We start from the raw sequence: 72,089 nt of genomic DNA, 5'->3' as shown, positions 1-72,089 counted from the left end.
ATAATTCAGCTGCCAATGATGAAGATTGCCTGAAGCATCAGAGATGTGTACAAAATATGTCTAGTATTTGCAAGGCATTTCTTCAATGTTTAGTTCAAATAAGAATTGTGTCAGTAAGTGGTGCAAGTTCTACATTCTATATGGCATTCTATCTAAATTTTATTACTTTACAAAATGCTCATCAGCATAACACCTGCTACTAGAAGTTTTGCTTGTTGGAGATCTGTACATTTGGTGAGATTTCAACAAGGAAACCACGGAATTTACAGTTCTTTTTACCAAAAAAAAATAATAAAAAATTATTACTCTTTTTCTAAACAGCAACAAATGTGATTATGTCTTCCAGGGTGACAGCATTTGGCTTTTGATTTGTAAAGAGATTGTAGGAATAGCTATTTCTCATATACATGCTAACATAGATGTTAACAGGATGAAAACTTTTATTAGCCAATTTCTTTGCTAGTGAAGTGTAAACCATTTACTTATTTCAGTATTGCTTTTTGTCCAAATCTAAATGCAGAGTGATTCCTACTGATGTTCCAATATCAGTAAAGTAGTGCAGCATTCTTATGCTCTTAATTTTGAACCAAGGCAACTATGGTAAATAAGTGCAGACTATGTTTTAGTGACATTTATTACTAATAATGAGGTAAAATCAGTCAAAAATTTGCCAGATTGTGAAATAACTTGTGCATATGATGAAGGACTAAGTGAAGTTACCATTCCAGCTTTGTTGATCGCTTGTACACCATGAACAGAAAACCTTTTATGGGACTCATAATAGTGGTTGACAAATACCTTCTGTTAAGTTTTGCCAGGGTAAATCAGCCTATTTGTTGTACAGTATCTAGAGCAACATCTTTTTCCAGTTTCTTCTGGGAGACTACTGAAACTGCAGATTCAGCACCTGCTCATTAGTCTAGACACGATTAGTTATACTGATCCAGAGCAGACAAACAGAAGGCATGCAACAGCACAGAGTAGAGGAAGAAAATGTTTTGGTAGAAAAAATATCTCACTTATTACTGTCTGGTTTCATGGTCAATACTGATTCCTTCATGCAGTTGATCACAATCTGGTAACTATCATAATCAGAGAATCTGGAAATTGACTCAACTGGAAAGTGTGCAAAAGAACATTAAGTTTCGAGTCTTTACTAGGAATGCTCCAGGTTTTAAGTCCGACTCAAATATTAAGTGCATAAAAAATCAATTCAATGATCAGGTTTAACAGAAAACAGACCGCAGAAACTCATCCCAGGGTTTCTTCTATAAATATATAGCTGTATAAGAAGTCAGGAAGGCAAAGAAACCTCCTACCATCAGTTACACACTAAGTTGGTGCTAAAGAATCAAGCTGAATCTTTCTTTCCGTAGAAGAGGGATATTGTTTGTGCTGTACAGTACCTTATTCACGTCCACTTGTGTGGACAATTGAATAATTTGTCACATCCACAACAGTCTGCATTCAGCATTCCCTCCACTATACTCAGTGTGGATAATCAGAAAGTACTGAAAAGGAAGCTGGTGTATCAAATCTGTCGTCTTATTTTCTGTTACTAAGCACACAGTATGATATACCTTATAAGAAAGTAGACTACTTTGGGTTTTGGTCCCATAAAAATAATAATAAGTCTGAGTCATCTGTCATTCCAAACCATGTGCTACTTGAGTAATGGGGGGAGGGGGGGGGGAGAGGGGAGAGGGGAATTAAAAAAAAAAAGGAAAAAGACACCAAGATACTTCTCAAGACACCAAGTATATTTGTCCTCCTACATATACTTCAGCTATAAGCAAAGTATCAAGGCAGAACTATTGTTTGCGAGTAGCTTGACTATTGAGAACAGATATGTTATCCCTAAGACAACAGTGACTGAGCATTTCATCTTGAAAAAGACTCCTTTATTAAGCAGTAATGGTCAACGAAGGGTACTTAGTGGGAATTAATGGTTAGCACAGGACATTTTTTTGTTAGTGCATTTCAGTTGGCATATTGATAGCTTTTACAGAAAATTAGCAAAGCAGGAAAAAAATTGTTCACTTGCTTGCAAAACATCTGGAAATCACTCTCCGTCTAAGATGGTTGTCGTAGTTCCGCTCGATTGGGCAGCCGAGCTCCACCACAGCCGCTCTCTCACTCCCCCTCCTCAAAGAGGCATGGGGAGAAAATATGAAAAGGGCTCAAAGGTTGAGATAAGGACGAGAAAATCATGCAGTAATTATTGTAACAGAAAAAACAGACTCGGCATAGGGAGATTGTAAGATTTATTGCTTATTACTAACAAGCTAGAGAAGTGAGAAACAAAGGAAAGAAACCAAAAGCACCTTCCCCCCCATTCACCCTCTTCCACCTCCCTCCCCCTGAGCGGCACAGGGGAATGGGGGTTATGGTCAGTCTACAGCACTTCTTCGCTGCCGCTCCTTCTCGGTCACTCTCGTCCCCTGTGCTGTGGGGTCCCTCCCATGGGATGCAGTCCTTGATGAACTGATCCAATGTGGGCTTCCCACAGGCAGCAGCTCTTCCAGAACTGCTCCAGATATGGGTCCGTACCACGGGGTCCATCCCTCAGGAGCAAACTGCTCCAACCTGGCTCCCCCACGGGCAGCAGCTTCTGCCAGATCACCTGCTCCTGCGTGGTCTCCTCTCCACGGGCTACAGGTCCGGCCCGGAATCTGCTCTGGCAGGGGTCTTCCACAGGCAGCAGCCTCCGTCGGTGCAGGGCCACCTGCTCCACCGTGGTCTCCTCCACGGGCTGCAGCGTGGAACCCTGCTCCACCGTGGTACTCCATGGGCTGCAGGGGGACATCCTGCTTCACCATGGTCCTCACCACAGGCCGCAGGGGACTTCTGCTCTGGCGCCTGGAGCACCTCTCCCCCTCCTTCTTCACTGACATTGGTGCCTGCAAGGCGGTTTCTCACTCCTCTCACTCTCCCAGCTGCTGTGTGGCGCAGCGTTTTTTTCCCTGTCTTAAATATTCTCTCACAGAGGCGCAAAACAACATCGCTTATTGGCTCGCCTCTGGTCAGCAGTGGGGCCGTTCCCAAACATGGGGCAGCTTCTAGATCCTTCTCACAGAAACCACCCCTATGGCCCCCTGCTACCAAAACCTTGCCACGTAAACCCACTACAATGGTTTATGCTACCACATCTGAGATAGGTGGTTCAGTGTGAATCTGTTTCTGATCTTACCCACTACACAAATGACCAGACTACTAAACAGGCTCAATACCAGTCAGATGAATTGGTTACATGACTTCTTTTGAGACACAGTTTCAACCTCACTGAATTTTCTCTTCCAAGTAGTTGTCCTTACCGGCATTTTTTTTTATTTTTTATTTTTGTGTGTGTGTCTGTGTTCTTCCTGTTTTTAAGTATCATAGTAGATACTTTTCTTAAGAAAATGGCTAATTTGCCCATAAGCCCTAAGTCTAGAATTCTATTTGCTTGAAATTGAGTACTTCTTGTACTCTGGGTCCATGACTCACAAATAGCATCAAGTACTTTCAAGAATGATCTTTAATTTATATGAAGAAATTGCATGATGGGTTTAAAAAAACCCTTATACGTACTATGTATTAAGGGATTTTAGTGTAATATAAGTCATTACAAGACAATTGTTCATTCTTCTTTCATTCTGTTTTTGCTCTTGAACAGTTTTAAGAATAGTTTGAAAGAGGAAAAATTTGGTTAACTTGGAATTGAATTAAACATACATAGTTCAGAAAAATGAAGGATGACAGCATGAAATGAATAATATTCCTCAGAGGTACAGTTTTAGCATAAATAACGAACAGATTTTTAAGTTGCACATTTTAAATGCTAGCAGCATACCTTGCAGCAACTCACTTTAAACAGTCAGGGAAGATTCTTTCATTTCCTGAGGAGTAGCCAGAAGACAGGGAGCTACGCTTCCCAAACTGCATGGCTGTGTACAACAGACGTTCATAACACTCATTAGCTTTCTGCTACACCAGACGAAAGGTGAATTGATGTTCACTTCCCAGTCGGAAAATAGTTCATAACAGAGTGATCGGGTAACAGCAGGGAATAGAGCACATGAATAGAAACAGTCTTTAATTGCATGTGAAGGTATTTGTAATTGCACAGGTCGTTTGCATCTTTAACTTGGAAGGTTGTGAGCAAGGAGCAGGTTACTGAAAAAAAGTTTATGCTGTTAGATTTTTATATTGATTTAGAAACTCTGAAAAGGAACATTTAAATCTCCACATATAGGATTTCTGAACATCATACATCATATGATTTGCAGAAGTTAAGCAGTTGCTGCAAATTCCAGTTCCTTCATTCAAAGGAACTTAGATGAAGCTCATTATCAGGAACACCTCAGCAATAAAGCTAGTTTAGAAGAGGTTTGTTATTAGTGTGCGGTGTGATTTCTAGCATTATTTTAGCTGACATACTGAGAGAGCTACAGTGTTTCCATGGCCTGAAAAACCTGGAGGTTTCATAGATTCAGTAAGTGCTATTCAGTAAAAGTTACAGCTACATCTGAAGTGCTATAGAGGGATGCAAATTTTCAGTTTCATGTTCTATTTCAGAAATCAGAAGCATTTAATTTTCATCTCACTTTCAGTGTCCTACATATCCCCTCATCGTCCAAAAATCTGTAATTTTCTCAGCTATATTTCTCCTAGAAAATCAGAGAACAGAACGCACTAGTTTTTTTAAGCTATGCTCATAGATACATGAAAACATTTCCAGAATAAGAGAAGCACTTCAATAGAACCAAATATCAGTTGGAAACAAACTGGAACAGCCTCTTTTCACTAGATACTGTGCCAAGCCCCAGAAGAGACACAAACGCTCTTACATCACTAAAAAAAGTCTCCTTGTGTAAACATGCATTTTCAACCAAACCACTTTTAAAAACAATATATTCTCAAATATATCTTCAAAATATCATGTAAATGCCAGAGAGGGATCCAAGCAGAGTGCTCAGGAAACAAATGCACACAAAGGCACGTTCCCCCCTCCCCGGTTCCTGTTGTTACTGGAGGCCTTGCAGTCACCAGCCTCAAGGTGCCGGTGATGCACGGGATGCATCCCTGAGCCTCACCCCCCTCCTCACTGGTGTCAGTAGGAGGAATGGCTTCATACCTACTGGAACACTGATCTCCCACTGTCCTACCTGTGTTAGATGCACATTCCTGAGCACTGATGTGCCATCACACCACTTGTGTATTTCAAAGTGGTGGAATGGAGGAATAGGTTTTCCTTCTACTGCAAATTGTTAACAAGACAGTGAAATGTTAGTTTCCTCCACGTTTTAAGAATGGAAACATATGTGAGAGCAAACAGTGTGAAAACTGTGGCTCTGACTGCAATTGAGCTGCAATGCTTTGGATTTTAAGTGTTTGCTACATAGCATGACCTTTATCTTCATGTTTTCTTGAAAGGTATTTATAGCACATGTTCTGCCACAGTGCATATCTGAGATCTGTAAGCACTCCAGTGAGCCTGTTGATGCCATTAAGAATCTCTGAGTAACTGAAACTGTATTTCATTTCTACTTTACAGAATCACTTCAGTGATCTCCCTTTCTCTGACTGTAATGTTTTCAGATTTATTTCTTTGACTCGCCGAGCTAAAGGCTAAAGTAAAAGCCATTATGATCTAGAGCATCTAATTTATGTTTCAACCACTGGCACCCTTGGGCAGAACAAGATATCAGAGACAGCTGTTAACACTTAGTAGAAGTTCATATTAATCAAAAGATGTGTATGGGTGAACATGCACTAGTTTTTATAACACCTGCTACATCTCCACATTTCCTAAGGAGGAAAAAGACATTTAGGGAAAATAGAATCGTTTGCCTTCCTATCTATGGATGCCTAATAAAAATATTAAGCACACATTATCTAAAAATGAACCTTCTAAGTAATACAGATTAATTCAAACCACACAGGACTTTACAGGTCCAAAAATCCCAAGACACCAATAACTTTATTTTTATCTAGAAACAACCCAAAGAAATAGGCAATACATAAATGACTAAATAAAAACTATACATTTCTTCACATGGGACAGGTGATATATGTTTTGTCTCCATTATTTTTATGGTATAATTGATAAGCCACATTTACATATGGTAAATCAAAGTTGGATATTTAAAGAAATTTCTTAACCTTTTTAAATTGAAAGCTTCGCCCAAGCTTTTTGGAATAGCAGTTTCTATTGACCAGCTGCTGCAGCATTTTCATATTGGTTTTATTTACAGCTACATAAAAATTAGGCTGATCATTGAATGTCTTTTTGTTGCTTTTGTGTTCCATCATTTTGCTTGGGTTTATAAATAAGATAATTTATTCTTCTTGCAGTCACTTCATGGAAACAGCTTTTCTGTCTGGTTTGTAGTACTAACTAGGTCTACACATGGATTTATTTATTTATTTATTTATTTATTTATTTTTTTCATTTGGTGACCTGTGCAAAAAAGAATAATTAAAAGAATAATTAAAAAAGAATAATAATTAAAAATAAGATTTAGTTTTAAGTCAAGTCAAAAAATGACATCTTTAAAACTGCTGACAAAGCAGAACAACTCACTGTGCTGACTAAATTTTTTCCTTAGACCTCACATGAAGTATTAAATTTATTTTGGGGACAATTTTTTATGAACTATAAGCTGGAGTATCAAGATGGAGATTGTGAGGATAATGGAACTGCTTGAAGTCTCACATTTTTGACAGAAACTATTAATAAAATTCTCCCATTAGCTGATATATTGATTTTGTTTAGCTGATTCAGTAACTGTTACTAGTATTGCGTTTCCATGTATGATTTTCATCAGAATAGTTATTTCACAGTAGTTAACATACTGCCAACTACACATTTTGTGTCTCTGAAGGTGGAGCAATTTTGTGATGAAGATGGTGTATATAACTCTAGAGTTATAACTGGCAACGTTAGACAGGTGAGAAATCGTATTTTAACATTTCCAAATGATTCTAAAGCTATCTATCAAAGATCAATGACAGTGCAGAAAAGTAATCTGGTATCAACAGAGCAAGAAAAAAAATGTAGAAAGAGATCAGTTTTATCAGAAGAACGGATACAATTGTGAACAGGTGGATGGGATTTCAGGTGCCCTTCTCTTGAGCATAAAACATGGCTGGGTGTACTGATAAGTCTGTCTTCTCTTTCCAGTCTGTCTTCTCTTTCTGTCTAGCCTCACAAAACCTTCCACACCTATAAACTGAACATTTTAATAATTTCTCTGTAATCTGGTGACTAGAACCCTCACCAATAGATAAAGTCACTGTATTTTCTTTATGCAGTCATGACAAAGTCGCTATCAGTCATTGGATATACCAGTGAAGTATGACTCCACTACGCAGTCATTCATCAAGATATGTCGATCAAACACTAATAGAGTACTACTGCCCATTGAGCATTGCTGTTTGACTGCTTGAACTCTTCAGACTATCAGAGGTCCCCAGAGTTACACTCTTTTTATCCTAACAGTTCTTAAAGCTTCTGTCCTTCTTTATACAGAATTACCTACTTCCCCTACACAGTCTTTTTTCCACTGTATCAAGACACACAGGGAGGACTGCAGGCAATTTAGTGTTCATAATTTTGTATTGTGTGAGTACCCAAGGACATAATTCTACATCAAGCCCTGGGTCCTCTCTGTGGAGCTGTGCCATCAAATAGAAAGGAAAACATAGTTTGCCCTGTTACAATTCACATACATGTACATGTCAAATTAGACAGAGGCAGCAACAGGAAGCCTAGGAAGAACTAACTTACACAGTGGCCTTTCATGGTTTACCCTTACATGGGTGATTATCAGTAGTTATCAACTATATACTGCTGTAATGAATGTGTTACAGTATATTTTACACATACATATTACATATACTTATTAAAACTTAACAAGCATATTCTCAAAGAGATTTTAACTGGTTAGCTTATAATAAATATCTTCATGTTCTAGTGATAAAGCTATTCCTGAGGCCATCACAGCACGGTCTCTGCCTGAAAGTACAAAGCATATTGCACTGACTGAGCTCCAGCAACAGCATTGGACCTATTTTTGTGCAGTGCGTGCGTCTACCCAGACAGAAGTAGAGCACAAAGCAGCTTGGCTATGCACATGTAGGGTACCAAACAGAAAACAGTCTCAGCATTGCTGCAATGTACAATTTTAGTCTCAGTAAAAGACATTTGGGGGAAGGATTAAAAGCAAATAGCATCTGACTGAAGATCAAGAACTGTTCTTTCAATCATTTCTACAAAAACAGTTTCCTGCTATCTCACCTATTAGGAAGAGAACAATTGAAACTAAGTAAAGATTAGACACTTCTGAAATATTGTGATTGATCACTATTTGACCTCATAATGGATATGAAATACATACCAGTTCAAGTATTATAAATATGGTGATAAACAAATTTGACCTAACCTGTGCTTGACACAGGTTTTGCATTATTTAAGGCACGATATGACCGTCTGTACGCATTTTATCTGTTATTGTTACAAATGAAATCCAAGATGACTGAAAGAATAACTGATTAGAGAAAATGTTTCTTTTTTCAGCTTGTTTACCTAGTGCACTTGACACCAGTTTCTGTACAGTCAGATTCCTCATGCAGAATATGATGAGGTTGTAAAGATATGCAATCATTATGATAAAGCTTCAGTCAGTACAGCTTAGGCTCTGTATATAAATCCTGCTCTCCTTCTGACCGCCCAGCCACTTACAAAATCATGATAGCAAGTAACATGTACTCACAGTAATTGGATCTCACCCTAGTCCTGGGTGCTGAACTACAGGAACTCCTGCAAATTACTGCATATGTGAAGTTAAAGCTCAACGACTGTTCTCCACCAGCTCTCCTCTGTGCAGCCTTACTCCCCAAAACCAAGGCTGAGGAGGAGTTCTCAAGCCAAAAACTTGCCTGTAATTGCTCTGGGACAAATGTGTGCAACCAACCAGCTGCCAATAAAAAGAAAATTGAACTTGAAAATAAACAAATAAATAAATAAATAACTTTACCTCACTACACTATGACCAGTCGCTTCTCTCAGGCTGCCCCACTGCCCTGTGGGTGACCCAAAATGCTTCCAGACCATTTTACTCTGCTTCATTTCCAACTCATCTCATCTGCACGCAGTTGCCACAAAGCAGGGTGCTCGGACTCCAGACCTGAAGTTCTATACTCTGTTCATGTCTGCTACATTTCTAAACCATTTTGATTTGCTCTATTTTTGCCTCCAGATTTAAAAAATAGCTTTCTGGTAATGAAGTGCTGTAGCCCACCCCAACCCAAATTCAATTCACAGGTAATTCAGGTGAAAACTTGGACCCATTCCATATTAATTTGCCCTGAAATATGCATTATGCCACTTTGTTGCTTGGCAATATACTAGGAAAGATGTCCAGTAACTGTGGGAGTAAAAAAGACCAAATAACTGTTGTTTGCAGACACAGGCTTTTTCACTGTAACAGTGCAGTCCACACTTGCTCATCTAATAGAAATCTCATTAACTGTCAACACTGACAGGACAATTATCAATATATGTGAGTAGATTTATCTGAAATAAAGTGTTTGGACTCTTTCCGTCTTAATAAAAATATTAAGGTTTAGAACCATATAAAGGAAAAAAAATACAGATTTGGAATAATTATCTTTAATACCAAGAGACAAGCAGAAAACATTTATTGAGCTTTTAATTAAAATCTAATGAATGCTAGAAGTATTTCCAGAATGTATCACCATGGAGAGGTACATGGACTTCTCATCCTTTAGCCCGTTTTTCAAGAAAATACAAAAATAGTTATATGTGATTTCTCTAATGCAAGTATATTTTGATCAAAATGTTCTCTAACATTCAAAAGGGTTCAATCACTGTCTTACATAAATTTAAGGTATCTTCCACTCTGCCTCACTTTTACATTCATGCACTTTTTCCACCTACTTATGTTCACACTTGTAACATTATTTGTCACATTCCCCCCCAAAAAACAAAACAAAACAAAAACAAACAAAAAAACCTTTGCTTTTGAAACTGCTCCTTGCTCGTGTAAAACATGTTAAAAAGACGATGGGAGAAATAGCACAACTAGGATGTTTCCCCTTCCAAAAGCTGCAGCAGTAGCAGTAGTGGTTGCAACTATGTATTTTACTAACACTGGCAATAGAGAGAGGGGGCATTGGAAAACTCATTAGCCTATGTAGATATACCTGTATTGGGAAGTAAAAAAATCCTTCTGTTAATTATCAAAGCATAATTCATGCACCAGGAAGAAATCACATTCAAGGAGCAGGATCAGGCAGACCTTCTTGAGTGCCCACATAGAAATGTTAATACAGAGAGAGTCAGCAACAACTCTAAAGATTAAAGTAGCTGCATATACTTTACTGTGTATGCCCTTTAAACTAGTTGTTACTCTGAGATTACATGAGATCAAATGCATTTCAGATTACTGGAAAAGGGACCGATGGCAATTTTGTTGTATTCATTCACGTATTAAAATCTCACACTAAGATGATTGCTTTGCTTTCTTACATGTCACTTTGCCTTGGTCTTTACAGTTACAGTTTTTACTTAATCCAAATTCACATTAAATGACTTTTTGTGTGGATGGGTAAAACATCAAGAGTACACTGAACAACTATATACATCCGAAAGACTTCAAAGTAAAGTGTATTCACATAAATGTGAGCAAAGATACATTTCTTTATCTTCTTCATCTTATGTTAAGAAAAGGCAAGTTTTATCAGTTTGTGAAATTTATTAATTTAGTTTAGATTTAGAAATAATATTCCTAATATTGTACTTATTCACTTTATTAACAATATTCTATATAGGTCAGTTATCAAGTGAATATTTGTCATGCCACTGGAATGTATGACTGCTTATCTATATCACTGGTGTCACCTTTCACTCATCAGAAGTTTTCCTGCAGATTTGGGCTGTCTGAAGCAGGTCTTCATTGCATATCTTAGAAAGTTTTTCATTTCACATTAAAGGTGGTCATAAGGCACCCCCAAATTAAAGGCAATCATAACTGCAATGGCAATGTGAGCAAGTCAACATCTATTTGACCATCTCTCTCCAAAAGAGCACTTTTCAATGTTTTTGAACAACTGCCTATTTATTACTAAAAAAGCAATCCATTATTTCACTGCAATAAACATTGGCCAAAGGGGAAGGGTGCAGGAAATCTGGCACCTGTGGATGAGAAGGTATTTAGCAACCTAAAGGGATTTCTTCAGTTTTGCAAAATGACCTACTTTTTCTACAGAACTAGAGCATACAGATTTAGTATTAGTGAGGACTGAGCAACACAGATCACCTTAAGCAAAGTATTTGATCTTGATACAATATGTGCATATTTTGGAGAAAATAAATGTTGCTTAAATATTCAAAGTGATTCATGCATAGCTGTTAAAGCCTTCAAGCAGCCCTTGCCTGGAACAAGGTGCTGAACTGATATGTACTCCCAGCATTGCCTTCCTTTTGGTACTTGGCTCCAGCAACATTTAACCTGCATTTAGGTCTAGCTTTTTCAATTTGCTTCTTGTTTATTTTGCTTTTATCAGCATCCTAGGGAACAATTAGTAGAACAAGTACACAAGTTACCCACATCACTAGATAACATTTTTACACAATTTTACTGCAGAAAAAAAACTCATAGGAAATTATAAGAGCAGAAATGGACATCACGATATCAGCTACCCTACCTCCTTGCCCAGAGGGAGAACATTCATCCCTAATAAATATTTATAGAACCTTCTTTTAAACCAGCCTCCCCCCCAGCCCCCACTCCGGATGCCATAATCTCTTTAGTGCCCAACCAATATCAGTGCTAAGCCACCTTTCCTTAATTTCTGCTAATGACTTGTCTAAGTCTGCTTGCTATCATTTACATGTAAGTCCATTACTACTTACCCTACCTGCAGCACAGGGAGAGGAATTTAATTCTCTTCATTGCACCCTTCTGTGTAATTGAAGACTTAGGTCTCCTCAGTTTTCTCATCATTAAATTTAAAGTTATTGTTTTGTCCCAACCTGTCCTTGTAGGATGTGTTGTGATCCCTTCATACTCTCATACCACTCACCACTTCATACTCTGACATTTGACTTAGATCCGTCCTGATCTGCAGAATGCAGTGCTGAGGAAGCAAGAGACTCCTATTTCAAGACTCTGCTTCAGATCCACTCTGGTGTGTCCCTCTCCAACCGCATGGCACTGTTGAGTCATTTAACTTGCAATCCTCTGCAATGCTTAAATCCTTGCCTGTAATCCAGGCAGTCTTGTCCCTCCGTCCCTCTGATCCTAGCATTCATCTCAAGTGAATTTTTAGATCGTTCCTCAAGCGTTTGAGAACATGATGTTGTTCTCAAGTGTGTTTATAGCCTTTTGAATTAATACAATCTGCATAGGCAAAACGTTATTCCCTCATCTAAATCACTGATTCGCTGATGAAAATTCTGAATGTATTTATTTATTTTTTTTTTGCATGAATGTAGATTCTTGAAGAATACTGTTTGATATAGCCTTCTGGTTTGACTTTGAAGCACTGCTTTTCCACTGAATTTTTCTTACCAGTTCTGCATTTCCTAATAGCCTCACCTACTGCATATTTGTATAGTTGTTAGACATGGTGAGGGAGCATAAAAATCTGTAAAAGTCAAATTATTTGACTCCTACTGCTTCTCTCCTATTCATCCTGTCAAGGAAGAAAATTAGATCAACTTGACATGACTTGTTACTAGTACATTCATGCTAGTTGTTACTCATCTCTTGATCATTTTCTAGATGCCTACAAATTGATCATTTGAGTATATTCTGGCATTTTTCCAGGATCTGTTAAAATGACAGCTGTATAATTCTTCAGCTGCTCTTTTTTGTTGTCTTCTCCAAGATAAGCTCAGTGTTTGGAAAAGTTGAAAAAACAGCTTCCTAGACTCTAGGATCACCACTAGCAGTTATGTCTGCTAAAGCAATTTGTTTATTGCTTCAAGCTTAAATTTTGTCAGGTCCAACCAAACTGAGAATAAACGGACAATATCAGGTGTATATATCATCTTTAACCTGCTCTTTGCATATATATATACAAAAAAAAAAAAAATCTCACCTTTGCCTTTTGTGCCTTTTAATGCAACATTTTGCCATCTTCGGTTAAAGAAATTTGCAACCTTTTATGGTTCATACATTGCATTAGATATATATTATGAATGATCTAGTAGATATAATGAATAACTTCTTTCTGATAACTGTTGCTCCTCATTCTAGTCTCATTAATGTTCCTATATCTGTTAATCTTGATACTTATTGATGTGGAATAAATGGATACCATCTGTACAGTAAAGTGTTCTGGTCTGGCTTGGGACAATAGATATAGTGCCCTCAGTGTCTTCAGTGCTTACAAGATTTGATAATTATTATTATTTTTAAAGAATCACTGTCATCTTTTAGAATTATCTGAAACTAAAGAGTTATATGTTTGTTTCACTGCACACATTCCTTTCAAGCTGTGAAGCATGAACAAGCTAAATATAGAGTAATCACACATAGGAATACATGTACATGCACATGAATATCTCAGTTAGCTTTTTTTTCAAGCTGAGAATGGAGGGCTACATTTCAATATGGCATCCCTGATAATTATCTTCTACACTTTCTGCATATAGCCCTGTGTGATGCTTTAATTAGTCTTTTGATAAATTTCAAAGTTTGGGAACTTAATAATTAGAGTGTATGGTTAGTTAAAGCTATAACTATTGTTGCTGTTAGTTTGTCAGTATTTATTCTCAGAAGGCTGCTGATCTCATTATATGCTAGGATAGGATCATCAGAAGCATGAGACATCACAAGAGGAAAAATTCCAAGCAGAAATGAAACCTCTAAGCTAGCAAGACAACATCATGGGCAAATGCTCTCATTGGCATCATTCTGTTGATAATGTTTCTACAACAGCAGTTTGAGTACCCTGACCCAGTTATTTGGTAGGCTGTGCAGTAATGCATGAACTGGGCAGACTTTCAGACCTGACTGCAATTAACAGTTTAAGGGCAGATTTCCTACTAGGCACAAGTGAAATGTATGCCCTAACTCTTGAAAGCCAGTGGGAATATCTCCCATTTTTTGGCCTTCATTAGCTTCCCTCCAATAGCTAGCTCACAATGTGGAGGGCGAGGGCATGACAGCAATTTTGTCTGTTGCAGCCATGCTTACTCCCTGACCTGCAGGTGAGATGCAACACCAAGCACAAGGAGGCCCTGCCACACCAGCACCAGCCAGTTCTGCACTGGACTCCCTCGGTCAGGAGCAGAGTGCATAGCTCCAGACCAAGACAGCCAGGTCCAGCTGAACATTTCAGGGTAGATTTGTGATTAAGGATACAGTGACTCAGTGTAGGAAAGGAGCAAGGGACTGCACACCACGAGGCACAGCCAGTCTCAGGCAAGGCTGAACTGCAAAACAGTAGATCTTATGGGCGATACCTACCTGTTGCATTGCATTCTTCTTCATGACAGCTGACAAATAGCTTCTCAAACAGCTCAGTATTGTGCCAATGTAAGTGGTGAATAAGCAGATGAAAGTGCAGATCTGAATTAAAAATAATAATTCTTTATTTCACCTTCCTCTGAGACAGATAAATTTCTGCAGTAAGAAAGTAGTAAGTATGCAAGTAAACTATGCTCCAAATGTCATTTTAGATTGATTTTACTGTTGTCTTCCTAGTGGTCAGTTTCACATTTTTTTTTATTTATTAATGTTGTCAACAAATGATTTACCTGCATTTTCTTTTTTAATGTGTGAAAATGCTTGCAGAAGATAGATATAAGAATTTAGCTAGGAGAGATGCTGCAGCAGAAGATTCTATATCACATACACACCAGAGCAGCTTTACAGGTAACAAAAATTAGTTTTCACTGACCATTTTGACCTTCCTATTTCAATAGCTAGTCTTTTGAAGTACCAAGTCCAAACTACAGAACACTGCAGTTTAATTCCACAGAAAAGAAATAAAGAAATCAACTTCCCTTTAATACTTACTACAAACATCTTGTTGTCACCCTCTACCATGAATAAATTGGTCTCAAAACCAATGAAATCTCTGACTTTAGACAAAGTTCAATCTTGTTTACAGATTTCACAGATCCTATCATACTATTTTGCATTTTTATTACTACCTTGTGTAACATGGAAATGCGACATAAGTGTATATCAAATCTGCCTTATTTATTTACATAACTCTAGTTGAGTGTTGAACAAAGAATCTGGATTGTTCCAAACATCTGACAATTTCTCTGAAGCTCCATTTGATGGATCAGCAGTCATTGTATATCTCTAGCAATGAATGTAAAATTGGAATTTTAAATGTTATTTCCATATATGAGAAGAGAACATTATGTTATCTGCTCCACCCAAAGCTTTAAAATCTCTGTTGGAGAAGTTATCAAATGCATTCTATTCAATTTCATACCCCCTATGATCACACAGCTGTGTGATATGATACCACCAAAATAACTTTTCAAGGAATGGAAACACCCCACACGTTAAAACTCAGAAAGCAGTAATAAATCTTAAGGATCCAATTTGCTACAGATGTTGGATATTACAGCAACACAGCTCTGAATATTGCCAGAAAAGCAGTACATGTGATGAAAGTGCAATTTCTAGTTTTCTAAACAGTTTCTGATTAGCTTTTTTAAAAAAGAGAACAAGCTGCATCTGTCAGCTGAAGACTTGTGTTTTAGTTAATCCTAAATTTTCTCCTCGGTATCTACAAACTTTTTGAGATCTCTCTCCATTCTTCAGTAAGTCTTACTGCTATTATAAATCAAGCAAATAATTTGGAGGGAACATTATGTTCCAATTTAGCTGACATAATAGATTCTTATTAGATTATACCTTTCTCTGACACATCATGTACTAGCCGCTATTGCAAACAGGATACAGGACATTGGATTCACTCTACCATGATAGTTCCTCGGTCTTGTTTAAATATTGTTTGGTAATCCCTCAAAACTTACTTAAGCTACCAGGCAGTCCAACTGCACTCTTATCACAGAACATATGCTTACCTTCATAGACTGTTATCAACAGCTAGTAATGCCTCCCACTTGTTATTCTTCTGCATTTTGGAAGGGTGATGTTAATTTTGTGTTTAAATGAAATAAAAGTGTTAGGCAAATATAAAGACTTGATGTAAACAAACGATGGTTCAGTGCCAAACTACCGACTGAAGGAGAATGTTTTCCTTACATTCAGGTAATTACTTGTTTACAAGCAGTTAAGTATCAAGACATGAGCAAACTTGGTTTGCCATCTTGAAAGAACACAGCTGCGTTTACTTATGCCAAAATCACAGTGTTTCCTAGAGCCTTTTTATTTAGGCAGTGTTTCAGGAAGGAGGGTTAAAGTTAAAAGTGGTCACATCATGAAAGTCTGGGCCAAGCTGAGGGAAAAAAGATACAAGGGAAAAGATTTTAGGAGTCCAGATAGCTAACAAGGTCTTCCTTAGATAAAACTCTACCAAGGATGGGAGTTTTGGCTAAATACCTAATCTATATCATGATTTCTGTATGTATCTGCATAATTGGGAATAGACATTTCTTGGAAATGATATGAGGTATTCACAGATTTGTACACAAAGATACGTGTTTATCTTCCTGTAAACCTAGGAACCATGTTGCTTCACTAGGATTGCTGAAATAGGCTTATTTTTACCTTCATCAGCTAACTTCAGGGTCATTTCCAGGAGGCAAGCAAACAGCAAGGGTTTCCAATCTTATCACCACTGCAACACTTAAATATGAGGCACTAAAGTAGTTACATGATATTTAGGACCCAAGAATGGTATTTAGGCCAGAATCTTCTCCTGAAGGTATGTGTTTAAAAAAAAAAAAAAAAAAAAAAAAAGGATTGATGATGGTGCTGCCACTCACTTATTTTTATGTAAGAGACTTCAGCTCTGTTTAGGATTCAAACAGGTGATAGGAAATACAGATTTTGCATCCTTGCTAGAATAAGTAGAATCTCTCTGGACTATTAATATGAGGTACTATTAGGGAAAGCATATAATCCTGGCCAGTATTCAGCCTACTCCCTTTACACTTCCCAACTCTCACCACTGTTGTATTAGTGTTGGCTGAGGGCACATCCTGCTTATGACTTCAGAGAACTGTCTAATTTCAGCATCACCTTCAGGAGTTGCACCTGCCAGTTTTGAGTTCATATGCACAGATTTATTCATTTTTCTCTTTAGAGACATTATTTTGCTTTAACTGAGTAATCTGCATTGAAAACTTTCTGCCTTGTTTTCCTTTTTTTCCTCCCAGTCAGATCTGTGAGGTTCTTCTGGAGCTGCCTGCCATTAGCACAGCATTTAACTACCCAAAAGAGCTGAAAGACATTAACTAGAAGGAAAGTTTAAGACAGAATAACAGAACAATGCTGAAGCTTAGTAGTTAGGACACGTACCAAGGTAAGACCTGATTTCTGTCTGGAATTCATTTAAAGTCCTTGAGTATCTGGTTGAATGCAGTGTGTTTTGAAACTTTGTTGGAATTCATAATAAAAATTTAGTCTCATTATCGGTGCACTGAGCCACTTACTTACTCCCACACACAAGTCAGATGCATGGCAAATCAGTTTGCAGAGATCATTTAATTACCAATGAGAGCACCTAGGCCAGTATATCCTAACTCTCACAAATGACCTGTAGTTTCAAGAGTTTATTCAGAAGAGAAGCATTTTGGAAGGTCGGAAGGGATCATTCATCAGAGGCTTAGAAATTGCTCCTCTCTCAATTTTACATACAGCAAAAGGATACAAAGTGATTTTCAAAAACTCGCTTCAGATTTCATTATTTTTCTGAAGAGCGTTTTTTCCACAGAAAGATGTAGATTTCCTTTAAATGATTTCTTAACTATTATATTCTTTCATATTGAATCTGCTATTGAACATAATTTTACACAATCATCCTAGGACTGTGAATAAGAATAATTGTTTATTTACCCTGGCATTCAGAATTTGATAGCTTTTGTACTGCTACATTTTATTGCAATGTACAAAAATTCTCCCTCCCCTTCCCAAAATGAGAAAGAAGGCTAAGCTCCATTAGGTTTTAAACATCCATGAGGTATCATAGTATTACCCTGAACATGAAGGGAATTTAATTTTCATCATTTTACTATAGGAAGTTCAGACTTATTCTGTTTAGAAGTCTAGAGATATTTCTGTAATAATGACAAAGATGAGCTAAACCACTTTCCCTTGCCTCCTCCATATGCATCATACATGATGGCAAGGCATGTTCTGACAGGGCACATCAGGGAGCATCATGGAAGCCCCAAACTATAATAGTCATGTGGCATGTAGCATGGGGTGCCTCCAAGAAAGGCAGATGAGGGGCAGCATGTGCAGTTCCCGCCCATCTACAGAGGGGCTGGGAGCCACCTGGCAAGAGGGAAGGAAGGAAAGATAAGCACCATGGCTGTCCCCCACTCTGGCACTACTTGCAGCAGAAAATTAGATTTTACTACAGTTTAACACTGGGCAAGTTTTGCCCAAAGGCTTCCTTTGTGTAACTGGTGGCATTGATTTTAACGTCATGATTCATTTATTGTGGCTCTCTTTGTAACTGAAAGATGCATTAAAAATGACTGCAGTCTGCTCAGCAGCCAACTTCAGAGATGTTGTGTCCTGAAAAGCTACTACAAACAAAGACTTCTTGGCTTGGAGCAGATGTTCCAAATCTTCCCACCTCCCCAGGAAATATGGCCAGCTCAACACAGACTAGTGCAAATGCAAGCCTTTGTAAAGACAAAATTCCAGAATTAGCTCAGTTGTACCTTATTATTCCTCTATTTTCTACATATAGCTTGAAAAATGACTGGGGTTTGAAATCTTCCTTGCTCATTAAATAAATAAATAAATAAATAAATAAATCTGAAGCCTAAGGAAAGCATTAGTGTAAGCATTATCTGTTCAGATATCCATCATTTCAGAGGCAGATACTGGAGAAAGGAAAAGAAAAAGACAAAAGAAAAAAAAAAGAAAAAAAAAAAATAAAACTGAAAGATATGAACTACTGACAATAACAATCCTTAAGAGAAACAATGACAAGGATCAAAAAATGAAACAGGCATAGCAGAACCAGGGCAGAAGCAACTGAGGTTTGTCACTGCAGCCACCGTCGTGCTGCACAATGTAAATGGTGACAAAGTTGTGAAGAATTAGCAGTGATGCAAGGCAAGTCTGTGCCCTGGTCTCACCCGCAGACATTGCATTGCTCTTGGTAAAAATCTGTCTTTGAACAGACAGCAGCATATACGGGCAAAATTTATTGGCTGTGAGTCTGAGTATAAATTATTTGCAATGCACAGTCTCTGCTAAAATAACTTTGCACAACTCAGGTATGAGATAGCAAGCCCTTTATAAATTTAGGCAGGAAATTGATAAGAAACTACAATATTAGCTGCTGTGAGTATGGTCTGAATATCTGCATAGCTTCCATAATGCTCTGCCATATGGCCCTAATGTAAAGTCTGTGGAAGTTTTGAGATGCAGCCGCTCCATGGCTGGCTTGTCAGTGCTGATCAGCACTTCTGAGTACATATCTGCAGGTGCCAGGATTTCAGATGACCTGACCCTAAGAGCAATAAGCTCTAATCCTCAGGTAAATTTAAAGAGCCCAATTCCCTGCTGATTTAAAACAGGATTGAAGAGTCTCTCCAGCTCCAGACATTGCCTAGTAAGGAATAGCAAGGCAAAAAAAAAAAAAACACAAAGAAAGATTCCCTGCAGTAAGCACAGGCTCACCATTACCATCAATCAGTCTGAGGATCCTGAACAGCTTTACACTCCCTATAGCAATTAGAAAGACACATTTGTGGTAAAGATAGGCATTTGCTGTTGAATTAAAGATGCTTAACCAGGTAGGCTCCAGCATCTGAGATTCTGCCTTTTTCTTCCCCTCTTCAAACAGCCCTAATAATGTAGATGCTATTTTCAAAGGTAGAAAATTCAAAGTATGGTTGCCTTGTAAAAAGAGTATCCCCATTTTCTTCATATTTTTATTCCCTCCCCTCAATTCAAGCTCATTAGTATTTCTACTACTGCAGTTTGAAACAACATTAGTCAAAACATCTTTCCATAAAACTCCCTCCCTTTTATCATTTATTTTACTGATTAGAACCAAATAGAGCATGAGCTACAAAGGAAGAACTTTTGCTCTTCGTCTGCTGACAACAGGCAAACCAAGCATGGACCTGCTGGTTTATAAATATCTTCCAGACAGTCAGTCACATCCAAGCCTCCCTAAAAGTGAATTGAGGGGAAGAGATGTGTTTGGACAAAAATCTTGTTCCGGATCATTTAACCATTAAATTGAATGAAGAATTCAATTATTTGTTTGCACTGCATAGAAATATTTGGGCAGATCTTCACTGTCAAAAAATTGGACACAACTATCTCTTTTCTATTTTTGCTGCAGTTGCTGTAGCATGAATGTACTGGCAGGAGCTTAGTAAAGGGATGATCACACAAATGAATAAGACACCTGGATGCACCTGGGCAGTCCAGACTGCTAGATTCTTGATTTTTTTATTTATTTTTATTTATTTTTCCTGTTAGGTAATCCAGGTGAAAACTACTGATTACCTTTATGTGACACTAAGTGGGATAAAGTAGCATTGTTACTTCATGAACTACAACTAAGAACCAGGATAAAGCATTCAAACAGCATCAGACCTCACATATACAGTCAAGCTTACCAAAGCATCCATGTGGTTGCACTTTTACATGTCCAGGAGTTGTGTTTTTGTGGCTGCATATGTTCCAGTATTTGGTGTTTAACAGTACCATTTATGTTTGTTTTTCTCTCCTAGGGAATGATAACAAAACATTCAGAAGGATGTTGTAACTGTTTAGTATTTTATTAGGAAAAAAAAAAGAAAAAGTGGAACACCTTTTGGAACCCAGCTGTTTGCAGTTTGCTCCTGATGCCCATTTTCCCCTGGAACAACTCCTTAAAAATGGCTATTTTTATAGCTTTGCTACTATTGGTAAGCATCTTTCTAGAGATTAACTAGAACAGAGGAACATAGTCTTGTTATTTGAAACAGCTGGGTCAGGTGCCCTGCTATGTGGCTCTGCTACGACTTTGTATATTCATTGCCTCCAATTCCTCCAGATTCAAAATTTCATTAGCAATTCACTTACATGTTACTGGTCCCTTTAATTTTGACAGGACAATAAGCAAAACAAGTAGGAAGGTGTTGGAAATGTATCCTTGTGCCTTTTGACAGTGGCATCACTTAGCCATCTGTGCCGTGTTGACAATTGTTATTTGTATTCATTTGGTTTTCTGCTGCTTTAACATACATAATGCAAGTATTGAAAAGTTGTTGCATGGCCATATTCACATCCATATTTGTTATTTTATGCCAAGAAATAGGACCAGTGACCAGCTTGTAATTGTGTTGAGCTGAAGGCTGTAGGGTGACGGGCAGTGATGATGATGACAAAGCTGAGAAGATACACTTGAATTTAGGTGACTTGAAGACACTAGCAGAAACTGGTAAATAATTTGTTTCATCAGCCTAACTGAAAAACTTCACCTATATTGAAATCTTTCATGTCAGAAATAGACATGCTAAGGCATATTAAGTCTTGCTGTTTTCTACCTGTAACAAGGCATCATGTCTGCTGTTGCTCCTGTACCAGTAGATCAGACGCAGAAACTGCACAGAGAAAATTGCCCATACAATTATGACTGACACGACTGAACATTTGAAGACCAGTGTGTGGCTGGTTGCATGACTGGACTCAGTCTTCTCAGCACTTGTTCGAATGAAGGCAGAAGTGTTTGGGTTAGCTGTGCATCACTTACAGGGAACAAAGAGTTGCATGCCATCTTACACCATTCAGATACTACTCACAGGCTGCTGGACAAGGGTCTGAAGAAGGTAATGTTTCCAAGATGACTGGCCTAGCAGTTGGGACACTGACACAGAATTAGAAGCTGGCTCATTATTATTGATTCAGATACATTGATTCAAATGTATTTATCCAAATACAAACTACTATTGCATAAGATTAAATGGTAACCAACATTAACAGGTTCATTTGGATATTTTGGCCCCTGAAGGGAGAGATGATCCCCCAAGAAAGAAAGAAAGAAAGAAAGAAAGAAAGAAAGAAAAAAAGAAAGAAAAACTGTTATTCTACTCAACTTCATTGGTAGATTGCAAGGGGAAAAAACAACATTCTCTTCATAACATCTCTTAACACGCTGCTCAGCAGCCAGGTGCATTGTGGAGCTGAGACCCAGAACACGCGTCTAGCAGAGACCTGACACTGTTCATTTCCTCATATCAGGATGCCCCTGCCAAGTAAGTTACCCCTTGAAGTAAAAAGCAACTTCAAAAGAGAACACTGTCTCTTGGGTCATGTTTCACCAAATACTTGACATCGATGCACGCAAGTTCCCCAGGCTCTGAAGATTTCCTAACCTTTCTGGTTTTAAAGCTTTCTATTAAAGAACACTTCAGGAAGTGAGAATCTACTTTCAAGTGGCAGTGCAGTTTCTAGGGTGCTGCGCTGCAATTTAATAGTTCTAAGTACTAGCTTGAATTTTAAAGCTTGCTTTTAGCAGTTTTAACAGCATTTTCTGTGAGACTATTTCACTAAAGATACTCCATGCTTGCTGTAACACAAAGAATCACACTTTTGAGAACATTTAAAGATCACAATCAAATCACGATTGCCTGATATACTCCCAGTAGCTGTACCAAGTCTAGCAAAAAAAAATAAATCCAAACAAATAAACCACCACCAAAACAAAAACAAAGAAACCAAAAAACCAGATTATGTAAGATTTTATGATTAACAGAAGTAACCTTACAATAATACCAATTTTGGAGACCAGCCATAACCATTCAGGGCCAATATATGTAGCTTCTCCAGCAAGCGTTGGCATACCGAGTCTTCCCTGAGGGTTTTTGTTGTTGTGTGGACAACTCCAACCAGTCTTTGCTTAGCTGTGTTTAATCTATTTTCTTTCATCCAGCTTTTCAATTAGAACAACATTTTTATCTTAATGCTTTCTTCATGATTTTGTTTAGGTACCAGAATTCAGCTTCTCTCTTCCTATTTCTATGCTTTCTTTTAATTAAAGCATCCTTTGTTGCTTTGTTGTTTTTCTTTTTTAGCTTCTGTGTTTTCATGGCAAGCACCCCCTCAGCAAGGCTCACTGTGAGTTTTACTTCACCTGATTTCCTTCCCAGCACTCCCGAACTGTTTATCTGCTTCCTTTTTGAAATTACATGGGAATTGCACTGGCTGAGTAATATGTGTGCAGGGGGAACATCACAGGAGCCCTTAGACTCATTGTCTTTCTGAAATCATATACGAACATGCATTTCCCATCAGGGAAACCCATATAGAAATGCAAGGCTGCATCTAGCTACACAGCCAAATTGACAGCCCTAATGCTGGCTGAAGTGTCCAGCAGAAAAGAAATTATATGGGAATGAACAGAAAGGACTTCTGGCCTCTACTCAGTTCTCCCCATTGGTGCTACCCATCCCACTCCTCCGTAGCCCCTCCTATTGCCCTCCATTTCTCATTCCTGGTATGCAGAACTGGCTTCATCTGTGTTCCCTGCACATCACCCATGAATATTTCATCAGGTTCCTGGGATTCCTGCCCCAGGGACAGTGGCAAATGGATCCCCATGGCCCAACGTTGTTCCCACCATTTCATGCAGCCTCCCTTGTCAGCTGGAAAATTGATCCTCCGCTAAAACTGAGCTTCCTGTGAAGGGAGTCCAACAGTATTCATTTCAGGTTGTGTGGAAATAAAAATATAACTCAGAAATACACATTTCCAAAGCTTTCCGTCTTGGAAGAAGTAACTAAGCTATTTCGACAGTTTCGGTCAAAACAGACATTCCCCATCCATAATTGAAAGGGGGATTTAGGTTTGCTGGACTGCCCAAAGTGCTAGCTCTGTTGCTTGTCAGTGCAGCGGTGCTGGGCAGTAGCACTTAGCCTTGTCGGAGCAGGCACCTGGGAGAGCCCATGACCCCAGCTGCCCAGCCAGCCTGCCCCTGGTCACACAGGGTTTTGTGTAACATACCACACTCAATACAAGCAAAATATTTACCATGATTGCATTTACAAGGGGTCTGGCTCCCAGGAGAGAGTGAAAGCCTGAAGACCACATCAGGAATGAAATAAAGCACAGTGTTTTGTTGTTGTTGTTGTTCCTGTTTTTTTTTTTTTTTTTTTTTTTTTCAATTGCACGCAGAAAGTTTGAAGCCACACAAAAACACTCTTTTGTTGGGGTCAGCGGCCACAAGAATCACTTGAAGCTTTCTGATGAAAGGAAGGATAAATGGTAATTGAACAAAAGCACTGGTTTCCACCAGAAAGCTGCTGTGCTTGCAGCAGGCCCCACAGAGCTGGAGATGCTGGGGCTGCCTGCCAGGAGGTCTCTTCCTCTCCCTGCTCCAGTCTCGTTTGCTCCATCCCTGTAGTGCTGCTGCATCAGTGGCTGCGTGCGGCTGGCTTTTCAGAGCAGCAGGGGGTAGACATAAAAATATATAAGATGCTTTTACGGCTTTCTGGCAGGCAGGGTGCGTGCGGTTTGGGAGCTGGTGCAGTGATGGCACAAAGTGCAGCAGCCTCACACAGAGAGGTCAGCGCAGCGGGGGCCGTGCCATGGGGTGGGAGCAGGGAGATGCAGTGGGCTGGAGACAGATGGAAAAAAGCAGGAAATCCAGCAGCATGAACTGGGAGAGCAGGTGGCCCACAGTTTCTACTGCATGTGCTACCTGGGTCCCCAGCACACTGAAATACGTATTTTACTGAAGCACATAGCTGGCTGGTTTGGCAGCCTCGTCTGGTTATATTCACTGCTTAACCTTCCCCTCAAGTCTCAGTATTTATCTTCCTAGCCAGCCACACCAGTAACAGTCCACTGAAACGAACAGCTTTGGGTTTTCTCTACTTGCCCTGCTTAAGGTTTGGCTCCAGCACTCATTTTCCATGGGAACTCGCATCATCTGATTTTGTGAGGCACAGCAGTCTGATGCTGCTGGTGTCCCTCGTCTGTCCTCACGAATCGATGCTGCACTAAGAGCCAGTGTCCAGGCACTGGGTTTTCTCCTACAGATGTGTCATGTTGGGCACTAATGACATTTCTAGAATTTGAGGCTTAGAGCATCTTTCAGCTCATGCTGGGGTGGCTGCTGAGCACTGTTCAGCATCTCCGTAGCTCTTCAACACATGGTAGTATGAATATCTGAAACACAAGTTCCTGCTCTTCTCACTAACCATGAACTTCATGGTGGGGGTGCAGTAAGTGAAGCTGGCAGGACCTGAAGCCTCGGTGATGATCTTTGCTCAATGAAAATTCTGTAAGAAAACCAGCAATGCTGGCAGGAGACGATGCAGGTCCAGGAATTAAGAAGCTGTGTTTTCTGAGCCCTGATTTGGTTGAGGAACCACATTTGTCTAACATGAGGGATAATAATTCTTACCTGAGAGGATCTCTTTAATTATTACCTTGTGCATGTGTCGTGCTGTACATGAATACCAAGTGTACATGAATACACCAAGATTTATTCTGGTATGGCTGGACATGAATATAAGTGAAATCTCTGGGAAGTTCAGGCAATTAACACCTGAAAATCTTTGCTTTACAGAGATGTAGTTCAGTATTTATAAGACAGGGCAGATCTGTCCTTGAGGTGCTGGGATTTCAAGTGTGGCCATAACTACAATCCTTGCTTTTTCCCTTAAGTATTCTTAAAACCATTCAGGAGCAATCTCTGCCTCATACAAGAGCAATGAAGATACATGTGCTAATTCTTGGCTGCATGCTCTGCTAAAGATGAGTAAGATTCAGATATTGAAGTGTTTTATTGTGGCAAAAAAATAATCCCTTTTTAAAAAACAAATATTTGAAGTGATGCAAACAGAGCCTTACCAGCCATGACTGTAGTAGGTCCTGCCCACAGTAAATCCTGTTCCAGCACGTGTGGGAAGAAGCTTGTTCAGAGGGATTTTCCCACACCTTGGAAGCTTGGGAAAGACACATTCAGCCTATAATAAAGTATGAAACCCATACAAACCCCCTCTGTCCTGTCTTGTCCTTGCTCTTTTTTTACCCCATCAGTGCCCAAGCTTGGGGTGCCATTGCAGTGTGTTGGCATGGCCCCACATTGCACACACACGGTTAAATTACCCCTGCTCATTCTTTTATGAATGCCTTATCCAGTGTGATTATTTACCACAAGTATTTGCATAAGAAAAGGTGAAAGTGAATCATAAAGAGCATAGCTTAAAGGATATTTAACTTGCAAATCACTAGGTAGGCTTTGTGAAACACCGAGAATGCAGTTGGTACATTGCCTTGAGCTGTTACTCCTGCTGCTATCACCTGTCATTGCCCTGGTACTATTTGCACATAACCTCTCTTTCAAGTAATACGTGGTAAGCCAAAAAAGATAGCTTGCCCTTGAAAATCAGGTGTCATTATTGTGTGCCCCTGCTCTGGATAGGTTACAAATACATAGCCATTTGCAAAGAGCATTTCTCTAATGCATTCTTCCCACATTTTATTAATTCACATGAGGAATAGAAACTTTAAGCAGAATGCCATCTTTGCTGCAGTGAAAGTTAACAGCTTGGTGCACTACCATCTGTTTAAGGGAAAAATAAGTATCAAGCTGATGTTAGGGTTTAATACTATAATGATACTTTACATTGTGTGCCAGTTCTGAAGGCAGAGTCATTTTTTGAGTAGATTGATCTCTTTTGGAGGTGCTGTAGGGCAGCAAAAATGGACAGAATTATTCAGTGTCTTTAGCAGGAAAGACAGGAAATATGTTACATAGGGGAAAAAAGAAAAAAAAAAAAAAAAAAGAGAAGACAAAGGATGCTTGACAACATAGTCAGCAGAAAAGTCAAGGAAAACAGTGAGCACCTTGCCTCTGGCTGCTGAAGGTGAGATAGCAAGCAAGGGCAGTAACTGGTGAAGTGTAAAATCAGACTGCCAGGAGCTGTGGATGCCGCTGTACCATGGCTGCCGGTCCGAAACTTCTGCTGCCTGCCCAAGACCATACTCTTTCTGCTTGAGCTTTTGTCTAAATTTCTCCTACCTGCTTCCTGGAAGAAGGAGTGTTCTGTGGCAAGTCCAGAGGTCCCTTCCAGCCCCTACAATTCTGTGGCAAGTCCTCTTTCCCTTCTGTTTATGCAGTACCCAGCACCATGTTCATAACCACTAACGTTCCTGCAAATGGTAAATTTAATAATGACAGTACTGATCGCTTTCACTTTCTCACTGGTATTGTCTCTTTGACCATGACAGCCAAAAATATGTTTAAATAAAAGCCTGACTGTTTTCATTTAGCTCCCTGACCTTTTGCAATTGAAGTCTCTCCTGCTCCCGTCTCAATCAAGGATGACATTCTCCTTCAGTAGTAGATGATTCAAGTAATAAAAATCATATCAACAAAGCTTTACTTAGACACAAGGCAAACCTGGGAAGTTTAGAAAGCTATCTGCAGGGGTTAGTCATGGGCTGAGATTGCTGCTGCTCACATTTTGCCTACAGTTGTCAGTGAAAAGATATTTGTGGCATAGGGAGGGAAGAGTGGATGCCATCCTACAGGTGTCAGGGAGCAGAACCTGCAATGCCCAGCTCTCCCATGGGATGGGAGCAGTCATCCTGCCCACCCACAGGTTTCACCACCATAGTCTGGTAGACTGGGTGCTACATCACCTTTGCACATTCTCAGTGCAACTCAGAAGCACTAAGAAGCTTGTAGGAATTTTGGGAAGATAATTTTATTGATTTTTTAATCCAAAATATGATTTATTCTCCAAAGTTGTTCAGATGTTTTTTCAGGAAAGTGAAATAGACCAAGGATAGTTTGAATATTTTTCCTCCAATTTTTTTCCCCTGTTGTTTTTCCATAATTCTTTTGTTGTAGAGCAGTATATGGGGAAGGCTCACCAGTGTCATCCACACAGTTAAAATGTGCAAAAAATTTAAATTTAAAATCCGCCAGGGTATTATTGTTATATGTAACCCTTGGGCACTGAAACAGTTAAACAGCGGAACATCCTATTTCACTTGTTGGGAGGTAATGATGCTTGAAAACAATGTTAGCCTTTTATCATTTTTTATCATCAAGGGCTGGGCATCCCAGTTTATATTCATAAAAATGAATATATGCTCATTTTATATTTCTCTGCATGAAAAATGATTAACCTATAATGGAAGTTCTCTCTTGTTCTTTAAATGAAAAATTGATGAAAAAAACTTTCCACTGTTTTAGCCAGAATTTAGCCAGAAATAAAAGCATTACAGTCTATTCATAAAAGAAGTAGAAAAGGAAAATGCTTTGCAATACTAAGGGCTTTTCATCTGTTATGAGCGTAGGTGCTAAAATTATGTGTTATGTTGAAAATACAGCTTAACTGTCTGCATACAGTCTGATAACATGAACAAACTTCTCCACACCCCAGGCTGAAACAATGAGGTCAGTTTTGCTATTACTGATTAGCCATTAAAGTCTAACCAAGATATCTTACTGGTATTTGAGAAATTGTTCTTTAAAACCAACAGTTCAGTAGAAACCTGCAGGTGGAACAACTGTAAGTAGCATTTGATAGTGTTGATGACCTGAGAGAAGCTTTTGAGTAGAGCTTAGCTTTTGCATGTTGACAGGAATGAAGTAGTTTGGGTTGTGAACGTTGCTGGCAGCCTTGGTTGCAATGGCTGAGACTGGGAAGCTCTCAGTCCTGCAAGAAGGGAACAAGACAAACAGCAGAACCACAGCCTTGGTCTTCAGCAGAGCAGATGATGGCTTGTTCAGGGAGCTGTTGGGCAGGATCTCACAGGGGACCGCCCTGGACAGCATTATGAAGTTTGCAACGCCACACAAAGCAAGACTTGTCCTCTGAAAACCAGGCACATTAGGGAACATAGAGCTACTTTTTGATATAGCAGTGAAAAAGCTAGACAGTGTTTTAGTCATACTCAGGTGACTCAGTTCAACACACAAACAACTGAGTGAGATGTATCAGTCCTGGGTACACAAATCAGGTAAGATGATCTAATGGCCTTATATTTTGTGAATATGAAATAAACAAAAAAAAGTATTACAGAGACCTGCACAGAGTCTTTCTTACCCAGAAAAGGAAATTGAAAAGAAAATTATTTATCCTTAATGTCACCTTATCTCCTTGTTTAGTTGATGTATCTAAATCTCCCCCTGCTGAGACAGTTTCTGAGAAAGAGGGGTACGGTGTTTTGTTACCTGTCAACATTTTGCCTGGACAGCTCCTGGTGGATAAGCGATTCCGTTTTTGGAGGTCTTGATGTAGTGCATAAAATTTTTGAATTTGCTTAATTAGGCCATCAACCTGTCCCTTTTAGTGTACCAGTGCAACAACTTAATGACTGAATAAAATACTTTGGGAAAAAATAAGAGACTGTTCATCTTCCATGTCATTACTTGGAATCCCTTGCACTCCTTAAAGGTCTATTTTTCATGGGTGTGGCAGCAAGCAGAAGTGAGTGTCCATGAACCAAAGGAGAGGGCTGTACTATCAGAAGCTATAACTTGAGTGGGATATAATTCCCAGGCTGTCATATGAACAATGGTGAAAGAATATGTTGTGCTTAGGGATAGTTTTTAGTTCATTTACATGCATAACAGCTTTAAATAAGATTTTATATCCACAGATCACATGAAAACATTGATTCCATTATATTAAAAATATATTTTATTAATAAATATTTCCCCTCTGTAAACATAACAGGATTTACAAATAAATACACATACGTTTTTATAAGTTACTGTACACATGTGTACACCTCAGCTCCGATTTTTTCTACATCATGTATTAACCTGTCCAAAGTTTTACAATGCAAGATTAGACAAAGCTCGCAAAATTTTATTATAAAAGTCGAACACAGAGTTTACCAACTGTTTTTTCCATGTGTGTCTTTAGATCTTCAGCATTTTTATCTCATTGAAAAGCTGTGAATTTATATGAGTTTTTGGTATATCACTCCTTTGCAGGATGTCACCAACATCTTCCCACTTATATCTTCTGTCAAAAATTTTCTATCCAATCATCTAAAAGCTTAAAGTGAGTAACAGTGCAGTATTCAGCTTAGCAATAGGCATGTGATATACCTTTTTCCAGCTCTGCTGCTACCTCTAACAGTCTTTTCATTTGCATCCCTCAACTGTAAGCCTGTCAGCACAGGGACTTACCTTACTTGCTCTAGCTGTACACTGCAGAAATAAAGATCTAGATGATTCAGCATGCCAAGTTTCACACAGGCTGCATGCTTTGTCTCAGTCTCTCCTGATGATAGCTGCACAGCAAAATTTCCTGTCTCCTATACATTTCATTTTCCCATGAAATTACGGCGCTATGGTTTCTTGACTAAACCTGAACTCAAGGCTCCTAGTGCTAAAAGCCTTGCAGGCAATGCACATCACTGCTCCAGCCTAAGTGCCTGAATTTGTTCCTCTCCCCAACCCCACCCCTAAAAATTTGGGTGGGCTAATTTGAGCTGGCAGTTCTGTCGTATTCTGGCTGTGCTTTAATTCTGTTATGTCTCCTGCTGGTATGTGTAATTTTACCCTGCTTCTTGGATTGTCCACTGAAGCTGCTCTGGCTGTGCATGTTCACAACTTCTTCAATGTTTCTGTGAGCAGTGAACTTTTTCTTTCTCTCTGGATACTAACACAGTCATTATCACACCACTACTGCTGGGAAAAATGCCTGACCTGCCACAAGGTAGCAGGAAGCAAGTGGTAGGACCAGCAGAGACCTGCTAAAAAATTGCAAACCACAGCAGGGCTACCATGAATGAGGTGCCAGCAAGGCAACTGGAAGTGCAGTGTAAAATATGAGTCAATGTACTCAAACCTGGTTCTGGGGTAAAGATACACCCTAATCTAAAAGAAGCCATATCAAACCTGCAACCACTCCTCACAATGGATCAAGTGTGCTGGATTTGCATACAGCCAAATCATCTGACAGATCACAACTATTAGCCAAACCTCATAATTGTTCTCAGGTTTAGCAAATACTTCTTCACAAAGTGAATAGATGATTTGCAACAGAAAACTGTGCATCTTATAAGCCTTCCTTTACCCTTATTTACTGACAGAAATTAGGTTAATGACGATAACTACTCCACTACTGGCTGTTCGAACATATTTATATTTCTACTTCTGTCGAACTTTGACAAAGCTCTGAATTAAGCATTCACAAAAGAAGAGTGCATACTAACAAGGATGAACAGAACCATATTCAACCATAAGGAAAGGAGATATCCTTATGAATTTCACTTTTACATATACACCAACAATAAATTTCACCTACAAAGGATTATGGCAATAGAATAGTTATGGCCAAAACAAATGCGTTTAAATCATCAGTGGCTCTCACTAAAACGTAACAAACAAGCAAACAATGTCAGGAACTGAAGTTCCTCTGCTTGACAGTCTTGTGTTTTTTCTCTTCTGAGAAGATGCCCCAGCATTAAATGAAATACAGAATTAATGAGTATCTCAGTAATTTATAAACAGAATAAGAGTGTAAAAGTGCAAGTTTACTTCTCAAATGCTCCTTCCCAAGGAGGTTGTCAGTCTAAACAAATGCAAGATTTTCATTTGAGAAAATACGTTTATAATTTATGAACTAGGGTTTTTTGTTGGTTTTCTTTTTCTGAATACTCACTTGAGGAACAAATCTGACATGATTATTAAAATTAAAGTTAAAAACACATAAGTAACAGCCTGAGTTTAGACAGCAGGCAAATAAGAGATGTGAAGATCTCTAAAGATCTCTAGTCTTCCCATTGATTCCAAAATAGTGAGGCAAATAGCCATGGGAAAAAAAAAAAACAAAAAAACAAACCAAAACAAAAACTGAAGTAGTTTTAATAACTTACTACAGCAACTGGCTCATTAGCAATGATGAAAATGTGTTTGGGAGGGATTTATTTGATCATGGAAAAACAACAACAGAAGTCTTTTAATTAAGTTCCAGAAAAGTCATTTTCAGTGCCTAAGATTGCCTCAGAAGCACCACTGTTCTCCCCGTGCAGTTTTTATGTAAGATTTTGTGTGAACTACAAAACATGCTTCTAAAATAGCTGTTTCCTGTAGGAAACAGGAAATAGATGGAATGTATATGAATACCTGAAACAGAATTAACAGCTACAGTCTCAGCCCTGGATCATTTTACATTTCACCAGTTCCAGTTCTTTTTTTACCATCCCATAGCTACCTGGGTTTGGCCCCATGAAAGGCTGTTTATCCATAATGCACCTTTAATTTAAAAGCTATTTTTATATTTCACAGTGTAACATAATCAAAGGGTTAAATGTGTTCTCTGCAGCTCATCTCTTAATGCATGAAAACACCTCCCCATCATACTGCTTAGCTTTGTCTTTGCTCTACCTCAAAACAGCTAACATCTCCTTCCCCATCCTCCTTCTGCCTTCAGCCAACAGTTCTTCCACGCTTAACTCCCCAGTCCCATCTTCCTCATGGCAGGAGCGTTCTTGATCATGTACTTTCTTCACAAATACACTCTTACCTACCACATAAGAATAAGAGCTGCTTTTGCCTCTCCACTACCCATTTGAAACTGGTCTTGCAGATAAAGGGAGAGAAGCATTTCAAACACATCATCTAGCATTACTGTCCTTTCATCCTGCACATACAGTTTAGCTCCCTTGCTTGTACGTTCCCTTTTATTGAGTTGTTTATCACCTGTTCATCATCTTTTAATGGTTTATAAATAGATTGTCTCTAAAACATTTCTGAAGGCAAACGCTTTAGTCTTTCCTTCTTTTTTTTCCTGATTCTGAATGTGCATAGTTGCAACTGACCACTCATTTTGAGCAATTACTGTCATTACTCATGCTGAATAGTAATAAGGCCTAATAACTTAAATACAACCATTCTGCTAAATAAACTGCTACTTACCATGTGAAAAAAAATACTAGAGTACAGTCTCACGTATCCTAAATAGAGACTTCCAGAAAAAAAGGAATGAAGGAACACAGTATTTAGCAAGACTAAGTTAAATGCAGAATTACAAAAAATAGTGCATTTGCTAAAGCACTGGAAAAGGACAACCAATCTCCAGAGATCGTATTAACTAAAAAGAAAGATGCAACTTCTATTACAGATTCAGTGAAAAGCAGATGTTATTGAAATAAATGACTATTCACTGTCAGAAATTTGCAAACGATCTTTTCTCACAGAATGCAATAGACCGCTCAGTAATTCCTTGAATACATGACTTTACCAGGTGGACTCCAGGGAGAACGCACTTCCTCCCCACAGGCAGCCTGGAGCTTCTTTTGCTTCCTCTCAAGCTGCTCTCTCCTCTCTGTCTTTTTCTAAGGAAGAAAAAAATGTTGTGTGAAAAAAAAGAACTCTACCAATGGAAAAGCCAGAATTATTGCTACACCTTTCTTGGATAAAACGAGAAGTTAACACACAATAGAGATTTGCCTTTTGGAGCTTAGCACATCCTGCTTAGGGATTCAGTCATGCACATTGCACAATACAACACAGAGGCTGCACACTTGATGTCGCTTACAATTAAGGTGACAGTCCCAAGGATGAGCTGGCTTTGTGCACTAGCTAAACAAAAAATGCAACAGAAGGCCTAGTGGATCAGGTATTGTATTTGTCTTGCATGTATTAGTCTCATCTTAATATTTCTTTTAAAAGGGTACTTACACAGTGCTAAATATCTCTCATTACATTAATTTTGATGCATCTGTGTAACTTTCTGTACTTATTAAATCACACTTGCCATGAGCTAATCTGGGAAGTAAACAATTATAAACAAACCTCCATCCATTTTATAAACATTGTAAGGTTCTGATGATATTTTCTATTGTTTCAAACAGCAGTGGTGAGTTAGGATGATGAAGGATAAGCAATACTTGCAATGGTATTTTTGTGCCTGATTAAAAATAATAGTAAATAATTGCTAATTAGTTTCTGAATAATAGGTCTCTTGAATATCATTAGTTAATGTCTTATATTGTTCTGTTCTACATAAAATAAGTGCTCTTCTTTGTAAAGATACCTGCCATTTCATTGTTGTGGAGACCAAAAATTTAAGAGTGCATCTACCTTGGCAATTTAGTATACTGGAGAGTTCTTTACAGGTGCAAATTTTCCTTTTATCACACTTGTAGGTTTGTGGAGTGTGCATGAGCACACCACTTCCTGGCTTAAGGAATATTTCCCTCTTGGTGGAACAAAGGTTGACATTATGAATCAGAACATCACTTAGGAGTGTCCCATTAGACAGGTGGATAAAAAGGTCCTTGAGCTGTTGGCTTTCTAGCACACAAACAGTGCATGCCTAGGAACAGCAGATGGCATACACACCATTGGTAATAAAGATGCACTGTGGATATGCAGGCTTAAAATCTTAATCAATTTGCCAAATCCAACCTTGGTTCTTTCCTCTGTTGCAACCTATCAGCCAGTATTTTGAAGCACCATCGAAGCTTAATATTTTCACATGTGAACTACATTGCTGTGGAAGTACTGCTCCTTGAAGATAGTGGCACTCTTAGATAACCCACGATCCCATCCCTCTGAGGGACACTGCAAGATCCCATGATCCTGGCAGAGTCTTTCTGTTATTCATAATTGAGAAAAGAAATAGTGATGTTACTGCAGCTAAAGGAAGAGACTAGCAAATGGTGGTAGAGGAGTTATTGTAAAAGAGCTTGAGAGGAATTTTTCCTTATTTTATACATATACACCATTCAAACTTACTAATGCTAGCTACAATTGTGACATGTACAAAAATGTAAGAGTACAACATACACTAAAACATCAGCCCTATCAGTATGTTTTTAAACAAAGACCTGAATGCCTTTGTTAACATGAAGACACAATTCAGTTAGGAATATCTATCTGGTCTGGCTAAATCAACACACAATGATTTCATGTTTTTACTAGTAAAGCTGATTATAAGCAAGGCAAGGTTTGCATGGAGAAGTAATGCCCTTTACTAAAACAAGTGATACAGAACTGCCAGTCTGCTAAATAATATTCTCTCTCTGTACAAACTCTATCTTCCTGGGTTATAAGGGATAATTGAGACAAACTGGGCTCAAGTAGCACCATAAGATTCTGACTCCTCTTTTTAGATACGTTTCAGACATTCTTAAAGGGAACTGCTTAGCACCCTAAACAGAAATGAATCTGCATTATCAGTGATACTTCTCAAAAAAAGATGAAAATATATGTGAGCTTTGGAAGCATATTCTCTATAATGGAAGAATATTCTCTATAACGTAACATGTATGATTCATGCTCCTGTTTGGTGTATTTGCACATATCCTGCATATGTACTTTTACAAACATTTAATCTTATTCTACCAATCTTAGAATCTGGATCTGTATTTGACATTCAAAGAGACATTAGAACAAGTAATTGGAAATTCATTAAAAATAAGACTTACTGTATCAGTAGTGGTAATTACATGAGAAATAATGTCTTAAAAGTATGCATATTTCATGTTTATAAAGCACTCTTTACTGAATACATGTTGCACAACCGATTCATGTAGGAAAACGCCAAACCAAAGGTGAAGCATACACTCACCCAGGAAGGGACTTAAGGTTGGTTTGGATTTTTTAAATCACGTCTCTATTTTATATACTTGGATTTGAAGATCCCATGTTCATGAATGAATCTTGATGCTAAGCAGAGAGTCTTGGGTTAAGTTAGCTGTTTTTTTTTTAAAGATAAATTTGACAGGAAGCCTTGCTGACTTCTTCCCTGCCTTCAACACACACCACGCTTTTTATGTTCTCATCCTGGCCACAGTTCACATCTTCACAAGACATAATAAGTGATATAAATCTTCCCTAATACAATAAATAAAAGGTTATTTGCACTAATGAGAGAAGAGCAAAAGAAATTTTGCAAGATGAAAACTAGAACCACAGTTTGTCATACAGCAGATGAAGTTGATTGGATTGATTTCTCTGTTTAAAATTTTTCACTCAATAGCCTGGTAAGAGGAATACATTTTTCACTTAGAAAATTCTGGGAAGATCAGGTTTGTTAGCAGCGTGACTGTCACATAATAACTGAATTTTAGATAGTACAGAAGACTTACAACATTTTAATATTATTCCTCTAACAGCCATATTTCAAACATATTGCAATACCAGGAGATTAAGATTCCAATATAGAAAGTATTTTCAGATAGATCTTATTAAACCACATGAAATGAATAACTCACATTAGCTGTTTGTAACCAAGAAAAACAACAATTCCATTAGACTCATCCAATACAATATCACTTCTTGATGTTTTTTAACAGTATTAAAGTGCCAAAAATATGTGTTGAGCATACTCAACCTCAAGGTAAAATTTCAAACTTCTAGGAAATCATAACCTTACTGTATTGATTTTCAAGAACTGTAAATCTGAAAGAATGCACAGAGCAGCACTACTTCTCAACAATTCAACTAGGTTAACCAAGTACAATGGAGAACATAACACATTTAGGATACTCACTTTTTTCTAGGTTCTTACAAAAAAAGCATTTAATGATTAACATCTAAAAAAATCCATCATAATAAACTTTCTACATGATTCTCCTGTATGTTCCACTTCTCAGACTAGGTGCACGTCAATGACAAATGTCAGACACTGGTAGTAAAAGTAAAAAGTACTAAGTAAAAGTAATCATTTAATCAAGAAATACATCTAGATTGGCTTGAAGAGTACTTGATGACTAGTAAGAGGCAAATATTATGAAAGAAATAAAATGAAAAAAAAAAATCAGAAGCTTAACCTTTCTCAGCAATACTAAAGTATCTCAGCTCAAGATTATCCTTTTTATGTTAGTATTCTACACATTAATAGCCTTTTTCAGGGCATTCGTTTTCATGCCTTAAAAAAATATGAATCTTCTCTATTAAATTGAGTTATCAAAGATCGACACAATGTCCTCTAAAAGTATCTGTAACAGAATTTCCATTATCATAACAGCAGAATGTTTCTTATAGAACTTACAAGGAGGTTTTAAAACTTCTGCTTTAACCATGCATTATGATCAACACTCGGTTCAGGAAATTTGAGGATGAATTCACACATTTATTTCTGCTGAACTGCTAATGAACAAAAGATAATAGCATACTTCCCACTGTATTACTCTTATTTTATTTCCCTTCAAACAAAAATCCCTTATTTTAAAGAATACATTTAAGACTCTCAAAATCCTGCCCTCCTAGATTTGACAACAGTTTATCTATCTGCATGCAAGTATCATCTGCACTCTCTTGATAATAAATTGATAACTTTAAGTGTTTCTCTCTGCAGTTCATTGAAGGTGTGTATCTTCTCTGTTACTATACAAAGTGAAATATTATTCCAGCCAAGGAACATAAGGAACAGAGTCATTGCTGATATGCTATTTGAAATAAAGGTGTGTTAGCTGCAAAGCAAACAGAACAATCTCATCTATCACCAGAGAAAAAAGCAAAAAATCTACTTGAAACTCTTGAAAAGACATTTTTTTTTTTATAGTCTACCAATGGTTTAAATGAGCATGTGTAAGGATCTCAAGCCAGCTGAGTTGCAGGATCCTATTCTTATGAATGGTAACAGAGCCCTTATGTACCGGATATATGCCAGAAATCACAAGGAAGAGAGATAATGGAAGAAATGCTCTCAAACTAAGAAAACTTTGGAAGTCAACATGATGGATGACTGTGGCTTAGGCTGAGGACGGAAAATGCAGATTTTTCTTTAACTAGCAAGTCACACATATTTAAGAAAGTATATGCAAAGAATATTAGCAATCTCTGCTCTAGTTTGCCTTTATATTGCAAGGAAAAAAATATTGCCTTATTGTTGGGACTGGACTACCAGATTAGTTTACTGCTTAACAACTAGGAATAAAACATGCTGTTATAGGGAAAATATAATTGGCAACATTAGAATTTTGCCCTTTCTAGTCAATAAAAATAATCTCAAACCTCAGTGTAACTGCTTTTATCAATTCAAGGATTCCCCACTCTAAATGTTGCCTTGAAGGCAAATGCCTACACTGCTGCAGCTGGCAGTGCTGCTAGCTTTTGCTGGTTTTGCGCTGTAGTGAGCTGGCAATTCAGAGACGGCTTCTCCTGACATGGAATGGAAGAAAAGACTATGAAATTCAAAACTCTAAGTCATGTAGGTAGGAAGAATATATTTTCCATGTAAGCTAAAGATCAAGCACACCATATTTTATCATTTTGTTCAAGAGTATCTGAGGACTAGCTATGTAATACTGCCATCATCTGGCCTCTTGTAACAGCATGAAACAGCAAGAATATTACATTACCATATAAAAGTATTCACACTCATTACTACATTATTATTTTTTTTTTACATAGCGAAAAAAAAAATAAATTACCAGCCATCTTTCATATTCTTCAATAGCCTTTTTATCTTTTTCGTCCTTCTTTGTCTGTTGTATTTCTTGCTTTCTTCTCTCTAGGACTTTTTCTGCCTTCTTTTGTTTTATATATTCTTCCTTTTTTTCATTCCTGTTTAGTGAGAAAGAAGAATAGGAGATCACTGTGTAAGTCTAAATCCTGTATCTGTGACTGATTAACTAAACTGAGTCCAAAGAGATATTTTACGCATTTAATAACAGATCAAGAATATACATATATATTTATAAATCTTTGATGTCTGTTTTCATGTAATTTAAGACCAAAATTTAAATGAAACTATTATTCTACCTACTATGGCATCGTTTTCTCTATACTACTTTCCCCCTTATCTGGTATCATATAAAAATTAGATGTAAAAGTTCTGCAGGTAATACAGTAAATCGAACTCAGTCTCTGAAAACTCTTGGCTTGTAAAACTAACAAAGAATTCCTTCAGCAGACACATCTCACTTGCTTTTGAATTCAGTTACATTCATGCAATTTATTCCAAAAACTTCTTCCTTCCTCTTGCTTACTAATGAAGCACGAGACTAGTCACACAAGACATCGTACTACTTGGTGAATCTTACTTCTCAGTTGTAGTACCTCTGCCTGGGCTGAGTCTTTTGGGGAAGAAATTATTTAAGTTACTAAAACAAAAGAAGCTGTAGAATGTGTTCTCACTGACACTGTGCTTGCTCACTGAGATTGAAAAGCCTCATCCCAAGCAAGCCATTGTTTCCCAGTCACAAGCACATCAAGCACTCACAGAAGACCTACTGCATTTATAAGCAAAGGTTCTGGAAACTGATATGCCAGAACTCAAAGGTAGTACCATTTTTCAACTGCTGATACGTTGTCTTTCTTTTTTTCTTCAACCAATTCCTCTTCTTTCCTCTTCCTGATTCTTTCAGACTGTTTTTCCTTTCTGCTTTGCTCTCTTAAATATTCTGCTTTTCTTTCTTTCCATTTTTCAAATGCCTAAAGAAAATCAAGGATTCATCAGAAATCTTCCCCCTCATCTTTTTGTCAATGCTCTCCTCACTTACACTGGATTAATATTTTTGGTATTTCTTCATGTTCAAATTTTGGAATATTTGTTTGTTACATTGCTCAGAAGGGCATTGCTCATTATATCTAAAAAGCACGTTATTTTCCCTACTACACAACAATTCTTTGCCAATGCATTTATATGGAGTTTATTTTGTATTTAGCTAATAGAATCTAGATACAGAGAAATGCTTGCCTGTGTACAAATGTTTGTACATTAAATATTTCCAACAGAACATTAAATATTTCCAACAGAATGGAATCTCACCATATTTTCTTCAAAGATTAACTATGCTCAGATTTTAGAATCCAGTTCATTCCATCTCTTGCTGGATTAACCAGAATTATTATCAGCAATTTCCTGAACTATATCTGAACCACCTTTACGTACATATTTCACATTACCTTCTGTGCTGCTTCCATTTTCTCTGCATTCTGTTCTTCTGCTTTCTTTCTCTTAAGTTCTTCGAGCTTCTTTTTTTCACTTAACTTCTTTGCTTCTTTTGCTTTCATCGCTTTCCAGGCTTCAAAAGATGCAATTGCTTCCTTTCTTTTAATATCTTCTTTCTAGATTGAAAATAACATTCTACATTTAAATATGCTTAAATATAAAATATATATATATCTGTAGTTGAAAAGTATGCTTTAAACTCATTCTCAAATGTAGGATTAGATTCAGCAATAAAGAAATGGATTTGTAGAAAACATTCCAAGTAACACTCAAATTTAGACTATATAGACTTTTCTATGCTCATTTTTAACTTAACTCACTCAAATTATACAAATGACTTTTGCAAAATGTGTAGAAGAACATGAAATACGTATTGAATACTTAAAATGCAAACATATTAAATACTTAAAAACCCAATCTAACAACTGTATATGTAAAATGTAGGTAAGAATCTTTTGGGATAGGGAGCAAACTCATTTTCCACCAGAAGATATGTTAAAATGTAATGTGTGAAAGGTTGAGTATCCCAAGGTCATTGCAAACAAACCTGAAACTTGATCTAATTAATTTAAGAAGAACACTTTTAACATCCCTGGTGCAAAGGTGTAGGGAAGCATTAGCCACACACCCTTTCACACAACCATAACAATCAGGACATTAGAATCAGTTTCTAATTGGAAACATTGTTTCCAATTAGAGAAAATCAGAGGCCATACAGTAGCAGACTGATGTAATTAGACACAAAGCACAGGTAAATATACTTCAGAGAATGATAGCTTGTCAAATTCTCCTTAAACAAGAGTGTAAACAAACCTTTTCAGTATCGATCCTCAGATTTTCAGCTTTTTTCTTTTCATTTCTCTTTAATTCCAGTAGTAAAGCTCTTTTCTTTTCCAGCCAATTCTGTAAGAATATTAGAAGACTTTTACACTTTGAAAGTGTTTTTAAGCTGTAACTAAAGATGTTCGGTTAAAACAGGTGAATATTATTAGAGCAGCACCAATATAATGACAACCAGAATCACTCCCAGTTCTTCCATGTGCTACTTTAGCAATCACCACACATGGAAAAGTAAGACATGGTTCAAATTAAACTATTTTAAGGACCTTCGTGACAGATTTTTTTTGGTGTGATTTTTTTTCGTGTTAAGTAAAGTCTAAGGTTCTACAATGATTGCTACAAACGTGAAAAACCTTAAAGATCTTTAATAAAATCTCTTAAAAACATCAACTAGATGTAAGCATTAAAAAAAAAAAAAAAGAAATATGGAATATTCTTATTACTCGGGATACAGGATTATTGTTTAGATTTATTGTCTCTCTTGCAAATACATGTAACTGAAGAGTCCAACAAAGTCTAACTGGGAAGAGTGAGACTCCAGGCACTGGTATGTGTTATGAGTCATTTGCAGAGTCAGACTTCAATTGTAAAGGTTTAATTATATATTTGGTATGCTGCTTAAAAATATGAGTGTCCTAAATGTAACCTATTCTACCTTTAAAACTATGCAGACTACAGGTATGAATTTCAGGCTCTAAATTTTGGGTTAGAACCATAAATAGTATTACAAACATATACCAATATGAACAACATCTATTAACAAAAGGAACGTGTATTTTTCCTCACACATATTAGTAACAAAAATCTTTTGGAACCCACATACGAATTGTGATGAAATTCTATACGGAATCCACACAGGTTATCCTTCCAGAGAGAATACTAGACTTGTTTTTACTTCTCCTAAATGGCAACTGAATAGAACATACCAGAAAAAAGAAATTTTAAACAAAGCACCTACTTTTGTTAAGGAAAAATTAAAAATAAAGGAAAATATCTTACATGTCTGAGAATAGTCTGACACAAAATTAGATAACACAGTATGTCCCTCTCATCTAGCTTTTAAGTTTGCAATTTGATGAAAGGGAATGGCCACTGGAATAAAAGTATTATTGAATCTGTAAGCATATGAAAATAAAATACACAACAATATTGATTTCATGAAAATAAGTGTTGTTGGCTCCTATAAGACCTTTATATGCATAGGAGATTTTAATTTTTTTTATTTTGTTGTTTGTTTAAGATCTACCTGGAAAACAGCTGCTCGTAAACTATCTGCTTTCTCAAATTCTCTACTGTTCTTCTGCAAGTGTTTATTCTCCAACACCTTCAATGTTCCCAGGTATTGAGATGAAACAGCTGTAGCTGATGGAACAGCTTTTGCTTTTTTCTTTAAGTTTGCAGAAGACAGAGACCTGTAAAGACAGAAACATATTAATCATCCTTTCATTTACTGTAGCTGCTAGCAAGCAGCTTTTATTTCACTTGATACCAGAACTTACTGTGATTCAGTTTGTACATGCACTTGTGTGGGGATATGAAAGGAGGAAAAAGCACGTTTTCTTTGGGCAGGGTTATTACTGAGAAAACAAGCCATTATTCAACATATTCAGCCCAAGAGCATTTACAAGCTCCCTATACTTTCATCTATAAAAAAGCTTAAAACCTGTTAAGATAACACAAATTGGATTTACTGGTGGACACGAGCACATACTCATTATAGAAATTGACAAAAGACTTGGAGTCTAATCCGACAGAGGAGATACTGAGCAAGGATTATAATAACATCTTATCTCCTATGGTATCCTCCACAGATGGTCAGAAGTTGACAGCAGTTAAGAAAATGCTGTCAGAAAATGAGAGCAAAGTGGCATTGTCAGGGCACCTACGTACATCTTATGCTCCATAGACTACGATAGACAGCATTGTTCTCTCACCTGCAAGATGAAGGTTTTGATTTTTGTAGAACTGTTGCCTTTGTTTCACTTTGTTTCTAAGAAACACAAAAGAATAGTAAAATTTCAGTCTCTCAGATAACAGAACTAGCTCAGGATGACACAGATTTTAAAATTTAACAAGGATGTTAAACATACATACTCATGAAAGCCACTCAAATACAGAAAGGGCACAGTACAATACTGTAAGAAAGTTAAAAAAAAAAAAACAAAAAAAACAAACACCACCTTTTGGAATGTTTGGAATGGCATCTAGAAATGTTTCTTTGTATTATGTTGAAATATAGTCTATAGTTTATAGATACAAAGGAATAAAAAAAACTAAAGGAACAGTGGGCTCCCCTGTTATATCAACATTCTTTAAACTGTTTTTAATATTTACCTTTAACAGTTACATATACCTACATATTTTCTTTCTTATGATAAGGTGTAAAGTACTTTGCCTCTTATTTTTTAATTAAGTCACACAATGGATTCCATCCTCTGTCAACATACACGGATCATTTCAACTTTTCAATCCTCAAAATAGAGATTTGGCATTTTAACTTCCATAAGGATATTTAATTAAGATTTGAAAACACACATTTTACTACCTTTGTCTGTTTTAAACTCTTTGTGTGAAGGGTATTCCCTACGTCTTCCTTTAAACTATCCATAAACTTCAGCATAAAACTATCCATAAACTTCACCATAAAACTTCCTTAAAACTATCCAATTCACTGCACCAACCCTGTCTGAATTTAAGAAGCGTTTGGACCGTGCGCTTAGTCACATGGTCTAAACTTTTGGGCAGACCTGTGCGGTGCCAGGAGTTGGACTTGATGATCCTTATGGGTCCCTTCCAACTTGGGATATTCTATGATTCTGTGATAATTTGTAAGTGCCTTGGGTCTAAAACTTTTACAAGCAGAGTTTTACACATTTAAGGTACCAAGTGCAAATTTCTTTACAAAACTTTTCATTGCACTTTTCATTGTTTTGAACAATAGTAAAAACACATATAAAAAATACCTTGACAAAGTCCTCTGAAGTCATCTTCGACTCCACATGTTCAGACTGACCATCTACTGACGCTTCCTGTGCTGTATCAGTTTCTATTTGCCCTTGCACAATGTTCTCCTGTTCATCTGAACTGTCATCTGTTGACTTCTCTGATTTCTTTGTTTTCTCATCTGCTGTCGTGGTCATTGCTTCTGTCACAGAAAGGGTTTTGCTAATATTATCCTCCAGTTTCAAGTCACTGGGGCTGGTATCCTTCCTCTCATCTAACAGGAGTAAAAAGATTAAGAGGACACATTCGCTTAGACAATATGTTAACAAGTATTTCATGGTTTCTCATTATTGTTATTTCTGTACAAGAAACATATTACTGAATTTCACATAGGATAATGTGCTTACTATATACAACCAAAGTTTTAACAAGTATAAGAGCATGATAACAACATAACTTCCCAGTTGCCTCTCCACGTGAACTTGGCTATAGAGCAGAAACCAAAAGCAAGAGCCATTCTGATCTTCACATCTAGAGAAGTCTACTCTACTACTAAGGTCTGTATGACAATCTGCGTGAAGAAAAAAAAAAAAATCTATGTGTTGTTTTACGGGAGTGTGGGATGCACAAGGATATAATGGAAAGGTTATTTCTCACCTCAGTGGTGAGGATTTAAGCAAAATGTCATGTCAATTTAAATGCATGCCTAAGTGGTGAAATTGCCAGTTAGGAAGCACTTTTTCAATAATACTTAAAAACATTTTTATCAGATCTGAAAATACATTAATAGAGACCTAAATTTGTCAAATAGTTAAGATACAAACCAAGAATATCTATGATAAATACCAAGTTACAGTCTTCTGATGAAAAGAAGTAAGTTTTGGATGAAAGTAACTCCAAGTTAACTGAAGAAAGGAGTATTGATGCTGACAATGTAAGAAATTTAATCACGGTGATGAAGGTAGGTTCCAGGTGACAAAGAAAATTCTGAATTTGTATAAACCATTTTTTATCTTCTGTTGATATGTAACCTTTCATTTTTCACTTTAAGCTTATTGCTAAGCTAGTATAACAACTGTATACAAGCTGTAGGCATCAGAAACTAGACAAGTGTAGTTAAGTTGCAGCAGTCGGTGTGCAGGACACTGTAGACAGCTGATTTACTTTAGACTTCTGACTATATTGTAGCATGAGCTTCACTGAATTTCATGTATAAGTCAGTTTAGCTCTGTTTGCAAAACAGATACAGAGGATTAACCATAATGAAAAAATGCCACGTAAAACCCATAAGCATTGTTGTAGTTTCCTTAGAAGTTCTAGCTATACCATTTTTATTAGTCTGCTTGAAATCATTACACTTGCACACTTTAGCATCAAATTGAAACCCTTATTTTCCAGTCCCTTTTCCACCACTTGACACCAGCACCTTAACATTCTTCTCCATTTATGCTGTCCCTCCTCATGGAGAATCTACACATTCCAGTACACTGATGCTCATATCCTTTTCCCCATACAAATTCCAGCAAAACAAAAAAGAACTAAATGTTTAAAGAAACAAAAATTAAACACAGATCTCAGTATATTTGCTATTCACTACCCAGTAATGCTGTGCTTGACTTTTCAACTTCTGTTCACCTTCCTATACTCAGTTCTTCAAGCCAAGTCCTAACTTTGATATCATTAGGCTGCAGCCCAGTGCACAGACATTACATAGGCCACGCCAACAGCATTTTCCTCACTGTATCCAACAGGCTATGTTACTTGTCCACTGGAGTCTTACACACAAAGTACTCCCAAGCACGATAACCTTAACCAATATGAAAGGTGTTCAACAGCCCATTCCACTGCTTTTCAACTTGGGTACATTCCGTTTTTGTAACACAGATTTTTTTGTCTGACAAAGGAGACTAAGAAATACCCCCAGAACTGAAAAACAATACCAGCCTGAAGAAGAGAAAGGCTTATCCTAGTCATGTTGATGGCAAAGAAGAAATGAGATTAAAATGACTTGTTTTAAGTCTCAAGGATGCTTAGGCAATGATGCCAACACTTGACTCAAGTCAAAAGTGCAAATTCACTTCTCAGACTTCGATCTGTTCCTCTCCAATCTTAGGACATTTCTAGGACCTAATTTCTAACTACTTGGGTTGATACTACACTTAGACATAATGGCAATAATGAGGCTGGGCCTTTCTTAGAAGCAGAATACAAGGAGACATGAGGGCAAGAGAAAGATACTAAATGAATGTAAAGGATGAAATTAAGAAAACCATTGATTTTAAGAAGACTTGAACTGGAAGCTTAGATGTTACCAAGGTATAAATTATGACATTTATCTGGCTGTACATATCTAAGTTCTACCTTGTGAAAGTGGTGTTTCTCCACACATCTGTAAATTGGAGTCTTCAGATCTCTCATTGTGGGAAGTAAAATTAATGGAAAATGGTAGTGAAGTACTTTCTAGCCATGGACCCTTAGATCAGAAAGCGGCAAATAAACAAGTGAGCAATTCATAACAAATCAGAACTATTTAACTTGAGTTTATAATACACTGATAAAATGTTTTTTCAGAACTCTCCAAGTATAATTACTGCCTCACATTCAGAGAAATAAAACCCATCAACCCATTTCTGAACAGCTGCAAAACATAACAAAATCCTGTTTCTAGTTAGAAAGAAAATGAATGATGTTCTCTTATATGCCCCTCATTAGCATTTCCAGAATGCTATTGGAAATGTTTTTTTTCCCCACTCCTATATTTCTTACAGAAAATTTTGACAGCTAGTAAGTTACTTTTTAAAGTTTCCAATGTAAATGGTAAAAAATAAACACATATACTCTTCATTCTCAGTCTTACTTCAGGACTAGGGCTTTCAGCAAACACTTTTTTCTCAGACGAGGCTGTAGTATTCAGAGAAGTTAGGGATGACGGTGCTGAAAACGAAGACAATCCACGTCTAGGAGTTACTTCTTCTGACTTACTAAATTCATTGTCTTTCATGGGGCTACTTTTTCTCCTGGCACTTCTTGGTTGAGGTGATGCTTTGTAACAGCCACCTACTGAAGGAATGCTGATATTCTCAGATGAAAATGAGTATTATAGTTTAGGTTATGTCTAATTAAAGACATTTTAGTATGGAACACTATTTTGTCAAGTTAGATTCAACTTTTTTCAGTTAAACAAGCTATTTAAATAGTACATCTCTCTTAACATGGGGCTAAATACAAGCAGCTATATAAGGGATTACTGACATTTCAGAAAGTTTAATGGAAGTTATAAAGCTTATAACACAATTTCGTAGACAGAAAATCTAGAAACTTTTTTTTTCCCTTTTTTTTCCCCATTTATCATTCTCTCTATGTATATATTGAAACTACATGTACATGTAAGAACTTATCTGCAGTCAGAGACAACTGAAAAGTTTTCATCAACAGAAAAGAGAGCGTGTATGTAACAGCACTGTTGTAAGAAAACCTTTTTGTTATTCTGCTTAACTCTCTTTATCTACTAGAGAAAATATAAAGGGAAGACTGCTTCTCTCCATATGGTGCAGAGCAGAAAAACCCTGGGTAGAAGAAGACATCATGAGAAATGTGGTCAGAGGAAGGCCCACAGTATACATCCACCTTCGTCAGTGATGTCTCCGTTCCTTCCCTAAGTCAGTCACTGAGCAGCAGATCTACTATGCAATGGTTTCTCAGAGATTTCTATCCTTTGGCTCCTAAACTTCTTCCAATCTTCCTCGCATTTTCTCCCCCCTACCCTGCCACTGACAAGATCAACAGCTTTCTATGTGCCTTTTGCTTGATGTATGTAGAGACACATGGAAACACATATCTAATTCTGCAGACTGACACGGAAGAATTACCTATTAAGTCCTTGCTCATATACACCTATCACAGGAAATGAGAGAATCACCATGGCCATTCAGCACATTCAGCAGTGTAAAGCCTAATTATACAGTTACAGTGAAGTTTGGAGAGCTGAGAGGTCACAACAATATTCTTACAAGTGACTTATGGCATGGCAAAACTGTCAGTGCACACTAACATCAAACGAGCAGACAAAGCTGGTAAGTCTTTTGTTGATGGAGTCCTCTGTTGGCTAGGGATGTATTTGTCTAATATGAGTAAGTTCACAACAGTTGACCATTGAAGACAATATACCAGCATTTACATGAGGAAAATGTTTTTTCTCCAATGTTTTTTCTGCCCATGTAAAAACTACACAGGCATTCTGGCCATGAAAGAAAGACATCTAGAGTGCCTAGCTGCACAATCAAGTATCTGGCACTTTGGTGCCATCATGTGGAAAGAAAAAAAGTAGTAGATACCACTAATTATGCTTTATCAATTTCAAAGTTGTCATCTTCCATCACAGGTAATGATCACCCATAAATTCCTCTTGAAATAAAACCAAAAACTGTATAATGGAAACAGAGCACAGAAAATTCTTCCCATACTGGCAAGTAGGTAAAAAACATTAAGTCTTTCAACTTCTAAAATTTTTAAAAGTACATACAACCAACTAGCAGAATTCTAAGTTTTGCTTTGCATATTATAAAATAAATTAGCTCTTATAATGAAACACTGAAGTCCTCTTTATGTCACTAAACTTTTTTTTTTTTTTTTTGAATATGCATCCAAAGTAGCTCAGTAGCTACAAAGTAAAAGATCATTTTAAGTCCTGGCTTTGTGGTGGTAAGAAGTCTAGCACCCATAACATTTTGGTTATGGCTCATATTCTGACTTTCTATTACACAACAGCAGCATGAAATCTCAGCATCACGACTTCAACACTGTATTTGTGAACACTGTGTTCCAGCTTCATTGGCCGTGGAGAGGAAGGCCTGTTTAATGACCTTTCCATTAATGGGTGGGTGGATGCCTTGAACATCGTGTAAACATGACTCTCTGTGTTATGCACACATGGAGAAGGCAAAGCTTTAGCCCTCCCACACCTTCCATGCAGAGGTACTGATGGAAAAGTAAACTTTAAGTACCCAAATGGTTGGTTTCCATCTCCTGAAAGGAAAAGACAGATAGGGAACTGCTTGATACTTGACCCACCATGGGTCAGATTCACATCCAAGCAGGTTATCAAAACATGTATTATTAGAAGAACATTAAATAAATACATCAAAAGTCAAAACAATTTAAAATATACTTAACACATAAAATAACCCTAATAACAACACATTTTAAATAATATAATATGGCTAAGCAAGCAACAGCAACAATACTCAAGTGCTGTCTTTTCACCTGATGCTGATGCATTTCTTGTTTTGTGCATCCTTGGCTTTGGTATTGGTTTCTTTTCCTTTTGATCCAGTGTAATAGCCTTTCTTTCTTTCTTTAGTTCAGGCATAGGCAAATCATTGCAGTGGTCAATCTCACTCATATGACACTGCAATTCAGCAGCTGAATGCTCTTCATTATTTTTTCTGTCATTGTCTTCATTTTCACTTTCCAAACAGTGCACTTCATTTATTTTGTCATGTATGTTTTCACTTTCTGAAAGTGGTTTTTGCTGAAGTTTCCTTTCATGAAAGGACAAACTCAAGTCATCAACACCTTCATTTTCCAAGTCAGCTGCTTTTTGTGATGCACCATCATCTGAGGGAGGACTCTCAGAATCAACAGATTTCTTACTGCTGTCAGCATCTGAATTGCTTTTATGACGTTCCTCCACAATATCTGAAAATAGTATATTAGCAGTTTTTGAGACAAATGGAAAAATACAGAACACAGAAACTATATCTTCTATGATTTAAATGTGTTTTTCATATAATTTTCTTATATTTGAATATACTTTCCACTCCAAAGTTAAGGTTCACATGTTTTTTAAAAATATGTTTATCTTTCTGTAGACTGTTATTACCAATTTACATTATTTCAGATTCAAATACTCAAGAGAGGTGACAAAAAATGCTGTCATAGTTGAGTATAATATTTAATCCACGAGGAGCTTCTTTATAAAGGTTGTCTGCATACGAAAATCAAAGCATCCCACTGACTTTTAAAAGATGCTTCAAATGTAAGCAAAATCACAGGTATTACATACATTTAGTCATTTTAGAAACACATTACAATATTCAGGATTCATACTTCTCTTAATATGCAGCACTGTATCAGGAATTCACCATATCAGTCATTAGGTCAACCTAATTAGCCTAAACATAAACATTACCAAGTATCAAATGCATCCTGGCCCTGGAAAAATTGCCAGACCAAACCTGTTGCTGGCTTGCTTACACTGCCAGGCAAGCATGCTCTGCAGCACATCTTGCATCTCAGATTGTCCTGTCTGGTAAAACAATAAAGCAGCATTATGGCTTTCTCTCTGACCATGTCAACTCTTTTCTCTCTGCCCACTTATGGTACTGTGCACTGTCTCATCCAGGTGCAGATTTAAAAACTTGGCTTAGATGTTTCATATCTATAAGAAACAGCACATACTGTGTCTAGTCTAGCAGGTTGGCAACACCTCTAACTTTGCCAGGAACACAGCTCCTAATTTTGTAGTGTAGGACTAAGTGCTTCAGAAATTGATAGAATATGAATCTTGGAACATTCATGCATAGTGACTCACAAAGATTCCTTGTGATCTACTAATGAGTTACAAACAGAAAAAAAAGCAGGTGAAAATTTTTAATTCTGTCTTACCATTTAACATGTCAACTTCTTCACTCTCAAAGTCGTCTGAGTAAACAGCTGTTTGTTCCCTTGCCGCATGAGCAGAAATTGCTTCTTGTAGCTCACCCTGAAATGGGATTGCAAATAACTTTCATACAGAAGTTTCGCTTCTTCAGCACAAATCCCCTCCTCCAACACATGCATAAGGAAAACTGTGCAACGGAGATTACCCCATTTAACGTTAAATTCCTAAGAAGGGTAAGTACAACACAGTGTTTTCACTCCATCCTCATTCTCCCCATTTTTAAGTGTTAAAAATGCCTCCACGTACTCAGCAGCGTGGCCAGCTGAGGGCAGCCTTTGCCCACGAACTACACCTCCTATTTTCGCTCGTCAATTTCACCTGCAAAGCCGCTGGGCAGACGGGGCAGTGCTACGACCACCCCTCCGCAGCAGGGGAACGCAGGCGCGCAGAGACCCCCCCCGACTCGCCTAAAACCCTAACAGTGCCTTGCGGGGGGATCAGAGGAGGCAGCAGCCGAACAAGGCGCCGACCCCAAGCTTTCCGCTTCCCCCCGATGCCCAACCACCGCCTGCCCCTGCACACCCGACCTGCTCCCGGGGCCTGCGGCTCCCCTGCGCCGCGCCTCTGGGCGCCCCCGCCCGCCTGCCGCCGCCTTGCCCCGGCATGGCGCCCGCCTGCCGGCCCTGCGCCTTGCGGCGTCCCGCCTGGCTGCGGCCCCGGGCCGCGGGCTGCCTTGGGCCGCCCCGCATGGCCGCCTGCTCCCGCACGGCCGGTCCCGCCGCCCGCATTGCCCGTCGCCTGGCGACGCCGCCGCGCAACCGGGAGCGGACAAAGGGCGGGCGGAGGCCCGGGGGTGGGGGCCCAAGGGGCCGCCGCCCCGCTGTGGGCTGCGGGCTTCGGCTGGGGAGGGCGGCAGGCGGCGGGCCCCGGAGGTTGTGGGCATCGCCGAGCGCCCTCCTTCTTGCCCGAGGCGCTCCCTTTGTTTGCTGGTGCCGTTCTGCTTGGGGTTTTTATTTTCCCTGTCGTCGTACTCTCACTCTGTACCACAAGAATAAAATACTGTAAAAACCCTTCATGCTTTTCCTGAAGGGGTTTCTACTTTCTACTGCTTAGGCTGGAGATAGGGCTCAGCAGTGGGTACATCTATGCATCTAAATTTGGGCTGAAAACCTACTTCATCTGTGCTTTGCAGAATATATGAGGGTTTGAGAACCCGTGCCTATGTCCTACGTGTAACCCGCATAGCTGCTACCATGCGGTGGATACACGCGCTCCACTCCGTCCATGCCACTGCAGTAAGATTGGAGGGACACATTTTCATCCACCCCATTCTCAGAGGCAGGTGGCTGTCCAAAAACTTCCACTATGGATTCAAGTGGAGAGCTCTTTCTCTAAGGAATGAACTCCCTGTAGCGCTTTCTGAAAAAAAAAAAATTCATAGAACCCATGCATTAGTTTGAATGAAATCCTAGGGATGAAGGAACAATAGTGACATCAAAGTAAATTACCTGGTGCTCACATCTCCCGATACTCTGATTCTTATTTCCCAAAAGGTCCTTGTGCAACACACCAACAAATACCAATCTGCAGCTGATCAGGTGCTTTGCTAAGCAGCACACGTCCTGCTAAGCCGACAGTCTGACGGGTCACCTGTAATCTGTATGAGCAATTCAGGGATGCAGGCAATCAAACGCCAGGATGCTCTGGGAATATTGATCTCATGCATCAAAAGAAAATTGCCGGTTTCAGGACCACATACAGATATGGAAGATTCTTCCATCAGTTTAAATGGTTGTGTTCTCTGCCTTTCTAAAATAAGAGGAGTTTTTGTCTTTCCAGTGTTTCAGTTGTCTTAGCAATAATAAAGGACTTTTGACATGCTCTCTGCACTTGTATTATATTTGCATATATTAATCTTCCCCAAAATGCACTGCACTTTCCAATGTTGTACAGAAGATAATATCTCTGACAGAAACCATGAGAGAATACGTAGGGCACAGACTAAAGCTTTAGGACTTCTACCACTTGTTTATTTTTGAGAATTACATTTTAAAAGCAGTGCAGATAAGCAAAGGCCACAACACATTGAGGAGAAAGAGGCCCCACATTCTAAAGAGCAACCCTAGCATTAAACTAGCAAATAATTGTGAAACATTATTTGACATTTGTGTACCCTCTGTGAGCAGCAGTTTATTTTCATTTCTTTATGACCAGCTAATGCTTGGTCTGCTGACTATTCATGTATCTTGTTGAGAGTTACACTTGATGCGCAATATTTTTTTCTTCTTATATTTGAGTCTGTGCCATCTCTCCATGGAAGCTGAAATTGGACATGTTTAAGTAAAAAAGAATAAATGTGTATATTCTTTCTCGGTAGTAATGTTAGCAGTTGCTGTTGAAGGCTAGGTTATGTAATATTACAAACATCTGAGATGGTGATTTTATTAGACTCCAGAAGGTGGCAGCAAAATGTTTTAAGATTTAAAAAAAAAAAAAAAAAAAAAAAAAAAAAAAGTTTATTTTTGACTTGCCCGCTTTATTCTAGTTTCTTTTCCCTTACGGTTGATGTGTATGGTATTTTTGGACAGGCATTGCATTTATTTAGATCATTTTTCCAGGCTTGCACACTCTATATAGAAGGAAGATTTGGTTTAATTATGTTATTTAGATAAGTGAGACAATGGAGCCTAATATCAACAGTATTATTAAATATTAAATGCTTGGAGTTCGTAGGATGTGAGAACAAAGATCAATACTGTCAGAGATAAAGAACTCAAAATGCATGAAGATGTTTTTGTCAGAACACATGAACATCAGTTCTGCATCTTACAGTCTTACCTCGAGCAAAAAGCCCATTGACACCCACTGAAGGCTTATGGAAAACAAAAATCATAAGATTTTATGGGCTGAAAGTTATCACTAATGTCTTTTTTTTTTTTTTTAATTAATAACTGCTGAATAAATCATAAATATAAATTTGACAAAGAAATGTACACTAGAAGGTGAAGTTGCTATTTCTCTCACACATGTACATGAAGCACTGAGAAAAACACTCTAAATAATCCCGGCAATTATATTAATTTTGCTAAAATAAATGTAGAAGTAGCATTTAATTCTGTTGCCCAAATGTATGTTAGTCTCTGCCCTGTCCAGAAAGTTGAAAAACAACCATTTTAAGACAAACAATCCAAAAATGTTACAGTGGCAAGCATCACAATGCAATGTAATTCTAGCCCGGAAACAAACAAACAAACAAACAAACAAACAAAAATTTATGTACAGAAAGCATTTGGGTATGATGAGTTTTTCAGATGGTTAACTCATATGCACATCTATTACTGTGTGCCATACCTTGAAGAGCTATGTCTGTCTGGCCAAAATATACTATCCTTTTTCTGGCTATCTGAAAGTAAAAACAGAAGTATAATCAACCTTATCTTATGCCTTTAGGCTAGGTCTGCTGGAGAAGATCTGCAAGTCATCCAGCATTGACATGGCGGAGCTGGGTTTGACCTTTGCTACCTCAGAAGATGAGAGCAGAGTCACTGGGTTGGGAAAACATTCTGCATAGTTTGAGCTCAGAAAAAGCCACATAATTTCATAGGCAAGTTTGCAGCACATGCTATCTCAGCCACTCTCAGCAAAGTTGCCCAAAACAGCTTAAAACAGCTCTAGAGTAACTAACTGCAAAAGCAGCCAGTAGAGCAAAGGAATGTGCAACAGCAGTTCAGCCTTTTGTTCTCTTCATCAGTATTATTTTGAGTTAAATGTCATTCTTTCTCAGGGAACAGTCTATTCAAAACATGACATTACCGATCTAACTGGAAAGTATTTGACAACTCACCTTAATTAACTTAACTCATATTGGCAGTCCTTTACAAGTATCCCTGGATTATTTCACAGCTACTTCTGCCAGAGTGGAAGGCCTTGGGCTGTTCTTATAAAAAGACCTTTTTGTACCTCTTAGTCACTTCTGGGAAGACAGACTCAGGTGTATTCCATAGCTGTCTGATTCCTTTCCTTTCCTTTCCTTTCCTTTCCTTTCCTTTCCTTTCCTTTCCTTTCCTTTCCTTTCCTTTCCTTTCCTTTCCTTTCCTTTCCTTTCCTTTCCTTTCCTTTCCTTTCCTTTCCTTTCCTTTCCTTTCCTTTCCTTTCCTTTCCTTTCCTTTCCTTTCCTTTCCTTCCTTATTTTTCTTAAAAGAAACTGTCATTCTTTAATTATTAGTACAGCAGCTTGGTCCTCACAACATAAATGAAAAAGGTTGTATTCCAATAGATTACAAAGTACTGTGGTTTTCATCACATCTGGGACCACAAGAAAGAAAAGTAGTCAGATTGAAACATCAGCTTAAAATTTAGCTTGACTTTTTCTTCATCATTTATTATTTTACTGGAACTGTATTCAATGGTTTCCTACTATGTTTCCAGAGGAGAACAACTAAAGCTTGTAATGCATTCTTAATGCATTGAACATAGTAATATCCATAAAACATGCTGCTATGGAAATTAGGTAGGAAATCCACATTGTCATCAAATTCATACTCTCAATTTTATATCTTGATCTTGATTTGCAAGTAGTTTAAGACAATTCTGTCAGGATAAGGAGGTATGCCAGCTTCAATTGGTAGTTTATTGGTCTCAGGCATATTACCTTAAACCTGAATTTGAAAAATTTAATATATGTAGGAGTAAGCATAGATGTCTGCAAAACTGAGGCAAAAGAAAGGTGGTTAAAGCAAATAAATTAATGACAAATTAATTTATATAGCAGTATGTAGAGGCCCAAGTTTTTATGACTGGTTAATTTAGTCCTGAGCATTAGACTTAGAAGCAGCAGATGGAGGCAGATATCAAGAAAAATAAATAAAATAAAATAAAATAAAATAAAATAAAATAAAATAAAATAAAATAAAATAAAAGGTGTTATTTCTCTTTTAAAGTTATTTTAAGCTGCTTTTTTTTTTTTTTTTTTTTAATAGTACTTGATGTGATTTTAAGGAAACACCACAAACAGAATACAGAGAAATGAGACACAGCTGTCTTGCTGTCTTCTTGTTGGGCTTGGTCATGCTAACAGACAGTGAACTTTTCAAACAGACAAAGCTCGTGTGTGTTACTGACAGCAGATTAGACTTCCGGTAAGGGGAGTCAGAAAATGCAAACCTTTTCACGTTAAGTGGAGTCATTTTGTGTACAAATGACTCAAGCTACTGGTATCTTTTGTATCTAGATATATTCTCCTTTTAAAGCCTTGCAGATGTGAGCTCTGGTTAAATAAACACCTTTGATAGAAACCTCACAGGCTTGTAGTTTCACTAAACATCTCTCACTCCTGAAGCATTCGATGTCTAATGCCGCATTAATGCTGACAAGAAAACCCAACAGCTGTTAAGTGCTGAGCAGCAACTCAGGCCTTTAATGTTATGGCACATTTCACAGTGAGAGGAAGAAGGTTTGTCAGATTATCACCTGCACATTTGAGAAGTGTCAGGACTCCAGCTGTTTCCACCTGCAGGGTCACCAGAGATGGGTACACAGGACCTTGGGTTAAAGACTTGGACAATGTCCTGCAGCCTTGCAGCCCCAAGGGACAAGAAGTCTGACATCATTAAAATTAATCAGAGAAAATAGATGCAGTAAAAGGCCAAATTTAATTGCTTTGTGGTCAGAAAGATCGACCGACTAATTCTCACTGACAATAATAATGTCTGCTCCTGCTCTTTATGTCTATAGTCCTCCCTTGATGCCTTTTAGTTTGCAGTGCTATTATGGTTCACTAGGGCAGGAAGATTTAAAGGAAAATAATGCTGCCAGGTCTGACTTTGCTACCATTCCCTGATGATGACAGAGGTTCACGGTGCAAGTAGTTTGGGCAAGTAAAGTTGTGTGATTAATATACCTGAGGAAGTGTAGCAAAGCTAAGGCCCATTAGGAGCATATTGACTGTATTACCCTGGTTATGCTTTTTGAATTTGTAACTGATACAGAGGAACAACTTTTTATCTTTGGAATATCTTTCAGTATACTTACATGAACCTCATTGGTACAATGTCTGAGGACTTAGTTTTAAAGGTTTTAAAGGGAGTTACTGATTCTCCCTGCTAGATTGCTGAAAGAAGGGATTATTATTCCCATTTTATGTATGTAGAGATAAGATTCAGGAGCTACACTAGCGACCCAAAGGAATGCAAAAACTTTATGGTGTTGCAATTTTGAGAGGTTTCTATCATCTTGTTTTCTTTTTTTTTTTTTTTTTTTTTCCCCCACTCAGTTAGGCCCCTAATCAGTGAAGCAAATTCAGACATTGTAGGTGATGGCTTGTACCTAGCAGAGGCAGTGCTGTACAAGAAGCAGAAGGATCTGCAGAGCTTCAGTGGTGTGTTTCACTGCTTGATAGAAGATTTAAGCACTTTCAAACAGCCTCCTTTTGTGTGTGTGCGTTTTTGTTTGCTTGTTTGTTTTTGTTTGTTTAGTAAAGCAGCTGTCGAATGGCATTTTTTTCTGCATATACTGCAGACAACATATGTATTTATGAAAACGTAGTAGAGCCTCTCTACTGAAGAAATACTGTAGACAACTGTAGTGTCTTGTTGGACATTTCCTATTTTCTATTTAGCCCATAAATGGGTAGATCACAGAACATTTTGCAGATGGGACCCCTGGTTTCCTTAGCTGCAGATGCACTGTCCTCATTTGCACCTTTAGAGGAGAGCCATTTGAAGGGAGGGCTCTCACACACCCTTTCTGTTTTCTAGGCCAGCCAATGCATGCACAATGTTAGCCTCAGGGACTGCAGGCTGAGCTCTGCAATGGTGACACCAGAGAGACCTGCAAAATATATGCTTCAGATTTTGTGTAGTTCCTGTGAAGACCATGATACTTTATGATATTTCTCTTGCAGATTAAGAATTGTATTGACTTTCCCTATCATTAATATTGTTGTGTACTTTTATGTCATTTCTACAAGGGTTATGGAAAGAACATTTCATTCAGACTTGCTAAAGGAAAGCGTTGATTATCCCTAGCACTTGGAAACAAACAATCCAAGTTAGTTATCTGGAACATTAAATTAAACCCTGTATTTGCAAAAGAAGCTTAACAGTTCATCTTTTCTTGTTCTTCGTGTTTCCTTCCTTCCGTCTGGTGACTTATTTTACAGTCTCTGCAACTGATTTGAAATTTTGCAGCTGCTGAGGTTAGTCAGCTTCAGTTTAACAGCAGATGTCCTCAGTACTAATCTGTCCTTCAAGTGAGCTTTCTTTCCATTTCCTATTTATTTTCCAAATTGGTTAGCCATCACTTGGGGGGATTATCAAAAGCTGCTGTAAGACTGGTTGGTTTTCCATGCCAGGGCTCTCCAGCCTGCTATGTCAGAGAAGAAAGCTGAACAGGAGTCAGGAATAGGTATGTCAAGATCTGTTCTATATGTCTGAGGTATGTGGAAATGTTTCTGGGTACAAATCCAGCACACTGAAGCATTACAGACAAAGATTATTACTCTAAAATGATATTTTAAAACTGGACACTCTATCTGGAAGACCATTTGTAATGTGAGCTTATTCACCATTTTTAATATCTTGGTTTCCATGCTTGTGCTTTTAAAGTGACAGTGGCTGATGCTGAAGCTACTATTTTCCTGAGGTTAAAATTTACTCTTTAAAACAAGTGGTTTAAAAACTACTTTCTACCTGTGAGTAACCCTCCCCCCCACACACACACATTTATGCTACAGCATCTATCTAACTGCCTGACTGCCCATCTATTTACTTAATTGTTGGGCTCTCTGTGTTGAAAATAGACCCTGGGATACTTCAAGAAAGGAACCAGCATGATGCTTTTCATCTTTTGCCTATGAATTATCCATAGGATAGCAAATGCACTTCACACCAATGATATTTTCTGAAGCTTTATAGCTCTATAACCTTGACAAGCTTCAGATGCAATATTAACAGGCAGTGTCAACGAAACAGAAATTATTTACCCAGCTGCTGAGAATCTATCCCTGATAATAGAGCCGTGAACTGTGAAAGCCATTTAATGACAAAATACAGCTGGGAACTGCATTTTGTCTTGTATCAAAACATTATTTTTCCTGTAGAAGAAGAATAATGGAAACCAGATCTAGACGAGGTAGTAATCGCATGCTGATCTTTTTATGCAATGTTTCATAAAAAAGTCTTTTTTTCTAATGATGTGAGAGACCCATTTGCACTGCATTGAGTTGCTAAATGGATTGTGCAGTGCTTTTCCTAGACGAGATTGTTGCCTCTTTCTCTTTGGGTTTTCTACTGCTGATTTTTTTTTTCCAAATACAGTTATTTACCCCATAATTCAAATGAAACATGCTAGCTGTACCACCAAATCATCTGGGGAAATGCTGTGCAACTCAGGCAGCGCCAGTAAGAAGCACAGCTCACTTCACGCTGTCTTTTGAGCAGCGGCAGCACTGACAGATGCTGTTGGCTTACTGGACCAGCGTACCTATTACAGACCTAATGGGATTTCCTCTAATACTATCTGCTTACTTTTCATGTCTCATTTTGTCTCCAAAATCACCAAGGGACCCTTGGAAATCAGTGGGGACCTACCGAAAACAAGCTTTTTTCCTTCTGACTTCTTTTTCTAATTTGTGTGGCCAGCCACTGGAAGAAGGCCCTTAGGAAAGTCCTGTTTTTATCCTCTTTTTCCTCATAATCCAGTAAACATTCAAAACAGGAAAACTCTCCAGTAATATTATGTCCATTATACATGCTTAAACAAACTGATTTCAATGCAATAAAAGGCAGTGGCTTTAATATATGTTAATCCATGCATTTGAGACATATAAAGCATTCAGTGGTGGCCTAATTCTGCGCTACTGGTTTTAGCAGCAAGACTATAATGATCTGTAAAGGGGTAGAGCTTGGATACTGAGGATTTTTTTTTAATTCTTTACCACCGTATTAATCTCTGTGAGGACATAATCATCAGGTATCAAGTTCCAGTCTTTTATCTGTGGTTTAGTATGGTGTAATGAGGGGCTTTAGCCAGGTCTGGATGTAGCACAGCAAAGTTGCTAAGTGAGCTCAGACAGGTGCTTCCTAATCAAATGGCACAGTTACACAATTCAGTGCCTCCTCTGCCATCTTATCTAGCTTTAATCTTACCTAATACAGATAAAAAGACTGATGAAATCAGGGCTGCAGAGACTTCTCTATGCATTGTATAAATCCTGTTGATAACTGCATATGTATTTAGCAGCTGACCTCTGCTATGTTGGAAGCTAAGCTGGCTAGAGAAATTTATCCTATGTTGCAGTCAAATGCAGTGTGTAGAAAAAAATCCAGTTCCAGAAAATTATTTAGATTCACATTTAAATTGCTGGAGTAAAGCTCAAAAAAAATCAGCTGAGTATGATTGAGGATAGGGCCAGTGGGGTGGGGTGATTTGTTTTTTTGTTTGTTTGTTTGTTTTTGGCTTGGAGCTAATTAGTTTGAAAAAAGCTGGGGTAATTCTGCAATGTCTTGTAATGAGAATTATCCCTCAATGTTATTATACCACCCTACTTACTCCTTGGAGATAATATCCAAGAAAGCAGAAATAAAGCTAAAGAACAAAGTAGGAAGAATTAGGATTATAGCTCCAGTTCTTCAAATTGACAAGAAGAAAAGTAACCAACCCCAATTCCATTTTCATGTGGTGTCTTTCCTTCCCCGTAATAACAGTGGTGTAATGTAGAACATTATGTAGAATTTCATGTATTCAAAGCCATTGGTGAATGGTACTTACAGACAACCAGTTTATTGTTTGTTACGACAACAGCAAGTAAATTCTACCTTCCCTTTAAAATAGGGGAAAAGAGCATTATAGTAGAGTCCTGCATTAAAAAAAAAAAAAAAAAAAAAAGGAAAAATTGAAATTTATATCACACAATAAAGTATTTAGCTTCCACAGAGATCTGTATGGTTTTTGATGTTTAGGGTGGTTTTTCATTTCTGCCTGAAAATGGTTGCTGCTGGCAAACAGGAAAAAAAAATTACACTTTTTTTTTTTTTTCCAAGTGGATTAAACGTGCAAGATGGTGACCAATGTGACTGCTTAAATTGATCCATCAATTTGAATGTTTAAATAGTCTGCTAATCAACCTGGCTTTGTCATAAGTAGGTGACTGTGGCATTTCTCGGTTCTTGGGTGTGCAGTGGGAATACAGGCTTTTTTCATAGTTTCAATCCCATGGAAACTTTAGTGTTATCTTCTGGGAAAGTTCTGTTTGAAAGTCTGTTTGCATGACATTTTCTCTGTCTTTGTTTTTCTCTCTTACACACACACATAATCATGCATATATTTATATATTATTTCTGTGACGTTAATGTGTACAGATTACTGAATGCACATTATACTACACATATAATATACATGATATAATAATATATATTAGTCTCAGTATTTGAGTTCATATATCCAGTGCCAAAATCATATGCCATATACACAGGTTTTACACAGATGCAGTGAGTGGGCTTTCGCATAGCATTATGTACTGAACAAATGCTCTCCTTGAAGTTTGTTAAGAGTTTTACCACTGACTTCTACGTGTGGAGATTTAGCCCACGGCTACGAATTCTTGCGAAGTGTATATTCCTTCTGGATTACATCTTATTATCCTAAATTAAGCAACTGTACTTCCATTTGGTACAGGCTTTTCTTTTTTTTTTTTTTTTTATTTTATTTTATGAAACAAGAGGCTATGCTAACAGACCTATAGATGCTAATTTTGCAGATGCGAAAATTTAGAAGTGCAAAGTTTGATTTATTTGCTTGCTTAGTGCTATGTTCTATAATTAGCTTTGGCTTGCTTTCACATGGGACAAAAAATATAACATGGTCCACAGGGAATCATCCAAGTGTGTCAAACTTGGATGTAGAACATAAATCCCTTCAAATTTCATTTTTTTTTCTTCCATGCTCTTTATTACTTTGTAACTCTCACTTACTTAAAAAGATTTGCAACATTAGAATATATTTTTGAAGAGTAGAAACTTGTACTTAGAATCTAGGTTTCAGATATCTGGATTCTTTCTTATTTCTTTTAATGGAGTGAGAAAAGATATAATGATGTGCGAAAGGCTCTTGTGATGTCTGCAGTGTCTAAAGTCATATTGAGGCCATGATGGATACACACAGTATATTAAGGAGGGCAGACAGAATGCACACACTTCTAAGGGTCAAAGTTTTGGCAGACATAAACACTGTCATATTCTGAGGAGAATCAAGTTTAAATTATATGTATTCTGCTATTCTGCTATCCTTAAATTTTATGTCAATTGCCTATGTAAACATTCTTCCAGGATCTGGGATGAAGTGTTTGAATAATGTATGATACCTTTCCTTTCCTTTCCTTTCCTTTCCTTTCCTTTCCTTTCCTTTCCTTTCCTTTCCTTTCCTTTCCTTTCCTTTCCTTTCCTTTCCTTTCCTTTCCTTTCCTTTCCTTTCCTTTCCTTTCCTTTCCTTTCCTTTCCTTTCCTTTCCTTTCCTTTCCTTTCCTTTCCTTTCCTTTCCTTTCCTTTCCTTTCCTTTCCTTTCTTTTCTCTAGGTTAAAGATGATAATCCAGATTAAGAAAGGAATCAAATTTTAGAACTTTGGTCCTGCATATGAAAGGGACCACTAAGTGCTATACAGCTGCTATAAAGACATATCCAGGGTCCAAGCAAACATTCCTATGTTCATTAACTATGCTAGCAGTGTATTTCCAATATTATCCTTAGAAAACAGGTCCCAGTTACTGGAGTAACCTTTAGCACTGAACAGTATTCCGATTTTTTTTTTAATCTTTTTTTTTTCTGTGAGATTTAGCAAAGATTTTGGAACTAAAAACAAAACTGAAGGATCTTTTCATCAGTTTTCCAAATAACTTATAATAAAGGAAGGTACTGACAGGTACATCCTCTCTGCTGACTATCACAGTATTGCTAATTGGCTGTGGTCCACAGCGAAACTGTGTTTATTCAGTTCCTAATTGCTTCAATGTTTTCTGTTTTAAATAGGGACTGTGGATCAGAACTGCATTCCTTCTGGAAGACAAGGTGCAGCTGATGCACAGGAACTGCATCTGCATTAAATAATAGGACCTTTGTACTAACCAGTGAAGTCCGGAAACATGCTGTTTTAGTGGCTTTTAGCAAGTTTGAGCATCTGCTCCTACAACACAGGATGTCAGAGTGTATTACTAAGCTCACGTGACTCTAAGGATGGAGAATTTGCCTTTACAAACAACTTTTTCCACTGTTGCTTTGTTGTTTCATACAGGGTTTTAGGTCTTTCAGCCAGCCATATCCTTCCCAAGATTTTTTCTTATGAAGAGTTTGTCATGAGGCTTTGCTTTTCATCTGGGAACTGAACTTCAGAGAGAGCTTGAAGAGGTCATGCCATAGTAGAATTAATCAGAGACATTTGACTAGATGCTGTTGCCTTTCCAAATTCATGATAAGTTTGTAACTTTTTTTTTTTTCAAATCAAATCCCTTGACACTCTTTAGAGCTCTTTCATTAATGAAACATTCACAAAAAGCCCTCTTCAAATTTTAAAGATAAATATTTTTGATAATTGACTTTCTTGCCACACAAGGTAATCACTGTGCAGTATATTTATAACTTGTATTTCTCTCCAGAATGACATTCTCAGAAATACATGCTGGGTATGAGGAGTGGAAAAAACCCACAATGCAAGGTTTAGGAAAGCAGTCACACTTCTTGCTGACCACACATAGAAAGCAAAGGAAAGCTTAGTCCTTAAAACTGTTATTGAAAGTAAGGTAATTCAGGCAAATATCCCATTAATTTTCAGCTACCTCAGAAAGTAATTTAGCTATTGCAATTTTAACAATGCATAGCTGGATTTCAACATCTCTCCAGCAAACTGGTTGCAAACAGAAGACAAAAACACCTGACAGGGCTGAAAACTCAGGAAAACAAAACAAACAAAACAAAACACTTTTTTTGAACCTTTTTGAAACTTTTGTTATGAAGAAATTTTATATTAATGTGACCATGAACAGAGCTGCAGTGTAAAATTACATATGAATATGGGAAACAGATTTTTTTTCTCTTTCAAGATATAAATTCTTCTACGTACTGCAGATACAGGAAATTGCATATTTATTTTCCTCAGTTGTGATCTATCCTAGCTTATTTTGCCTTAATCCAAGAATAATAGCATCTAAACCATATCACATGGAATGCAAGGAGGTGAAGCTCTAATGACTGTGAGATACTTACCAAGCATTTCTAATCCCTGACTGGAAGAAAATCGGTAAATCACAGCAGTGAAAAATGCTGATATTTTATTTTTATGCTATGGAAACACTTCCACCATATATTTTTTTGGCATGCGATAAACAGCTATTTTGTGTACCCTGAACACAAAATATTTAAAGACATACTACTAAGCTTTGTTTTCATTCATGCTGCTGAAACAACCTTTGTTACTTCATATGAACAACTTGTCATCTGGTCCCAAATTCTTTTCTAAGAGCTAAATGCTATTCCTTATCAACACACTCATCCGGACTGCTATTGATCAACTTGCAATTAATCATAGAATATCCCAAGTTGGAAGGGACCCACAAGGATCATTGAGACCAACACTATTAAGTAGTAATATGTTGCTCTGCTGTCCTCAGGACAGCCTGAGAAATCCCTTTCTGTCTTCCAGGCAGGAAAGCTTACCTGCTGGACTGTACCTGCCCTGTGAATTATCATCCAACCTCAGAGGGACAGCTGGGAGGAAAAGAGTGCTGGCAGGAGTTTGGACTGTGACCTACTGAGGTCCCTTCTCTAAATTATTGGATTATGCTGCCTGTTTCGATTTTGCATGAATGTGATGACATTGATCACCTTGAGGCTTTTTGCAATGCAGCATAATGTGAGATCAAAGTTGGAGCCAGAAACAATTATTTCTATAACAAAAGACATCTCCTTTTTCTCCACTAACTCTCCACTAACGCCACGAAAAAGTAAGGCTGTTTCTGCTGTCCGTTCACTTTGAAGGTGATTCCATTGATGTGAGCAGAAAAACTGTGGAAGAAATGAACAGTGGCATAAGCAAGAATGACTGTGGAATCTGGCCCAACAGCTTTTTGAAACTGTGTTCTTTTCTTCATATACAAATATATGTAAAGGATTCCTATTTTCTACATGTTCCTATTCTTCATTTTTCAACATTCATAAGTATTTGTTGAATAACTTTTTCAGAAAAATTCAGACTGTAGATGGCTAGCAAACTAGTCATATCAGTTACTTGCTATTTATAGCATATGAGTGGTCACTCATATAGGAAGGGACAGATTCTGCTCCACAGAAAAATGCATTTATATTTGCTCTGGTACTACTGCTGATGGTGGAAGTTAGGTAACTACAGGTAACTACATACTTTCAGAATTAACATTACCCTGATAATATATATATATATATATATATATATATATATAAAATCTGAGTATGTAACATTTTTAGAAATATCTCGCCAACAACAAATAATGGCATCTTCTGAAAGAATGGCTATTTATTCTCGTTTATTATATTAACAGAATGTGTCTTGATGACTTTTTGATTTATATAACCAACTCTTTTAAGCATTTCCAATGCCATTTCACAGAAAATAAGATCAACATTTCCTTGTGCATTTAGACACTGCCCCATAAACTCAACATCTGGAACTCTTTATAATAAAACTATTAAATACTGTTGTCCTCCAAAAAGACACACAATTTATGTCATAACTGCAATGGGTGTTGTTACTATAATCTTACTGCATTTATGGATCACAAAATAAGTAGTGGACAAATCTAAGTACGTCATCTTCTTCAGACAACAAGTTTATGAGAAACTCAAAACAATTAAGAACATTGTAATCTCTTGGGAGAACATTAAAAAAAATCCAGTAGATAGCATACTGTTAATATAATTGCAAACAGAAATGTTTAAAGCCCATTCAACTGTCAGCTTCCAAGATCTGTTTATATCAACAGTATCTCAACAGTATCTGTGGTTGCTTTTTTTTAACTTTTTTTTTTTTTTTTTTTTTTTGCTACTTGCTGTAGATTACACTACAAAGGCAATGAGGGACAAAGTTTAAAACCCCTCTTGTCTGTTTTTCACTCCTAACATTTCACCATTTCACACATAACATGATTGTGAAGATTGATGCAACCTTTCAGTACTTGAAGGCGATTTGTAAAAGATTTAGATTAGAGGTTAGGAGGAAATTCTTTACTCAGAGAGTGGTGAGGCACTGGAACAGGTTGCCCAGAGAAGCTGTGGATGCCCCATCCCTGTAGGTGTTCAAGGCCAGGTTCAGGCAACCTGATCTAGTAGGTGGCATCCCTGCCCGTGGTATGGGGGTTGGAACTAGATGATCTTTGAGGTCCCTTCCAGCCCAAGCCATTCTATGATTCTATGATGTTGTCTGTTCCTTCCTTCCTTCCTTCCTTCCTTCCTTCCTTCCTTCCTTCCTTCCTTCCTTCCTTCCTTCCTTCCTTCCTTCCTTCCTTCCTTCCTCCCTCCCTCCCTCCCTCCCTCCCTCCCTCCCTCCCTTCCTTCCTTCCTTCCTTCCTTCCTTCCTGTCTTTCTCATCTTTTGTTCTTTCTCTGTTTTTCAGACTACTGTTTCCAATTCTTTCTCTGAAACAGAAAATGTAAGAGAGGAGTTATATATATAAATACGAGTTACAAAAAAGTAGAGTGGAGTCTTTCTGAATATAGAAGTAATGTGGAAGTTAAGCCTGTCCCTTCCACCAAAGCTAAGAGTGAATCAAACTCTCAAACTGTGAGTGAGACTATGTATCTGTGTGGGTTTTGTAGGGGAAAATAAGAATTTTGGGGAGAGGGCCAGGGTTGAAGATGGTGACTTTTTTCTCTCCTGAAAAAATAATGCAGCAAGGGCATGTGCAGGCATGGAAGTAGTGTTTGCTACCATGCTACACATATAGCCTTTGTGAATGAAACTCATTAGAAGTTCAGTTCTGTTCCTCAGTGGACAAATAGCATGCTACATTTCATTTTTGAATTCTCATCTGCTGATGGACATGTTTGTTAATAACCTTGAGAGTGGGTCTAAAGCTCACATGTGTATAGATTACAGCCCATGGAATCACAGAACCATTTTTGCAGAGCTGATGGATGTATGGGGTTATTTCTGCAGCCCACTGGATGTAAAAAACATTAAATCTACTTAGTTACTTGCTTCAATAAATAAAAAATGTGCTTGACTTTTAATAGTTCCACTACAAATTAAATAGTATTATGTGATTTGGAATAGCTCCTGGTTTGTGACAGGCAGCATATAGGTGCTTGGGCCTTTTATTTGTATTATTTTTTGTTTGATGTTTTTTAATGCCAATAAGTTATTGGAGACGTGTTGGGAAAAATAGGGAAGAAAATCTATTTCCAGTAAAAGAAAACTGAGATCACAGGTGTGTAATGGCTGGTTTCATTGCAAAAGTATCAGTTTCACTGTATTTGTATCAGCTTAAGTAAAAATGTACCAGCTGGAAAAAATTAAATCGGTATGAATCATACATCCAAAAGGTCACAGATCTAAAAATATATAAACCAAGAAAAAGATAAAAATGATGTATGCAAACTAAAATTATCAAATAAAAATTAAGGTCCTTCTAAACATTCTAAACTAAGGACATTAATAAATTTGAAAGTAATGTGGAAAGAGGCAAAAAGCTACCCTGTGATGTCTCTTTCATTACATGGAACAGAGCTAAGGATATAAAAGAAATTCATGCAGAGCCCAGCAGAAGATTAAGCTTCTTTATCTCGCTCTGTGTGTGTGTGTGTGTGTGTGGGGAGCATACATGCAGGTAGTGTTTTGTGTTTTGTATAAGGAGAATAGGGAAGAACTCCAAATGACTACGTTTTGATGGTGCACTTCTATCTCTTAATGTAGTGATGCATAACAGAAGATACCCATGTGAATAATAAGGATCATAAAGTTCCCCATTGTCAGTCCAAATTACAAAGCTAGAAAGTAAAAAAAAAAAAAAAAGAAAAGAAAAAAGTCCTTCTTCTTAACAAAGTTCCAAATATAAATTTGTACTGGTACCTTCTTGTCATAGCATGATACTTAACACGAATTAAAAAATAAAGCATAAGTGGTAAGAATGAAAATAGAGTGCAGGTACTTTTGAAGTCAGAGCTCTGTTAGAAAAGCCTTGAGCTGATTTGATTCAAAAGTAGATTGTACAATGATTTGTCAAAATTGTTTTGTGTGTGTGTGTATGCCAGACGTTTTGAAAGGATACTAATTAGCCTTTCTTTGTGCAGTGGTAAACTCTCAGTACAACATACACTGGTAGAAGCACCTTTTCAAAGACAGCTGTGCCACTTGCTAGTCAGAGAAAGGTTGGATGCATTGCTACACAGGGAAATGACATGTGTATTGTCTCATATGACTTTTCCTAGAGAATATGGCTCATATTTAATTTTACCAGCAAACAGCCCCCTCATTCTTTTCTTAGCTATTCAATTACAGCAAAAGGGCCAGATGGGCTCACACTAAGCTGTTGTAAATAATATAGTTCCACTAAATTCAGGGGAATAAGACCGATTTGCACTCATAGAGGATCTGGCCCAAAATATTCACAGAAAGCTTTGAAATGTTTTCTTTTGTTTGCCAGGTATTTTGGTTCTGCTTTAAAATCTCATGTACATACCTCTCTCTCTCTCTCTCTGCTTATCTCTTCTTAGGATTTTGTAATTCCATGGTGTGGGGGCACCTCTTTTGTAAAATCCCTTCTTAAATGCAAAGTTCCCAATGGGCTTAATGCGTTTTAATTTTTTCCTGGAGTATCCATTTCTGCTTAAAGTCAGACAGTATCCTTCTTTTTCTGGTAAGTTTATCAACTTTAATATTTTGCTTATGTTTATTTTTACACGTTTCCCAAAGAAAGCTAGGAGGGCAAATAGAAGGAGGAGCCAATGCCATAAATGCTCTTTGGAGTGATAGAGATGAAGAAAGTTTGCACTGTTTTGTGAAGATGGACAAACTCCAAGTTTATTTAACATCCCTGGACAGTGTTTTTCACTGCCTCATCTCCCTGACTGTGGGCTATCTAACACACTTGTAAATCAAGATTAGGCCAGGTGGTGAATCACTGCATCAGCAAGCAAGAAGCAAAATAGGAGCAGAATGCCAAGCAGTGGATGATTGCATTAGAAAGAGGCACAAGCATTGTGTTGTTACATCAGGAAATGGAATAGAGAAACTATAGCAGAGCAGAAGCAGAACAGAATAGTACTGTGAGATTATTAAAGGCTTGGTTTACCATATACTTCAGTGAGGTTGTGGCAAACACATATTTGGTAAAGACTGGTACATTCAGAATAACAAGGGCTGTGTAATTTAAGGGAACATGAATGTTTACTCTGTCAATTAATCAATCAGAATAGTCCAAACTGTTTTAAGAAACAAAGCCAATTATCCTAATTATGTAAAAACATATGTGTTATTGTTGCTGTTTGTTGATACAGCTATCGTTGGCAGGATTCCTCCCTCAAGTGTTTTTCTGAACAACATTCCCAAACTGACACATTTTATTGTGGGCACTATCATGTAAAACAAATAAAAATGTTGATTTGCTAACTATTTCCAGCATTTATTGCACTGTTTCTAAGCCATGGGAGACCAGTGTCAACGTGATTGTTTTTCTACTATATCTAGCTTTTGCAAAAAGAAAATAAAGAAATACTTGAAATATTAATGTTTTTATGTCACAAAATGTCTTCTGAATACACAGCACAGCATTAGAGGATCACTCATGATCTGCGGAGTGGCAAATAAACACAAAATATGTTTGTACTTTAGGATTGCGACTTTTTGCAATGATTTTTTTTTTTTTTTGTAGCAATGTCTCAGGCTTTGATTGCAGAGAAAAGTTTTTTGGCTAAAGTTTTTACTGGTTAAACCAGCTTTCTGTCTTCAAAATAAAATGACCTTCACAAGCAAGATAATTCTTCAGCCAGCAAAGACAAGAAACAACAATTTCAGTTGCACTGTTGGATGAAGAAAAAAAGATAACCTTATACTTCTCTCCAAAACTAACCATTCTGGCTACCAAAACACTTTCAGACATGTTTGGATGGCACTAGGGAGAGAATACAGTCTTTCTACTGGAAATTATTAGACCATCTAACAGAGGGAAGGGGACATGAACCCTTCAGAAAACCAGGATGACTTCAAAACATGTATCTGGGCTGAACAATGCTGCCCAGGATCCGTGACAAGAACACTTTTGTGTTACACTCAGGTCATGAAAAGTGTAACAATAAGCACCAGTCAGTGGTCATATCCATCAAATCTGTTTTAATAGACTGGTGCCAGTGTTTTTACAGTGACCCCAAGAGTCCTTTTTCCTGCCACAAACACCTCTCAGAAAGACTCTCAGGAGTTCCTTTCAGGTTTATTGTGGCTTGACCTGTGGAAACAGCTCTAAAAAATTCTAGAAATTTGACCTATTCCAAATTTTCACCAAAGTGTTTTGCATTTTTTTCTCCCACACTTGACATTTTATTCAATGTGCATAAGTGTTATTTTTTTGAAGTCAGAGCCCCCTACTAACTGACCTTGATCAGGAGAAGAAAAGCAGAAAAAGCAAGGCAGTTTACATCCCTGGTGCTTGTCAAGCGTAATAGTAGGGACCCATGAGAGTGCATGATACAACAGCCAAGCATGCTTGAGTCCAAAGAGAAACATGATGGGTTAATGCACCATATGACTGAAGAAAAGCTGAAAGTACCAAAAATATATAGTAGAAGAATGATGAAAATTGCATGAGGTCTAGGAAGTATATAACAGGATTTCCATGGATGAGAAAAATTGCTGGAAGGCCTGTGGGGAAACAAAATAGGATGTGCCAGAAGACACTTCACACCCATCTTAGCATAGCTAAGTTTAGGCAAATAAAGTATTACAGTCCAAGTTCATAAACTATAAAGTGTATGTCTGTTTTCACATTGCTTATCATGATTTGATATAACTTTGTTTTCGAATCATGATCTAGATAATGAGTATGAAAATCATATTTATACGTATTTCCAGGTTCTAACAGTCCCTCTACCATTTTCATAAAAGGCATTTACATGTTATGAAAAATCAAATTATAGCCAACTATGCAAACAACTACACAAAAGCAGCATGCTGTGCAGTTCTGACTGACTGTTAAAGGGAACTTTACAGTCTTGTTTAACTATTCTGATTGTGCCAGGTTATTCAAAATCAGCAGCCCTTAAACTTCACTCCTCCATCCAGCTAATTCTTGATCCACAAATAAAGAAAATATAGCACACAGTAGCAATAACAAGAATACTTACTCATTACATCTTAGGCTAGCCATGAGTTGCTATCAGAATTTTTCAGTCTGTTTGGTACATATTCAACAGCTTTGTTGTCCCTGTTCAGTAAAAAGGCAAATGGTTCTCTACTGCTACTCATGGTATAGTTTAATTAACCAAGGAAACAGATGGCCATCTGAGATAAGCACTGTCTCCTTAAATGCAAAAATCATGCAAAAAATGCATATCCTGGAGTTGTATTCCTATTGGTTTTGTTGGAAAAGTTTTTTAAGGCTACACCATCATATGCCTTCTCCACCTACTGAACACTATTCATGAAGCATTTGCATTGCACAAATGTGGCTGCTATAGTAGAAGACTATGAAGTCCCAAGCAGACAAGAAACTGAGTAATAATGAGCAATTTTTTGCTGTCTCCTTCAGTATAAAATATAATGAACATCAAATGAAATTAGTTACCTGTTCAAAGCAAACTAGGTAATGTATTTCCATAGGCAACTTCTCAAAAAAGTCGTTGAACTTCTTACCACAGGTTGTTGTGGATACTAAAATTTTAGAGGGTTTCAAAAAGCAACTGGAGAAATTACTGGAAAAGAAATGAATCAAAACATATGAAATACAATATGAAAACTTAAGACCTGGGAAATCTTGAGGGTGGGAGGATATTCTGGAGAGGGGCTACCCCAGATGCCCAGTTTGCTCTTTTCTCTCAGATTCTGTTGCTGGTCACAGTCAGAGAAAAAGTATGAGGCCAGTTAGACCTCTTGTCTGAGGCAGTGTAGCTGTTGCTGTGTTCCTATGTACTCAAAGGCATGATGTTGTGAATCAGACTGGATTATGCACCACACTTTTTGTGCCTTCCAAAATGTCCCATTATTTCAAATTTGCCTGTTCCTTTTTGTTGCCACAGTCCCAGCATACCTGACCAGCAATATCTTTCTATGCTGGGCTATCCAGCCCCCAAATTCATTAACTTTTGGGTAATAATCTTGGCAAGGTAGAGAAAAAATTTGGATATGAAAAAAGAGGAAGGCTGTGCATCCATATGTCAGAGAGCATATTTTGCTATGCTGGAGCACTCTGAGCCCATGTGCCAGGGCTAAAGGAGGGATTATATCCCCTGTAAACTCTCTGGCCTTTCTTGTCCCCAGTCAATCAGCATGTGGGCCGTGGGCTAGCAAAGGAACAGTCTCTACAGCGTCTCAGTGCCAGAGGACTTTTCAAGCTTCATGAATTTGGGTGCCACTGGTGATTTTCCTGGATTTGTACCATGGTATAATGTGGCATACTTTTCAGTG

The 72,089-nt window shown here is 37.7% G+C and overlaps 1 protein-coding gene and 1 long non-coding RNA gene across 4 annotated transcripts; both read right to left on the bottom strand.

Annotated features, from left to right (window-relative positions):
* Positions 1-2,681: 2,681 nt before the first annotated feature.
* Positions 2,682-16,301, bottom strand: LOC106017555 (uncharacterized). The gene is made up of 3 exons (XR_001191073.5): positions 16,067-16,301; positions 14,484-14,585; positions 2,682-4,155 (listed from the first exon to the last, which is right to left on the bottom strand). It is a non-coding gene; the product is annotated as an uncharacterized lncRNA (long non-coding RNA).
* A 15,746-nt stretch (positions 16,302-32,047) lies between these two features.
* Positions 32,048-70,838, bottom strand: MAP9 (microtubule associated protein 9). Of its 3 annotated transcripts, none has more exons than XM_072037373.1 (14): positions 70,811-70,838; positions 50,465-50,561; positions 49,061-49,495; positions 46,656-46,858; positions 46,160-46,271; positions 43,819-44,072; positions 42,790-42,845; positions 42,102-42,267; positions 40,829-40,918; positions 39,970-40,131; positions 39,350-39,495; positions 38,493-38,625; positions 33,350-33,443; positions 32,048-32,632 (listed from the first exon to the last, which is right to left on the bottom strand). In XM_072037373.1, the coding sequence occupies exons 2-14, from the start codon at positions 50,472-50,474 to the stop codon at positions 32,490-32,492; spliced, it is 2,004 nt and encodes a 667-aa protein (XP_071893474.1). In that variant the 5' UTR covers positions 50,475-50,561; positions 70,811-70,838; the 3' UTR covers positions 32,048-32,489. The 3 variants fall into 3 exon arrangements, with proteins under 3 accessions (XP_071893474.1, XP_071893473.1, XP_038034637.2); XM_072037372.1 differs by lacking the exon at positions 70,811-70,838 and adding an exon at positions 50,766-50,934; XM_038178709.2 differs by lacking the exons at positions 32,048-32,632; positions 70,811-70,838 and adding an exon at positions 51,047-51,326 and having other exon boundaries at positions 33,092-33,443.
* Positions 70,839-72,089: the final 1,251 nt, after the last annotated feature.

Source organism: Anas platyrhynchos, chromosome 4, assembly GCF_047663525.1.
Source record: "Anas platyrhynchos isolate ZD024472 breed Pekin duck chromosome 4, IASCAAS_PekinDuck_T2T, whole genome shotgun sequence".
Lineage (NCBI taxonomy): Eukaryota > Metazoa > Chordata > Aves > Anseriformes > Anatidae > Anas > Anas platyrhynchos.
Note: the sequence above shows the minus strand (reverse complement) of the source record. Positions and strands in the feature narration are given on the sequence as shown.

What these genes read in the sequence shown, in the direction of transcription:
- MAP9 (XM_038178709.2), bottom strand. Translation starts at nt 51,247, where the DNA reads ATGCGGGCGGCGGGACCGGCCGTGCGGGAGCAGGCGGCCATGCGGGGC. An exon ending in CTGAAAGCCCTAGTCCTGAA is followed by an intron (nt 46,272 to 46,655) that starts GTAAGACTGAGA and finishes TTCTGATCTAAG; the next exon opens with GGTCCATGGCTAGAAAGTAC. An exon ending in AGAAACACCACTTTCACAAG is followed by an intron (nt 44,073 to 46,159) that starts GTAGAACTTAGA and finishes TACTCCTGTTAG; the next exon opens with ATGAGAGGAAGGATACCAGC.